A 72089-nucleotide genomic window follows, 5' to 3' on the forward strand; every position below is an offset into this window, starting at 1 on the left:
TAATCCTTAGTTATAGAAAGTATTCATGTTGAAAATTCTTTAAAAAACATCACAATTTTTAAAAATAACGCATAAATAAATCGCGCATTCAACACATTTGTAAGTGGGGTTCAACATCGGATGTAGAACACTAATTATCATTATGTTGAATATATCTATAAAGATACTTAAACTATACCTCGGGGTTTGGGTGGGGTTTAGAAACATAAATATTAGTTATATAATACGTTTAACTTAGTTCTTACATTCAAAAATTAGTTTATGTACTTTTCCAACACAATTTTAACCGATATTCAACAAAATATGTTAAAAAAATGTTGAACTCAAATTATATATCTGTTGAACGCAGAAAATTCGTAAGTTTGTAAGTTTGTACCGGAAATATATATATATATATATATATATATATATATATATATATATATATATATATATATATATATATATATATATATATATATATATATATATAGAGTCAAGTCTTATGGAGTACAAAAAATATTGGAGTATTGGAGTACAAGATTGATACAGTATAATCTCGTCATTTAAATCTTATTTTTTTTGTTCTACAATATTTGTAAACATCCAACAACCCGCCGATTATGTTCGGCAGCATAAACATTGTAATCAAAAGATGGAACGATTACTTTTATAATCGTAGGACACTATGTTCTGCAATATAACTTTTAAGCAGAACAATAATTTTAATGCTTGTTAAAGTTGAAAGATATTAATGATTCATTGATAATTATGTTTAATATTAATTATAAATGATAAATTATATATAAATTTGGATAATCAGAGATATTAAACTAAAAAATTTATGATTTGTACTTCAATACTCCAATGATTTTATGTACTCAATAAAACTTAACTATATATATATATATATATATATATATATATATATATATATATATATGGGAGAGTTCTGGTACAAATTTAAAAACTTACAAACTTTTTTTGTTCAACACATATATAACTTGAGTTCAAAATTTTTGAAGATATTTTGGTAAACATAGATTAAAATTATGTTGTAGATGTACATAAACTAATTTTTTAATGTAGGAACTAAGTTAAACGTATTATATAATCAATATATATCTTTCTAGACCCTACCTAGTTTAAGCATCTCTTTAAATATATTCAGCACAATGATAATAAATGTTGTACACCTAATGTTGAACCTCAGTTACAAATGTGTTGAATGCACGATTTATCTATGCGTTATTTTTAAAATTACGATGTTTTTTCAATAATTTTCAACATACATACTTTCTATAACCAAGGATTAACAGGTTGGGAGAATAAAAAAAATTCAAAAAAAAATTTGTAAGTTTGTAACTTAATAAAATTTTTATTTGATCCTATATATATATATATATATATATATATATATATATATATATATATATAACATAATATTGCTCGTATAAATCTCTTAGATTTCTTCAAAGAAGTATAACGGTCAAAATGTACAACAATGTCCTGCATATCTTTTTCAAGAAAGGACTGAATAAGGCACTGAATGGAGGCTTTTTTAATTATTTTTTAATATATCAAAAACCCCATGGACAAGATTATTTTAGGATAACCATTTAATGCACTGTGTCACTCAATGCTGCTAACTTATAAAAATTGTAGTCCATCCTAAACCTCCTTCTTTAAGCAACCACAATCCCCTTTTGCTATGAAGACATTGTTCATGGCACAACTTCTTCTTTCTCTGTTTTGGGGAGTACAATTATTGGGTCACATGACACCAAAAATGTAACGACGAACACAAGAGAGTTTAAGATCGAAGGGACCGAGTGCGTTCAATTTCTTATGTCTTATAATTGAAATCAATTAAATAATAATATTTTAAAATTTTATTTGAAAGAAAATTTATTTTCAAAATCTAATTAATTTTAATTAACTCCAAAAGTTGAATTTATAGATTATTAAAAATTTTATAAAAGGCTTAAAATTAAGTATACCCAACAAAAATAATACTAGTCAGCACAAATAAAATTTAATTTTTAAAAACAAAGTAGGAAAAAATAATAAGATAATGAATGATATGTTAATATTAATAAACATCAAATACACGTGGTAAAAAATATTATAGTAAAATTCAATATCCGAAGATATAAAAAAAAAGTGAGTGCAAACTTTATAAGAGCCAAAATTGGAAAATAAAATAACTTTTTATCTAATAATATTACTAAGGGAAATCCTCAATTTATAAAAAACAAGCTGCAGTCAATCAAAATCTATTCCAAATATGAAATTTGTAAAATCATATATAATTATTTTTCTGGTTATCCGACTGAATTTGCACTCATTAAAATTTAAATTACTGCACTCACAATCATCGAATCTCATATCTCCGATAGTTAATTAAAATTTTCTCAAAATAATTATGCTCTATTCACAAAATCTTGCATCTCAAAATTTAATCACCCAAACTTTTATTCAAATAATAAAAATAACTAAATTATGACTATAATTTCTATAAGAAAGTTTTGTTGTTTACAACTTGCTAAGAACCTAGATTTAATACAACATTTATAGTCCACCTCTCGTCCAACCATCTCTGATTTATAATTTCATTTCATTAGAATGTCATTTGAATCCATCTTTCTATTTTATTAAGCAATTCATTATCCAACATTCATATAGGAGTCTTCTTTTTTCGACAATAACGGTCAAATATTTTTACTTTCGACCTTTCTGCAACTATTCGAAATTAAACATGTTAAAAATAAATAAACGATCGAACTTAATTAATTCTGACCGAAATATTAGACCAGGTAATTTCGACCATGAACGATCACGATTAGCATTTTGAATTTTTCAACCCAAAAAATTATTTCAGGCAAAAAAAGTAATTTCCCACCTAGAATTAGAAAAAATGCAAAATTGATTGAACATACATATTAATTTCGACCAATTAGAGTCGAACATACTTGGTTGAATTTAATTGGTCTATCTTTATTTTTGATCGAATTTAATTGAACAATAGCATGAATCATATGGTCGAAATTAATATATCATTCCCTTTTTGTAGTTGAATTTAGATATTCGAATGAAATCGAATCGCCTCCAATAATATCACATAAATCATTTTGAATTTTTTTTTAGAACAATGGTGGGAAAATTTCCACTCGGGAGTTAATTTCGGGCGCTATCTTTTCAACCAATATAGTGGGAGGAAAAACTTTCTCCATGAGATATTTTCGACCAGTCATATCCGGTCCCCGGTGGAACTTATATATGTTTTGGACCAGTTAATTAGTCATAGTTCTTATTTTCGACCATTTATATTCTTCCGTCTTTATTTTTGACCATTTATATTCGACTGCCTTTATTTTCGAACTTCTGTTAATTAATTTGTGTGACTCCTATAATAATGAGTCAAGATTAATTTGTTCATTACTGTGTAGATTACAAATTATTTAAATTGGGGTTAGAGAATTAATTTATTGGGTTACAATTTCAATTAGCTTGGGGGTTACATTTTTTTACCCCTATAAATTGAGTCCATTGCTTCATTGTTTGACACACAAAAATTGTATTCATCATAGAGTTTTAGGTTCTAGCTTTCCGTGAGATAAAAGCACTGTTTGTTCAGTTCGTAGGAGGCGGGTTTTGGAAGACATAAAGGTAAAACGTGCACGTTCAATTACCACCTTACCTGTTTTAAGTACAACATAGTTTTCACGTGCCTCACTTGTTTGGTATTTTGGTGTTGATTATTTGATGGGTTTTGGAAGACATAAAGGTAAAACGTGCACGTTCAATTACCAGCTTACCTGTTTTAAGTACAACATAGTTTTCACATGCCTCACTTGTTTGGTATTTTGGTGTTGATTATTTGATGCGAGGTACTTTCTTATATAATATTCTTACACAATTATTATAACTATCATGTATACCAAGATTCGACTCACTCAGGAGATGCCTAGCACACTTGCCCTTAGTAGTTGACGGACAGTCCATAACCCGATATTTGAGATCCCCCGGTAATGGGGTAGTTCCTCGTAAAGAAAAAAAGAAGAGAGATTCCAGTTTTAATTCGACCTAAATCATGTTTTGATAGATTTTCTACCTTACTTCATATTATGTTTATGGAGAAATAAAATTGTGAAAGAAGCATCACGAGAGTTACGGCTCACTGACAAGGTGGAAATATATATATGAACAAGTTTATGGTATAAATAATGTACATAAAACCATAGGAAAAATATTATATTGAATGTTTCGTTTGCAACTATTGATTTTACTACTTCTGTGCTATTCGAATGTTGCAGTCTGTGGACAAAACAGGCGGATATAGGACACTGACTGCACATACAAAATCAGATAAATCTCCGGAGGGACTGCGTGACAAAGTCACAGCTGATGATGTCAATGTTGGGCAGAAGCAAGTCAGATAAAACAGGGAATTGGATTGGTGATGAATCGCCGAAAGTATGCTTCCATCCACTGTTCTCTAAAGTTGACGAGTCTATGATCTGTGTTCCAGTGTTGGCAAGGAAGCTTGCGCAGATTCAGGCTACAATCATATCAAGTACTTGCTTGAAATTGTCAGAAAAGTTACTTGTAAGTTAAATGGTAACTTTTCAGAGCTTAATAATTAAGTTTCTGAATGAAAAAATTCAAGACATATACCATACTTGTGGTGATCCATAGTATATGGAAATGTGGAGTAAGTTCAAGACATCACCTGATACTTTTAAGGGGAGTTTTGATGGTGATTTTTCGGACAGCTGATGTTGAAGGTTTTGGGCAAGTTGATATTCTGTTGGCTTGAAGATGGGGCTAACCTCTTGAGTAATGCTATCACAGACAAGAGTTGGTAAGGATTTGCTATAAATTGCACTAAAATCTTGACTTCCCTTGTGTTCCTTCTCGTGCTTGTTCTTTATTTAATTTTTGAATCTGTACATGGTATTAAAATCTTGCATATGTCACTCTTTTCTTACTTGATTAAATTTGAATTTTAGTTTATATTATATATTCGAAATTTTAGTTTATATAATGTTTTCGTATAAATTATATTTGGAATTGGGTTTTATTGAGTGTAATCTTTATTTTATACTTAATCCATTGTTAATTTGAATTTAATAAGTTTTAAGAGAGTTTAATTTTATAATATTTCACAATTAATATATACATGTTATAATAAGTACGTAAAAAATATTAAATGTAATTTATTACTATTTAATAATTATATTAACATATAATCAATCAATTAACTAAATATATAAGCTGTTTCTGTGAAGACCCCCGGCTTAGTGCACAACAAATAAAATAGTGTGTGCTATAATAAAAATATAATACCTTAGCCCATGGCCTTCTTCACATGGGACTTACCCAATCATTTTTGATTGGCGCTAATGCATCTGGTAATGACTGAGCTGAACCCTCCCTTTAAACATACACCATAACCCTCATAATCTCTGTGAGCCACGAGACCTAGTCTCAACTACTCTAATACGCCGTCTCCAATCATTCTTATCTAATGTCATATCACCCGTGAGATTTAAGGCTCCCATGTCCAAACTTAATTGATCAGCCCATGTCCGACGAGGCCGACCCCTCTTTCTCTTACCCCGAACCGATATGTGTTCTACTCTCCTAACCGGTGCTGAGTTACATTTACGCCGAACATGTCCATAACAACGTAAACGTCCCTCCCTTATCTTCTTAGAGATAGACTCAACACCTAAAAGACGTCGAAAAGTATCATTCGGTATATGATCTGTCATGGTGTTACCACAGATCCGACGCAACATACGCATTTTCGCTGTCTCTAGCCTACGTTCCTGAGCCTTTCTCAATGGCCAGCACTCGGAACCATATAATAATGATGGTCTGATTGCTACACGATAGAATTTACCCTTCAACTTCAAAGGTACATTCTTATCACACAACACCCCTGTAGCAGCCCACCAACGAAGCCATCCTGTCGAAATACGATGTGTAACATCCGCAGAAATATCGCCATTACTCTGAATGATAGAACCCAAGTATTTAAAGGTATTAGTTTGTGGTACACGACCCTCCACAATACATACAGCAACATCCGCCTCATGAATCTCCTCACTGAAATTGGCCCAGAGATACTCGGTTTTAGAACGGCTCAGACGCAATCCATAACCCTCCAACGACATACGCCACTGTTCCAATTTCACATTAACCTCACTTCGAGACTCGGCGATTAACACAATATCATCAGCAAAAAGCATACACCAAGGCACCGGAGCTTGAATGTCACGGGTAATCACATCCAAAACAAATATAAAAAGCAAAGGGCTTAATACCGAACCTTGATGAAGACCCACCTCAACTGGAAAATACTGAGTATCCCCAACGGGTGTCCTAACACACGTCCCCACTGCTGAATACATATCCTGTATGGTCCAAATATACACCTCCGGCACTCCTCGCGCTCCTAAACATCTCCAAAGAACGACCCGTGGTACACTATCATAAGCCTTTTCAAGATCCATAAACACCATATGAAGATCCTTACGACACTCTCGATATTTCTCCATAAGACAACGAATGAGATAAATCGCCTCAATGGTGGACCTCCCAGGTAGGGGTGAGCATAAAAATCCGAAATCCGGATTATCCGATTTTCCGGTCCGGTATTCGGTTTAAAAAATCCGAAAATTTGGATATCCGATCCGAATAAAACGGACCGGATATCCGATCCGGTTTTTTTCTAGAAATTCGGATTCGGATCCGGATCACATATATACAAGAAACCGGATATCCGGATCCGATCCGGTTTTATTATTTTTATATAAAAAATATTTTTATAAATAATATATATAAATTATTTAACCTAATATCAAACTTTGTTAGGTCACGTAGCCATCTAAAATTCTAATCTGCTAAGCAGTGCCCAACTAGTCTACGTTAAACCTTAAGAAGTAAGAACCCCAGAGGCCAGAACCATCACAATTCACAGCAATACAGCATCACTCCATCGCCTACGGCTATCGATATCAGGTATGTATAATTATTGTATATTATATTATTTGTTATAACTTTTAAATCTAAAGTAAGTATCTGATCAATGAATCAGTGATCATGGTTCTGAGTTTATATATATATTGTTTCTCTTTTGTTTCACGCATCAGTAAAGAATTTTAAGACACGGTTTTATGCAGATAAAGAACAATGTCAACTCATCTTGATGATCACATGGACGTAGTAAATTTAGAAGATGAGAATGGAACTAGTCAGCAAACAAACAACCAACAACAGAAGCATGACGAAGAAGACACCTTGGAAAAAAATAAGAAGAATGTTCAAGTCTTGTCAAGTCATAAGGAGAAACGATCAAGGTCAAAACGAGGTGACAATTCTTCTCGTAAACGAAAAAATGCCTCTCCTGTTTGGGACCATTATGAAAGAACTGATGATCCAGATATGGCTAAGTGTATTTACTGTTCTAAATTGATTGGCTGTAACCCTGACAATGGAACTACTTGTTTAGCTAATCACACTAAGAGATGCAAGATGTTACCTGCTAATCTGGATAAAAAACAAAAGATCTTGAATTTTGAATCTCAAACCATTGTTAACAAAGATGGAACTACTGAGACAATTAGTGTGTCAAAACCTTGGATTTTCAATCAAGAGGTTTCTAGATCTGCGCTTGCAAAGATGCTAATTATGGATGAGTTACCTTTTATGTTCGTAGAGAGAGAAGGTTTTCGCTTATTTTGCAAGGCCATGCATCCTGAATTTTTAATTCCCTCACGTTTCACTGTTGCAAGAGATTGTTACACTATTTTTATTGAGGAGAAGAGGAAGTTAAAGGATTATTTTAATAAATTATCCTCAAGAATTTGCTTAACAACAGATGCTTGGACCTCTGGTCAAAATTTAAGTTATATGTGCCTCACAGCTCATTTTATTGATGATGCTATTCAGTCCCTGGGTATATCTTCTAATTGATGTTGCATGTTGCATCAGTTAATTTAGCTACATCAACTTTTACCTTGTCCAGCCTATTTGTGGGGTCTGCCATCAAAACAAGTAATCCATAAGTATTCATTAGACTTTGCATATTGAGAGTGCAAGCTAATTTCCATATTGCACATTGCATAGCTTCTCTCATGCCACATGCGTGCACAGCCATAAGACGTCCCCACACAATGTTCCCTTTTCTCTGCATTGCTTTAGTTCTACCAAATTTTTTGTGTGCCTACACCTTCTGCTTGCATATTTCTTTCTTATGGGAGTCTGCTTCTTTTTCTTTTCACAGTTGTGCAATAGAGTAAAGTTAATTATTAGAAATTTCTTGAATCAAAATGTAATACCGTCTATTCTCGGAGAAGAAACGGGATCCGGATAATCCGTTTTCCGATCCGATTTAAAAGGATATCCGAATATCCGGATATCCGGTTAAACCGAAACCGGAATGAAATTTTAGTGATCCGAAAAACCGGATATCCGGTTTATAATTCATAACTGGACCGGATATCCAGTTATGCTCACCCCTACTCCCAGGCATAAAACCAAATTGATTCACTGAAATGGTAACAATTCTTCGAATCCTGCACTCAATAACTCGTTCCCAAAGTTTCATCGTATGACTAAGCAGCTTAATACCACGATAATTACTACAACTTTGAGCATCACCTTTATTTTTATAGATGGGTACAACAACACTTAATCGCCACTCACTCGGCATCCTGGATGTCCGAAATATAACATTAAGAAGAGCTGTTAACCATCGTACCCCATGTTCCCCCAAACACTGCCACACCTCAATCGGAATCTCATCAAGCCCAACTGTTTTACCCTTACCCATCATGCCTAAAGCTACGCGGACCTCTGCCATAGTAATATCTTGACTCATACCAACATCATTGTGAGAAACATTGACATTCTCTTGCTCGAATACAATCTCCCTCCCTCGAGCTACGTTAAATAACTTAGAGAAATACCTGCCCCATCTCGCTATAATATCCCCATCATAAAGCAAAACCCGGTCACCCTCGTCCTTTATATATCGAACCGCACCAATATCCTGACTGCGCTTGTTACGTGCTTTTGCAAGTTTAAAAATTTCATTCACTCCCTCCTTAGTACCTAGACGCCTATACACGTCTTGATACGCCTTAGTTTTCGCTTCCGCAACTGCCTGTTTAGCCATTCTTTTTGCAAGTTTAAATAACTCCCGCTTTATATGCCGATCTGGCCCTTCTGGACACGACATGAATTCCAAAAAGCATCCTTTCTTAAATTGCACTTTGGCTTTTACATCATCATTCCACCACCAAGATTCTCTCTGCTCCTTTATATTCCCTGAAGCCACTCCCAACGTCCTCCGTGCCACACCTCGAATTAAATCAGCCATACGTATCCACATTTGATCAACATCATCTTCCAACCTAAAAAAACCCTCAAGCATGTCCTTAAATTCTGCTACTTTCGATCCATGTAAATTACGCCACAGAATTCGAGGTGTGACAACTCTCAATCCCTCCATAGGTGGGCCATCCAAAGACAAATCCATGACTAAAAGACGGTGCTGTGAAGCACAAGCTTCCACTGGAAAAACCTTACAATATGAACAAAATCTGAAATCTCTACTGCGAATAAGAAGATAATCAATTTGAGTGGCATGTCCCCCACTCCTAAAAGTAATTAGATTGTCATCACGCTTGCGGAAACAAGAGTTAACAATCACTAAATCATGTGCTGTTGTAAATTCCAAAAGCGTCGAACCATTGTCATTTCTAACACCATAACCAAACCCACCATGAACACCTTGATACCCATCTGCTCTCGCACCAATATGACCATTAAAATCACCACCAACAAATAAAAATTGATCTAGAGTAATACTCCGAACCAAAATAATCCAAACAACTCCAGAAAGTCATGGATTCAATAGTGTTGGCCTAAGTGGCCTAAATTTGGACTGTAATTCAGGCCCCCGTTGAGAAGATTTAGGCTAGAATTGGTCCAAATTTGGATTTTTAAGCCACTGTCGGATTTGTCCTTATATTTGTAAAGTTTTCAAATGTGCCTAACTTTTTATCCCAATTGTGTCTATAATTTTAGTGATGTTCAATTAGTTATAATTTATTGCGTATAAAAAACACATTAAAAATGTAGACATTTTTTGGTTAGAGACATTTATTAACTTGGGTCATATTTTAGAGAACCCTTATAACCATTACTTTATTTCTACTATTAGTTAGGGAGAAGAACTGCACCTTAAAAAAATATCTTATTTATCTATTATATTTGGATTCATGACTATCACCTCATGGCGGTCCTTGTGTTCTTGAGAAATAAGCGCTACAGGGCCAAACTCGGATTCTTTCTCCATAGTCCAGTCCTTGCATCAGAGATCTATCGAACACTTCATGTAAGTGCTGACATTCTGAGGATTTTGTTGAACTATGATCTCATCGAGTTTCATACTTTCAATTTTGCTCGCCACATCTTCTCATGTTGTAGTAGAATGCTAGGACTGGACTGTGAGTCCAAATGAGAACAAATTGGGCTGGATTATAGTGCTCGCACGGTGTATATCAAGATTATGCCTATAGGAATTCATTTGGAAAAAGTTGAAAATGTTCTGAATATTCCTTCTACATCAGTGAAAGTCAAGGAATTCGAAGGGAAGTTCAAGGGGAACCATGTAATTGTTGGTGTAGACGACATGAACTTATTCAAGGCAATTAGTCTGAAGTTATTAGCATCTGAGCAGCTATTGAGGAAGTATGAAAACTTGCGGGATATTGTGGTTCTTGTTCAAATTATCAATCCTGAAAGAAGCTCAGGAGAAGACATTGAGGAAGTGAGATGGGAGACGTATGGAACTGCTAACAGGATTAATCAGATTTATGGTTCTTGTGGTCATCAACTAGTGATTCTAATTGATCGACCAGTTGATCAATGTGAAAAGAGTGCCTACTATGATGCCTCGGAATGTTGCATAATAAATGCTGTAAGAGATGGAATGAATCTAGTCCCTAACATGTATCTCGTTTGCAGGCAGGGCTCTACAACTATGGATGAAGCTAGGGGAATTATGTCATATTCTCCTCGAAACAAGTGTGCTAATCATTTATGAATATGTTGGTTGTTCTCCATCTCTGAGTGGAACAATTGGAATAAATCCATGGGGTATTAGTTTCGTAGCTGAGGCTATGCGTTCTACGATCTCCATGGATGATTTTTTAAGGCAATTAAGACAAGAGCAGAACTATAGCTATGTTCAGTCTCTTGATGTGGCGTATTGGGCTCGCAGTTTCGTCCATAGCATGGAGAGAGCATGTCTTGATCACTATAATTATCAATGTTGGGGTATGGGCTTCAGTTTCATAATTAAGGTTGCTGCCTTCTCCCTATGTTTTCAAAAATTGTTTGAAAACATAGTTCCTGCGTACAACTAGACAAATAGGAGGGCTATATTTCTAGACTTTGTTGGCATCCTTGTTCCTCATTCCTCGGCCAAGAAAAACCTTAGTAGTGAAGCTGAAACTGCTCTTATCACTCTGTGTGATGATCCTAAGAACACTGTGTTTATCGTTAGTGCAAGTGGTAGAAGTTCCTTAACCGAGTGGCTGGCTCCATGTGAAGGTCTAGGACTAGCTGCTGAACATGGGTACTTCATAAGGTATTTTCCTTCACAAACTTCTTAGAGACCTTTTCTAGTGGCACTTCTTGCCTTTGGTTTGCAGGTGGAAGAAAACTTCTGAATGGCAATCTAGTTTGGTTGTGGATCTCGAGTGGAAGGCAACAGTGGAGCGTATAATAAATTCATATACAGAAGTCACGGATGGTTCCACCATCGAAGTCAAAGAAAGTGCTTTGGTTTGGCACCGTCAAGATGCAGATCATGATTTTGAATCCTTGCAGGCAAAGGAATTGTCGGATCATTGTAAACACGTCATTGCTAACGAACCTGCAGTAGTTAGAAAGGGAAAAAATATTGTTGAGCTTAAACCACAGGTATGTGTCTCTCGTCTCCCTCTTTCGGTCTTCGCTGTGCATTGTACAGTAATTTACTTAACTAGCAACCTAAAATATTTAGGATGCAAGCAAAGGCTTGGTCACAGAAAAGGTAATCGCGACAATGGTTAGCAATGGTGAGATCCCTGATTTCATCCTCTGCATTGGAGACATGTACGACGGTACTTTGAAAATTGTTTCATCTGTGGTGGTCCCTGCTGTTCCGGAAATCTTTTTCTGCACTGTGGAGCAAAAGCCTAGCAAGGCCAAGTACTTTGTTGACGATACTTTTGAAGTTCAGAAGCTACTCCAGTGGCTTGCTAATGTTTCGAGTACGCAGCCAAGCTCCGCTGAAAATCCGCCAAGTATTCCTTGACAACTGACAAGCATAGTGTTCGTGAACATTGGTATAGGAGCATATATAAATGTAATATAGCAAGTTCTTTTTTGTAAAGTCAGCATCAGACCTACTACTATGTACTAATGCTTGTAAATTTGTATTTGGCCAAAAACAGAACTGGTAAAAATGTATAGCCCACTTTAAATGGATATTTAAAAAAAACAGTCCCAGCATAATAAAGATATTGTATATTAAACCTCATTGAATTAATAATCTTGTTAAATTAATAACATTTATCATTTTTGAGACTATATCCACTACGCCATAAATGGCCAATTGTAATGCCCAAGTCATGTTACAATAGGGCCAAAATCCGTTACAATAGAGCTACTGTAACACCAATGGGCGTTACGTTTGCGAACGTTACAATTGGCCCCTATTGTAACACAAACTGGAATCAACTGTAACAGCCAAAAAACGTTACCGCAACGCCCTACTGTAACATAATAAGGGGATGCTGTAACGGTAAACCACTGATACAATAGCACATTCCACCGGTCAAGCTAGCATGTGGGTCCCACATATGCCACGTCAGCATGTGGGTCCCACGGAGGCCAGGTCAGCATGCGGGACCCACAGAAGCCACGTCAGCATGTGGGTCCCACAAAGCCAGGTCAGCATGTGGGACCCTCACCTGCCACGTCAGCATGTGGGACCCACAGAGGCCACGTCAGCATGTGGGTCCCACTCAGCCACGTAAGCATGTGGGACCCACACCCGCCACGTCAGCACGTGGGACCCACATGCTGACGTGGGACCCACATGCTTGTTGGTCCCGCACTACCACGTCAGCATGTGGGTCCCACAAAGCCACGTCAGCGTGGTGGGGCCTCCGCTGCCACGTCATCCTGTGGGTCCCAAATAGCCACGTCATCATGTTGGTGGGTCCATCACTCTCCACGTCAGCGTGTGGGTCCTACACGTGGACTGCCACGTCACCATTTGTGTGCCTATTGTAACAGTAAAAAGGTGCTTTCGGAACACTAAGTGGACTAACTGTAGCACAAACATTAATCAGCTGTAACGTTAAAATGAGCTATTGTAACATATATTTGAAAATTTTCTGCAATGCCTGCATTGTTTTTGGAGCATTCCCATTAAAAATATAAATAATGCAACAAACAATCCAACAAACATCCATCCAAACTTCCCACCATACATCCACCTAAACTACAAATACCAAACTCCAAAAGAACAAATATCCAACCATCCTCCAACATAAAACAATCCCATCCAAACCATTCAAGAAACGCAACATCAAAACAATCTGACAACAAAATGAAGGACGACAAATTCATATTAACTAAGTTTTATGTAGAAACAGTTATATTAAAGAGTCGGTGGTGCCACGGGTGGTGCCAGGAGCGGTTCCAGAAGCGGTGCCAGGAGTGATTGGAGTGCCAAATTCATCTCCATCACTAGAAACAGTTGCACAAAAGTCATGAGTAATGTCAACTTTCAGACCCGGATTTGCCTCTCCGAGTTTCTTCAGCAACCAGGCCATGTTATGTTGAACTTTTGTATTGACCTTCGCTTCCATCTCACTCTCTAGCTGAGCAATCTTTGTGTGCAGCTCCTCGACTGTAGATTGTGTAACCGGATCAACTGGAGTTTCTGTCGAAGCTGCTGTTTTACCTTGCCTTCCCACCAACCAATCTGGCCGGTTCTTTTTCTTTTTGGGAACGAGCTCAACTGCATCATTTCCTTCTTTCATTATCTTTTCAACAGACTCCTACAAGATAAAGTTTTGTCAAGTGTACAGAGGTAGAGGTAAAATGAGTTCAAATATATATACTTTAGAAGATAATTTACTTACAATTTTTTTCTTAATTGCTTTTGGACTTAACTTGTACTCGTGTCCAGGCTTGCGCTTGCGACTTTCTACAAAGATTTTAGCCTCTGATGGGGACCTCTGATTTGGGTCATCTTCTTTCTGTCAAGTAACAGAAACAACACTTCACTCGTAACTAGACAATGAATTAGACAAGCTTGGTACGGGAACATTGAAGGTAGACAAAAAATCGAAGCAATCGAAACATACACTTCACTCGTGAACTTTTCAAACTAATTAAACTAAAATTGAATTTAACAACTGTGAATTTGGGCATTACATAATTTGAGTGCATTTTTAAAAATAGAATTAAAAAACTGCCAAACTCAAAGCTAAACTCAAATTAGCGTACCAAGTCCAAACTGCTATTTAATCCAATAAAAATTTAAATGCAGAAGATTTAGAGTGCCTAATCTACCTTCAAATATTATTGAAGTCTGTGCCTATTATAAACTCATATGGCAATTATCCAAAAGTAACATCAAACTGGCGATTATCAACACTCTATAAATTAATATAAGAAAAAGGTACAAGGTACTCAATTTTATTTCTTACAAATTACGGACATCATCAATTAACAAATATTTATGACAAATTATTAAAAGCTATAGGGTACTCAAGTTGTTTATGTTCATACCAGTGTTGTTCTAAGCTCAGCAAGACTCTTGCAACCGAGAGTGTGTGTCTCAACATACATATTGTGACGAGCCTTATTATCCTCAGCCAAAATTTGTTACCAAAACAATGTTATCATATTTTACTTTCCATATCAAATGGCATGCAGCAAATTAATTTCTAAACTATATACTTGCCACCTTATAAATATACCTGAACTCCATCGTCCGCCCATTAGTCCAACAGCATCTTACAATCCTCGAGCGGAATATGATCCGGCCTGTTTTGAATCCTTTCCTCATCATTGTCAAATTGGGAGTAATGCATCAGCTTGACACGGGACTTGTGTGTTCTCCAGGATGAATTAAGTGTCTCATACACCCACTTTTCCCCTTCTGGTGCAATATCAAACCTCTCCTATAATGTGTCAACATAGAACTTGAATGAGTTGGTGCACAGATATGAGAAAAGTAAGTAAAGTTGAGGTTATAGAGGTCACCAAAGTATATTCCAACATTTTCTTCTTCAAATCATCTGGAACAACATGCCAATTAACATAAGTAAGTGACACGTGATCCTTAACTAGAGTCCCCAGGAAATTGCTCAACTCGGATCTAGTTTTCCGCTCTCCAATTGGTTGACCTCGTTTACTCAGTTTAACAAAGATCTTTTCAGCAGCAATCCTAGCATGAACTTTTAACATTTTTGAACGTCCTCTACGTCTTTTAGGTTCTGTTCAGATAGCCATCAAATAAAATAAAATGCAATTACCATATTATTGCTAATAATCCTACTAATTATTAAAAAATGAGATGTACAGAAGAAATAAAGTACAAATGACCATATTACCTGCTTCTACTTCTTCACCTTCACTTCCATTTTGTAAATCGGTATCACCAACATCCTCTCTCCTCATTTCAGCTTCAAGATTCTGCTTCTGACGTTCTCGCAGGGCCATATACGCAGCAATTGTACCACTTGGTGCAGAATTATCCCCTTGTTTTAACAGTTTGCTACATGTTGGCTTTATAAGTTTTGCACTTTTGGTACTAGCAGCAGCAACTTTTTTGCCTTTGTCGATAGGATCCACCGGATCCTTATCACCCAAATCCTTATCATTTGCTCGCGAACGAGTTCTGGGACCAGGTATTGCTTTCCGTTTCTGGACAGATTTGATTCCCTATGCAGTAAATATTAAACACAAATGAAGAAAAAATGTACATAATAACTAAAACAGATATATATTGTGATATTGTTAATTTAATAAAAAAAAATAATCATTTAGAAATTTTAAGACATAATTATTGCATGCAAATTGTGTCTAGCCTAATACAAATGAATAAGCGTTTACAAAACAAACTTAAAATTAACCACACAAAACATTTAAAATTTCTCAAAAAAGAAAGCATTAACAATTCTTTTTTATCTATATTCTTGACAAATGAAGAAAAAATGTACATAATAAGTGCAAAATCAAATGCAACCCCTTACACAAAATTACCCAATAGGTTCATATAATTTCACAAACAGCTAATTAATAATAAAATAATCACAAATAAAGAATAAGTGTACATAATAAGTATAAAATATTACCTCTGAAGTGTCATCACTTTCATCTCCCGTCTCATTTTCCACAACATATTCAGGATCATCCCGATCCTTCTTTTCCTTTATACTCTGCTGGACTATCGGCTTAATTGGATTAGCAGCATAATTTCCTAATTCGAGTTCCTTGAACCTTTTTTTTGTTTTCTTCCACATTCTGAATTTTACGCAGCTCATACTCATTCACTCGGCCCGACTGCAAGTGTGAAATCAGGAAAATATCAGTTGGTATGTTGGAAAATAGGTGTGAGCTAAGGGAAAATTTTTCTACCTCAATTGTATCAATTTTTGATAAGTGTAACCTCCTTTTCGCCACCATTGCAGATACAGCGTTGGGGCATACATCTTTCTACCACTGAGGGTTGCTTGAAAGATCCTTCTGTAGGTCCTCCAAACGCGGTGACTTTGGCAGATTGTTGTTTTCAACCTCTTGCAAATGAGTTGAGCTTCGAAGATTCTTTGGAGGTGTCTTTGGTAGATTGTTGTTTTGAACCTCTTGCAAATGAGTTGAGCTTCGAAGATTCTTTGGAGGTGTCTTTGGCAGATTGTTGTTTTGAACCTCTTGCAAATGAGTTGAGCTTCGAAGATTCTTCTTCGCTAGCTCCTGTAAACGTGGTGATTTTGGAAGCTTGTTCTGTTCAACCTCCTGCAACTGAGGTGACCTTGGAATCCTCTTGCTTTGCCTTTGTTGTTGTAGTTGGTGTGAAGATACAAAAGTACGCTTGTTCTGTTTGCTTTGTAGATGTTCTGCAGAAATTTGCAAAAAGACACAAATCAGTAAACATGTGTCTCATGAGATTAAACACATAAGCAAGCCTTATTATAAGTAAATATAACTTAGTAATTTGTTATTATATTTAAATTTAAAATTTAAAATAAGAAATGACCTTTAAGTATGTTCTTTCTTGGTCGTACGACTAGAAATGACACCCCTGGCTCCAGTGGCTTGCATTCTTTGTCAACAACACAATCCACATATATATTTATGTCCCCACCACTTTCGCAGGCATCTACCAGTTGAAGCAAATCTGAATCACACTTCAGAAGCTTCCATTGTTGGGGTTTTCCATTCAGCACATATAATCCTCCAATTTCAGTACAGTTGAGGCAATCCTTGACATTTTCTAGCGCCACTGTATATGAAAATTCATCCACGTCTTGGCGGTTGATAATAATACTCTTCCCCCCTGAATAACTTGTCTTGTTGAATGTGCCATCATAGTTATACCTCACATTCAGCAACTTCTCTGCCATCCTACAGAAATGAACATATATGGATTAAAAGAAGGAGACCAATTATGCGGATAATTTAAAAACTCAACTAGACAACTAAATATAAAGACAGAAGTGATTGTTATTAAGTTAAGGAATGATCAGCAAGAAAGAGAGAATTATGCTACAATTCCACAATTATATATGACAAACAGTTAACTAACATTGGACCTTAGCAACACAAGTTTAATTAACTATGAGAAACAGTTAGTTAATTCAGAGATCATCACCAATTAAAACATCACCAATAAATTTCATTCTCCTAAATTACATATCAGCAACTAAAACATCTCCTAAATTACATATTACCAAAGAGTTTTTTTTACTTAAGTTGGTGATACAGGGACTTGTCTTTTTTACTTAAGAGTTTCAGTGTTAATATTTATTAGCCCACACAATTTTCATCATTTACCATGCAAATTATGTTGACTTTAAATGAAAACGTACTAGTATTGTTGTATAACCAATGCATGACAATGATAAAAACATGTCACATTTAATATTTCTTAATATGTGTGAGTTGTGTAAATTGGACTATTAAAATGAGAAGTGGGTTGGAAGGAGAAGAACATATCTATTCATTAAAAATATTACATAATGTAATATCATATAATCATGAACCCTATCATTTTCTCTCATAATTAGTATAATTCCAACTCACTAAAATCATGTATAAAAACAAATCAACTAGTTAAAAAAGAAGAGTTAATGAAAAAACATCAATAAAAGACTTATATAACAACCATCTTTGGGAGAATTTCACCCTCTAATATGAAACAATAACCATATTTATAGAAAAGTAATACCAAGTCAAATCCATAAAATGCTTAATAATAAGATGATATACATCACAAGATAGATAAACTAATCCTACCTACGTTATTTACACCTTCTTCTATGACATTTTTCTGCTTCTTTTGCCCTCTGGAGTATCATTTATGGAGTTTCAATTAATCCCTATGGTGTAGGACATGGGTGTCAAGATTCTTCTGTGGCCTAGCCTGCATCGTTTTGCACTCTAATTAAATGCCACTTATAGAGCAAAACCTCATTCCTTAGGGAGTGGAAAAATTCATGCCCGGATTCTTTCATGGTCATCCCCTCACTTGTTTTACACTTTTAAGTGCCATCTGTGGTGGATCATATTAATCATTGGGCAACAACATCCCAGTCATCGTAGACAGACAAAGTGTGAAGGTATATAACTTCCACCCACCTGCTCCAAAGGCTTCTTATGCCGCCTTCCCTAGCCTCATCTTGTACATATTGGCTCTAGTTGTTCAATAATAATTTTCTAGGATGGTGCTTCATCAACAACCTACTATGTGCCATAACACTCTGAGTGTGTCGAACGTGTTGCACAGGTGATGTTGTAGCCACGCCATTCCCAGCACCATAATTATTACTAATCATTTGAAACTTCACATAATTGTCGTGTTCATCACCAACAGTAGTACGAATCAACGGAACAGATGTTAGCACAAGTTTCTCCAGAATCCCCATCGAGTCATTTTGGTTCTATTACGTCTCCAATTGTAGAGTCATTGTGTGAATCAAGCAATAATATACAATAAATTGTTATAAATTTCTCTCATTTCAATTTTGGTTGTAAGTACTAGGCACCAACCCTCCTACATGCTCGCAGGTATTGGTAGTATGGTTAAGTGAAAGATGCATCAAATAATACGGTCAGGAAGTTCCTATCATAGTTACCATAAAATGAGTGCATTGTTAGAAGAAGAATTCTTGGTAGCATTCATAAAAGGTTTTAATTGTTAGAGATCTTGAAAAAATCATCATGGGGCTCCATTAGTCAAGTATAACTTATCTATTCTAATCATTTTATTGGGATAATACATTAAACATTCAAATCCTTGAACATAAGGAATAATTTCTAGACAATCCTGCAATAATAATAATATCATCAATAACAATAAGTAAGGAAAGAAAATATTCATAAGAATGAAAAACACATACACACATACACATAAACAAAATAAAATAAATTTTTAGATTACTTTCATTCTGGAGCACAAACAATAATCTATCTTGGATGGTGAATCAACGGGAATAATTTGATAAAGATGAATTATGAATTGGCTTATGTGTGGGGTCATGGTAATTATATACACATAAAAATATAGATCTTGTAGTCTAGTGATACTTCATGCCCATGTTAGTTTAAGTTTTGCAAAAAGGTCATGCAATTCAAAATTTAAATTATCTGTTATTTTAATATCTTCAATAAAATGATAAAATGTATGTATTTATCTGAAGAATTTAGATGATATTTTTACAAAATTATTATGAAAAAAGATATTAATATTTTAATGATATCTTATGTATATGACTAGTTTTGATAATTCTTGTATAAAAACAATCATCAATTAGAATCAAGCTACTCATAGACCTACGATATATCATCTTAATCTCAATATCCATGTTCATAATAATTTTTCTAAAGTATCATCTAAATTATTCATATAAATTCATATATTTTTATCATTCTACAAAAGATATCTAGATAACAAATAATTTAAATTTGAATTTCACCACCATGTGCAAAATTTATTATTAACATGGCTATAAAGTTTCATGCCACTATAATTTTTATATGTACAAAATTATCATGACCCCTCACATAACTCAATTCATAATTCATGTTTCTCAAATCATTCCAATTTGATTTAACGCTGAAGATAGAAAATTGTGTGTGCTCGAGAATGAAGGTAATCTATAAATTTATTTTATTTTATTTATGTGTGTATGTGTGTGTATGTTATGCTTGTGAATATAATTACCTTTACTTACTTATTGTTAATGATGATATTTTTATTATTGTAGGATTGTATCTTTAATATACTATCCTGATAAAATGATTAGAAAACAAAACCATGTACTTCAGATTAATCCCAACATAACATAGATTATTTCAAGATCTCTGACAATTAGAACCTTTTATAAATGCTACCAATAAGTCTCCTTCTAACAAGCACTCATTTATACGGAAATTATTGTGGGAACTTGTTGGCCTTGTGTTATTATGACTTCGTCCCGCGTCTTGCACACAAAAACCATGGCTAATGTGGCTTACTTGTAAACTTCTAGAAATTTTATTGATGTGTCTTTCACTTACCATGCTCCAAAACCTACGACGAGATCTAGTTTTAGGTACTTACAACCAGAATCAAAATGAGAGAAATTTATCAAAATTTATTTTATATTATTTCTCTTATTCATAGGATGACTCCACAAATAGGTGATCTAAAAGAACACAAGTCACTCAGGACTCATCAAAACTTGCAATAACATATATTCCGCTGATTCATACGACTGTTGGTGTTGGTCATTATGATCATATGCAAGATCTTTTGTTTCAAAAGTTAGTAACAATAATGGTGATAGGAATGGCTTTGCTACCACATCACATGCGCAAAAATTTCGACCTATTAAGAAGCACTTAGAGTGTCATGGCATAAAGTGGGTTTTTGATGAAGTACCACCCTAGAAAACTAATATTGAACAACTGGCATTAAGATCGAGGTACAAAATGAAGTTAGGGAAGACCGGGTAAGAAGCCCTTGAAGCCGGTGGGAAGAAGTTATGTTCACACCTTGTTTATCTCCCGTGATCAGGATGTTGTTGCCTAAGGATCAATTAATGCACCACAAAAAGCCTCCAAGTGTAAAACAAGTTAAGGAAATATGGTAAAAGAAACTGGGCACGAATGTTTCCACTCCCCAAGGATCAGTTGTTGCTATACAAGTGGCACTCAAGAATGCAAAATTAGGCATGGGAAGGCCACTAAAGAATCTGGGCTCAGATGTTCGCTACTCTGCATGGATTATTTGAAACTCCAAAAAACGTACTTAGGAGGGCAAAAGGAGGGAAAATGCCATAGAAGAAATCGTAATAACATAGATTTTGAAGGCAAACATGTTCTCAACCTTGGAGAAGCTCAAACTTTTAAAATTATACAAACTTAAAAATATTAGGGTATAACACCATGTTATTTTTTCAAAAGCAAATATTTGTCTAATTGGAAAAAGGATAAAGCAAACTCAATTTAAACCATTATTAGAACAAGGAGTAACCGCACCAGACTAGCATCAAATGCAATATGACTAAATACCTAAGACTGTATTAAATTAGATTTAAAGTGACTACCAAATTTAAGCAATTTCTGATCCTCGTACACCATACTATAAGTTCAATAAAAAATTAGCTAAAGACTTTCTCTTTGTTTACTTACACTACCTACGTTAGTTACGGCTTCTTTTATGACATTTTTCTACCTCTTTTTGCCCTTCCTAGTACGAGTTATGGAGCTTCAATTAATCCATACGAGAAGCACATTCGTGCCCATATTCTTTGGCGGCCATCCCCTGCCTTGTTTTGCACTCTAATTACGTGCCATTTGTAGAGAAAAACCTCATCCTTGGAGAGTAGAAACATTCGTGCCCCAATTCTTTCTTAGTCTTACCGTAACTTATTTTACACTTTTAAGTGCCATTTTTTGTGAATCAATTAAGTATTAGGTAACAACATCATGATCATAGGAGATAGAGAAGGTATTCACATACATGACTTCTTCCCACCTATTCCAAGGGCTTCTTGTTTGGCCTTCCCATATACCATTTTGTACCTTTTGGCCCTAGTTTACAATAATAGTTTCCTGGGGTGGTGCTCCATCAACAACCCATTATGTGCCATAACACTCTCAGTGTGTCTCAATGTGTCTCATAGCACAGAGCAGGTTGTTGAGGAAGCACCACCCTAGGAAACTATTATTGAACAAGTGGCACAAGAGATAGAAAATGAAGCAGAGGAAGGCCACACAAGAAGCCCTTAAAGCTGGTGGGAAGAGGTTATGTGCACACCTTGTTTATCTCCCATGATCAGGATGTTGTTGTTGCCTATAGATCAATTGATGCACCACAAAAAGCATTTAAAAGTGTAAAACAACTCACGCGAATACCTTGAAAGAATGAGGGCACGAATGTTTCCACTCCTCAAGGATAGGCTGTTTCTCTACGAGTGGCACTAAAGAGTGCAAAAACAGGCCGGGGAAGGCCATCAAAGAATCTAGGCACGGATGTTGCTACTCCGCAAGGATTAATTGAAACTCCACAAATGCTACTGGGAATTAAGGACAAAATAAGGCAATAAAATGTCATAGAAGAAGCCGTAATAACATAGATTGTGGAAAGAAACAAGGAACAAGACTTTACTTATTTATTTAAAGAAACGTATAGTATGGTGTACTTCATTGATGCAATAATTGTTAAGTTTTAGTGGTTCGAATCTAATATATGGTCTTAGGTGTTTAGTCTCATTTCATTTTATTCTATTAGTATGGTTTAGTCATTCCTTGTTCAAGTAAGGGTTTGAATTGAGTATATTTTATCCTTTTAAATAATTAAATATGTTCTTTAAAAAATAACCTCGGATTGTTCATATTATATTTTAAGATTTAATTTAAAAGTGGGAACTTCATTAAGGTTTGGGACATGTTTAAAATCTAAACATTTAATTAGTTGAACTATATGATATAATGAGTTAAGTAAGTGTTAACTCATGTTGTGATGTTTAGACATTAAAGAATGTAAATGATACAGGCACTAGAAAAAATAAGGATGTGATTATTGATTTGAAATAACAAACACTATTCCTTGACAAAAGTTCTTCTCGTGAGGGATTTCTGTAAAAAGATAAAGCTACTTTTTACGGCAAAGGTGGAAGCAATTGTGAATGAGCTATCAAGAAAATTCTCATGCAAAATAAAAATTAAAATGAGAAAACAACATATTTGTGTTAATTAATATGAACAGTATGTTTTTACTTGATGTGATAAAGTAATGTACTTTTTTCTTATAAGAATAACACATTCAAACATTGATATTTGGATTCATTTCTTTTTCTATTCTAACTCCCTAATTCTTCCATGAACCTCTTTACATTTTGTAAGCCAACAAGAAATTCAATAAAGACATTATTCTATATTTGTTTGGGGATGGGTAAAGGGTGATCCACATCCTTCTTAGAGCAGTTCTTTCAATTACTTTCCTGCATTTATAGTTTAAGAATAGAAGTAGATGGAATATGATAGGAGGCTTGAGGTTACAATGATTTATGACATAAATTAATAATAAATATGGGCGTTAACATACATGAATAAAGGATATTTTATAGCAACTACATGAATGAGACTATAGCAAAATATAAATTCATGATTTAAATAAGACTTAAGATGGAAACATGATTACTATGCCTGAACCTCACTATAATTGAAATTTGACAAGGAACTAAAAAAATGTCTGAGAATAACATAATAGATAAAAACAAATAAACTAAAAATAATCACTGATATATGATACATGCTAACACAATTCCAATAACATAGTACATCAAAAATCAAGTAAATATTAGAATAGGCATAGTAAGTGTATATACCATGTGGTTAACCCCATTATTGAGGCCAGAAAGTTTAATTCCACACACAAGTCCTCGTGAAAATCCTGTATATAAGCATAACAATCATGAACCCTATCACTTTCTCTCATAATTAGTATAATTCCAACTCACTAAAATTATGTACAAAAACAAATCAACTAGTTAAGAGTTAATGAAAAAACATCAATAAAAGACTTATATAACAACCATCTTTCGGAGAAATTCACCCTCTAATATGAAACAATAACCATATTTATAGAAAAGTAAAACCAGTCAAATCCAAACATGCTTAATAATAAGATGATATACATCAGAAGATAGATAAAATAATCTTACCTTCCTTTTATCGAAAGAGTGAGCAATTGCTTCAAATTTATTTTGAAAGGAGGCTCTGCACAAATCCTTCTTATTATTATTGGTTTCGCCGCCTTCTAATATGAAGTACAAACCCTAATGAAGGGTGTTGTATTCTCCGCCCAAGTGTTTAATATCTAGAGCGCAATATGCCTATGAAATACAAACCCTAATGAGGGTTGTTATGTTCTCGGCCCAAGGTAGATTCTATTGGGCCACAACTAATATCTAGAGTCAATAAGCATTATTCATGTGCACGTCTCTGAAATTCACAGACAAACATAATGATTAGATTGGGCCGTTCAAGGTTATTTATTTAAAAACACGTACTAATTATGTGTTATGACCTTACAACTAAATTATCTTCATGGTTTTTAGTAATTAAAATTTATGACATCATAGTTTAAAGATTATTCAAATGAAAACTTGTTAAAGAGGTAAATGGATTTCATGCATAGTTAGAATTGATTTTTTTACAAAATTGATTTTTTCTTTGAATTAAAAATTATAAAATATAGTATTTATATCAAAAGTTTATAATCATATTGTTATATTTTTATAAATTTTAATCAAATAAAAATAAATCGTAATAAATTTTCATAAATAATGTTGGATGAAACTCAAAACTTAGTGAAGAATATATAAAAAATAATAAGATATATAAATAAAGGTGATAAAGGTATAGAATAATGTGTATGAATGAAATTTTATAATTTTAAAAGATGGGTAATTGGGTACGGCCAAAATTGTATTTATATATATATATATATATATATATATAGGATCAAATAAAAAAAAATTTAAGTTACAAACTTACAAATTTTTTTTTATTCTCCCATCATGTTAATCCTTAGTTATAGAAAGTATTCATGTTGAAAATTCTTTAAAAAACATCACAATTTTTAAAAATAACGCATAAATAAATCGCGCATTCAACACATTTGTAAGTGGGGTTCAACATCGGGTGTTGAACACTAATTATCATTATGTTGAATATATCTATAAAGATACTTAAACTATACCTCGGGGTTTGGGTGGGGTTTAGAAACATAAATATTAGTTATATAATACGTTTAACTTAGTTCTTACATTCAAAAATTAGTTTATGTACTTTTCCAACACAATTTTAACCGATATTCAACAAAATATGTTAAAAAAATGTTGAACTCAAATTATATATTGAACGCAGAAAATTTGTAAGTTTGTAAGTTTGTACCAGAAATATATATATATATATATATATATATATATATATATATATATATATATATATATATATATATATATATATATAGAGTCAAGTTCTATGGAGTACAAAAAATATTGGAGTATTGGAGTACAAGATTGATACAGTATAATCTCGTCATTTAAATCTTATTTTTTTTGTTCTACAATATTTGTAAATATCCAACAACCCGCCGATTATGTTCGGCAGCATAAACATTGTAATCAAAAGATGGAACGATTACTTTTATAATCGTAGGACACTATGTTCTGCAATATAACTTATAAGCAGAACAATAATTTTAATGCTTGTTAAAGTTGAAAGATATTAATGATTCATTGATAATTATGTTTAATATTAATTATAAATGATAAATTATATATAAATTTGGATAATCAGAGATATTAAACTAAAAAATTTATGATTTGTACTTCAATACTCCAATGATTTTATGTACTCAATAAAACTTAACTATATATATATATATATATATATATATATATATATATATATATATATATATATATATATATATATATATATGGGAGAGTTCAGGTACAAATTTAAAAACTTACAAACTTTTTTTGTTCAACACATATATAACTTGAGTTCAAAATTTTTGAAGATATTTTGGTAAACATAGATTAAAATTGTGTTGTAGATGTACATAAACTAATTTTTTAATGTAGGAACTAAGTTAAACGTATTATATAATCAATATATATCTTTCTAGACCCTACCTAGTTTAAGCATCTTTTTAAATATATTCAGCACAATGATAATAAATGTTGTACACCCAATGTTGAACCTCAGTTACAAATGTGTTGAATGCACGATTTATCTATGCGTTATTTTTAAAATTACGATGTTTTTTCAATAATTTTCAACATACATACTTTCTATAACTAAGGATTAACAGGTTGGGAGAATAAAAAAAATTCAAAAAAAAGTTTGTAAGTTTGTAACTTAATAAAATTTTTATTTGATCCTATATATATATATATATATATATATATATATATATATATATATATATATATAACATAATATTGCTCGTATAAATCTCTTAGATTTCTTCAAAGAAGTATAACGGTCAAAATGTACAACAATGTCCTGCATATCTTTTTCAAGAAAGGACTGAATAAGGCGCTGAATGGAGGCTTTTTTAATTATTTTTTTAATATATCAAAAACCCCATGGACAAGATTATTTTGGGATAACCATTTAATGCACTGTGCCACTCAATGCTGCTAACTTATAAAAATTGTAGTCCATCCTAAACCTCCTTCTTTAAGCAACCACAATCCCCTTTTGCTATGAAGACATTGTTCATGGCACAACTTCTTCTTTCTCTGTTTTGGGGAGTACAATTATTGGGTCACATGACACCAAAAATGTAACGACGAACACAAGAGAGTTTAAGATCTAAGGGACCGAGTGCGTTCAATTTCTTATGTCTTATAATTGAAATCAATTAAATAATAATATTTTAAAATTTTATTTGAAAGAAAATTTATTTTTAAAATCTAATTAATTTTAATTAACTCCAAAAGTTGAATTTATAGATTATTAAAAATTTTATAAAAGGCTTAAAATTAAGTATACCCAACAAAAATAATACTAGTCAGCACAAATAAAATTTAATTTTTAAAAACAAAGTAGGAAAAAATAATAAGATAATGAATGATATGTTAATATTAATAAACATCAAATACACGTGGAAAAAAATATTATAGTAAAATTCAATATCCGAAGATATAAAAAAAAGTGAGTGCAAACTTTATAAGAGCCAAAATTGGAAAATAAAATAACTTTTTATCTAATAATATTACTAAGGGAAATCCTCAATTTATAAAAAACAAGCTGCACTCAATCAAAATCTATTCCAAATATGAAATTTGTAAAATCATATATAATTATTTTTCTGGTTATCCGACTGAATTTGCACTCATTAAAATTTAAATTACTGCACTCACAATCATCGAATCTCATATCTCCGATAGTTAATTAAAATTTTCTCAAAATAATTATGCTCTATTCACAAAATCTTGCATCTCAAAATTTAATCACCCAAACTTTTATTCAAATAATAAAAATAACTAAATTATGACTATAATTTCTATAAGAAAGTTTTGTTGTTTACAACTTGCTAAGAACCTAGATTTAATACAACATTTATAGTCCACCTCTCGTCCAACCATCTCTGATTTATAATTTCATTTCATTAGAATGTCATTTGAATCCATCTTTCTATTTTATTAAGCAATTCATTATCCAACATTCATATAGGAGTCTTCTTTTTTCGACAATAACGGTCAAATATTTTTACTTTCGACCTTTCTGCAACTATTCGAAATTAAACATGTTAAAAATAAATAAACGATCGAACTTAATTAATTCTGACCGAAATATTAGACCAGGTAATTTCGACCATGAACGATCACGATTAGCATTTTGAATTTTTCAACCCAAAAAATTATTTCAGGCAAAAAAAGTAATTTCCCACCTAGAATTAGAAAAAATGCAAAATTGATTGAACATACATATTAATTTCGACCAATTAGAGTCGAACATACTTGGTCGAATTTAATTGGTCTATCTTTATTTTTGATCGAATTTAATTGAACAATAGCATGAATCATATGGTCGAAATTAATATATCATTCCCTTTTTGTAGTTGAATTTAGATATTCGAATGAAATCGAATCGCCTCCAATAATATCACATAAATCATTTTGAATTTTTTTTTAGAACAATGGTGGGAAAATTTCCACTCAGGAGTTAATTTCGGGCGCTATCTTTTCAACCAATATAGTGGGAGGCTAAACTTTCTCCATGAGATATTTTCGACCAGTCATATCCGGTCCCCGGTGGAACTTATATATGTTTTGGACCAGTTAATTAGTCATAGTTCTTATTTTCGACCATTTATATTCTTCCGTCTTTATTTTTGACCATTTATATTCGACTGCCTTTATTTTCGAACTTCTGTTAATTAATTTGTGTGACTCCTATAATAATGAGTCAAGATTAATTTGTTCATTACTGTGTAGATTACAAATTATTTAAATTGGGGTTAGAGAATTAATTTATTGGGTTACAATTTCAATTAGCTTGGGGGTTACATTTTTTTACCCCTATAAATTGAGTCCATTGCTTCATTGTTTGACACACAGAAATTGTATTCATCATAGAGTTTTAGGTTCTAGCTTTCCGTGAGATAAAAGCACTGTTTGTTCAGTTCGTAGGAGGCGGGTTTTGGAAGACATAAAGGTAAAACGTGCACGTTCAATTACCAGCTTACCTGTTTTAAGTACAACATAGTTTTCACGTGCCTCACTTGTTTGGTATTTTGGTGTTGATTATTTGATGGGTTTTGGAAGACATAAAGGTAAAACGTGCACGTTCAATTACCAGCTTACCTGTTTTAAGTACAACATAGTTTTCACATGCCTCACTTGTTTGGTATTTTGGTGTTGATTATTTGATGCGAGGTACTTTCTTATATAATATTCTTACACAATTATTATAACTATCATGTATACCAAGATTCGACTCACTCAGGAGATGCCTAGCACACTTGCCCTTAGTAGTTGACGGACAGTCCATAACCCGATATTTGAGATCCCCCGGTAATGGGGTAGTTCCTCGTAAAGAAAAAAAGAAGAGAGATTCCAGTTTTAATTCGACCTAAATCATGTTTTGATAGATTTTCTACCTTACTTCATATTATGTTTATAGAGAAATAAAATTGTGAAAGAAGCATCACGAGAGTTACGGCTCACTGACAAGGTGGAAATATATATATGAACAAGTTTATGGTATAAATAATGTACATAAAACCATAGGAAAAATATTATATTGAATGTTTCGTTTGCAACTATTGATTTTACTACTTCTGTGCTATTCGAATGTTGCAGTCTGTGGACAAAACAGGCGGATATAGGACACTGACTGCACATACAAAATCAGATAAATCTCCGGAGGGACTGCGTGACAAAGTCACAGCTGATGATGTCAATGTTGGGCAGAAGCAAGTCAGATAAAACAGGGAATTGGATTGGTGATGAATCGCGGAAAGTATGCTTCCATCCACTGTTCTCTAAAGTTGACGAGTCTATGATCTGTGTTCCAGTGTTGGCAAGGAAGCTTGCGCAGATTCAGGCTACAATCATATCAAGTACTTGCTTGAAATTGTCAGAAAAGTTACTTGTAAGTTAAATGGTAACTTTTCAGAGCTTAATAATTAAGTTTCTGAATGAAAAAAATCAAGACATATACCATACTTGTGGTGATCCATAGTATATGGAAATGTGGAGTAAGTTCAAGACATCACCTGATACTTTTAAGGGGAGTTTTGATGGTGATTTTTCAGACAGCTGATGTTGAAGGTTTTGGGCAAGTTGATATTCTGTTGGCTTGAAGATGGGGCTAACCTCTTGAGTAATGCTATCACAGACAAGAGTTGGTAAGGATTTGCTATAAATTGCACTAAAATCTTGACTTCCCTTGTGTTCCTTCTCGTGCTTGTTCTTTATTTAATTTTTGAATCTGTACATGGTATTAAAATCTTGCATATGTCACTCTTTTCTTACTTGATTAAATTTGAATTTTAGTTTATATTATATATTCGAAATTTTAGTTTATATAATGTTTTCGTATAAATTATATTTGGAATTGGGTTTTATTGAGTGTAATCTTTATTTTATACTTAATCTATTGTTAATTTGAATTTAATAAGTTTTAAGAGAGTTTAATTTTATAATATTTCACAATTAATATATACATGTTATAATAAGTACGTAAAAAATATTAAATGTAATTTATTACTATTTAATAATTATATTAACATATAATCAATCAATTAACTAAATATATAAAACCAAACCAAACCAAACATACTCAGTGAGCAGCGTCTGAGGAGGGTAAGATGTACGCAGCCTTGCCCCTACCCTTAAAGTAGAGAGGCTGTTTCTGTGAAGACCCCCGGCTTAGTGCACAACAAATAAAATAGTGTGTGCTATAATAAAAATATAATACCTTAGCCCGTGGCCTTCTTCACATGGGACTTACCCAAACATTTTTGATTGGCGCTAATGCATCTTGTAATGACTGAGCTGAACCCTCCCTTTAAACATACACCATAACCCTCATAATCTCTGTGAGCCACGAGACCTAGTCTCTACTACTCTAATACGCCGTCTCCAATCATTCTTATCTAATGTCATATCACCCGTGAGATTTAAGGATCCCATGTCCAAACTTAATTGATCAGCCCATGTCCGACCAGGCCGACCCCTCTTTCTCTTACCCCGAACCGATATGTGTTCTACTCTCCTAACCGGTGCTGAGTTACATTTACGCCGAACATGTCCATACCAATGTAAACGTCCCTCCCTTATCTTCTTAGAGATAGACTCAACACCTAAAAGACGTCGAAAAGTATCATTCGGTATATGATCTGTCATGGTGTTACCACAGATCCGACGCAACATACGCATTTTCGCTGTCTCTAGCCTACGTTCCTGAGCCTTTCTCAATGGCCAGCACTCGGAACCATATAATAATGATGGTCTGATTGCTACACGATAGAATTTACCCTTCAACTTCAAAGGTACATTCTTATCACACAACACCCCTGTAGCAGCCCACCAACGAAGCCATCCTGTCGAAATACGATGTGTAACATCCGCAGAAATATCGCCATTACTCTGAATGATAGAACCCAAGTATTTAAAGGTATTAGTTTGTGGTACACGACCCTCCGCAATACATACAGCAACATCCGCCTCATGAATCTCCTCACTGAAATTGGCCCAGAGATACTCGGTTTTAGAACGGCTCAGACGCAATCCATAACCCTCCAACGACATACGCCACTGTTCCAATTTCACATTAACCTCACTTCGAGACTCGGCGATTAACACAATATCATCAGCAAAAAGCATACACCAAGGCACCGGAGCTTGAATGTCACGGGTAATCACATCCAAAACAAATATAAAAAGCAAAGGGCTTAATACCGAACCTTGATGAAGACCCACCTCAACTGGAAAATACTGAGTATCCCCAACGGGTGTCCTAACACACGTCCCCACTGCTGAATACATATCATGTATGGTCCGAATATACACCTCCGGCACTCCTCGCGCTGCTAAACATCTCCAAAGAACGACCCGTGGTACACTATCATAAGCCTTTTCAAGATCCATAAACACCATATGAAGATCCTTACGACACTCTCGATATTTCTCCATAAGACAGCGAATGAGATAAATCGCCTCAATGGTGGACCTCCCAGGTAGGGGTGAGCATAAAAATCCGAAATCCGGATTATCCGATTTTCCGGTCCGGTATTCGGTTTAAAAAATCTGAAAATTTGGATATCCGATCCGAATAAAACGGACCGGATATCCGATCCGGTTTTTTTCTAGAAATTCGGATTCGGATCCGGATCACATATATACAAGAAACCGGATATCCGGATCCGATCCGGTTTTATTATTTTTATATAAAAAATATTTTTATAAATAATATATATAAATTATTTAATCTAATATCAAACTTTGTTAGGTCACGTAGCCATCTAAAATTCTAATCTGCTAAGCAGTGCCCAACTAGTCTACGTTAAACCTTAAGAAGTAAGAACCCCAGAGGCCAGAACCATCACAACTCACAGCAATACAGCATCACTCCATCGCCTACGGCTATCGATATCAGGTATGTATAATTATTGTATATTATATTATTTGTTATAACTTTTAAATCTAAAGTAAGTATCTGATCAATGAATCAGTGATCATGGTTCTAAGTTTATATATATATTGTTTCTCTTTTGTTTCACGCATCAGTAAAGAATTTTAAGACACGGTTTTATGCAGATAAAGAACAATGTCAACTCATCTTGATGATCACATGGACGTAGTAAATTTAGAAGATGAGAATGGAACTAGTCAGCAAACAAACAACCAACAACAGAAGCATGACGAAGAAGACACTTTGGAAAAAAATAAGAAGAATGTTCAAGTCTCGTCAAGTCATAAGGAGAAACGATCAAGGTCAAAACGAGGTGACAATTCTTCTCGTAAACGAAAAAATGCCTCTCCTGTTTGGGACCATTATGAAAGAACTGATGATCCAGATATGGATAAGTGTATTTACTGTTCTAAATTGATTGGCTGTAACCCTGACAATGGAACTACTTGTTTAGCTAATCACACTAAGAGATGCAAGATGTTACCTGCTAATCTGGATAAAAAACAAAAGATCTTGAATTTTGAATCTCAAACCATTGTTAACAAAGATGGAACTACTGAGACAATTAGTGTGTCAAAACCTTGGATTTTCAATCAAGAGGTTTCTAGATCTGCGCTTGCAAAGATGCTAATTATGGATGAGTTACCTTTTATGTTCGTAGAGAGAGAAGGTTTTCGCTTATTTTGCAAGGCCATGCATCCTGAATTTTTAATTCCCTCGCGTTTCACTGCTGCAAGAGATTGTTACACTATTTTTATTGAGGAGAAGAGGAAGTTAAAGGATTATTTTAATAAATTATCCTCAAGAATTTGCTTAACAACAGATGCTTGGACCTCTGGACAAAATTTAAGTTATATGTGCCTCACAGCTCATTTTATTGATGATGCTATTCAGTCTCTGGCTATATCTTCTAATTGATGTTGCATGCTGCATCAGTTAATTTAGCTACATCAACTTTTACCTTGTCCAGCCTATTTGTGGGGTCTGCCATCAAAACAAGTAATCCATAAGTATTCATTAGACTTTGCATATTGAGAGTGCAAGCTAATTTCCATATTGCACATTGCATAGCTTCTCTCATGCCACATGCGTGCACAGCCATAAGACGTCCCCACACAATGTTCCCTTTTCTCTGCATTGCTTTAGTTCTACCAAATTTTTTGTGTGCCTACACCTTCTGCTTGCATATTTCTTTCTTATGGGAGTCTGCTTCTTTTTCTTTTCACAGTTGTTCAATAGAGTAAAGTTAATTATTAGAAATTTCTTGAATCAAAATGTAATACCGTCTATTCTCGGAGAAGAAACGGGATCCGGATAATCCGTTTTCCGATCCGATTTAAAAGGATATCCGAATATCCGGATATCCGGTTAAACCGGAACCGGAACCGGAATGAAATTTTAGTGATCCGAAAAACCGGATATCCGGTTTATAATTCATAACCGGACCGGATATCCGGTTATGCTCACCCCTACTCCCAGGCATAAAACCAAATTGATTCACTGAAATGGTAACAATTCTTCGAATCCTGCACTCAATAACTCGTTCCCAAAGTTTCATCGTATGACTAAGCAGCTTAATACCACGATAATTACTACAACTTTGAGCATCACCTTTATTTTTATAGATGGGTACAACAACACTTAATCGCCACTCACTCGGCATCCTGGATGTCCGAAATATAACATTAAGAAGAGCTGTTAACCATCGTACCCCATGTTCCCCCAAACACTGCCACACCTCAATCGGAATCTCATCAAGCCCAACTGTTTTACCCTTACCCATCATGCCTAAAGCTACGCGGACCTCTGCCATAGTAATATCTTGACTCATACCAACATCATTGTGAGAAACATTGACATTCTCTTGCTCGAATACAATCTCCCTCCCTCGAGCTGCGTTAAATAACTCAGAGAAATACCTGCCCCATCTCGCTATAATATCCCCATCATAAAGCAAAACCCGGTCACCCTCGTCCTTTATATATCGAACCGCACCAATATCCTGACTGCGCTTGTTACGTGCTTTTGCAAGTTTAAAAATTTCATTCACTCCCTCATTAGTACCTAGACGCCTATACATGTCTTGATACGCCTTAGTTTTCGCTTCCGCAACTGCCTGTTTAGCCATTCTTTTTGCAAGTTTAAATAACTCCCGCTTTATATGCCGATCTGGCCCTTCTGGACACGACATGAATTCCAAAAAGCATCCTTTCTTAAATTGCACTTTGGCTTGTACATCATCATTCCACCACCAAGATTCTCTCTGCTCCTTTATATTCCCTGAAGCCACTCCCAACGTCCTCCGTGCCACACCTCGAATTAAATCAGCCATACGTATCCACATTTGATCCACATCATCTTCCAACCTAAAAAAACCCTCAAGCATGTCCTTAAATTCTGCTACTTTCGATCCATGTAAATTACGCCACAGAATTCGAGGTGTAACAACTCTCAATCCCTCCATAGGTGGGCCATCCAAAGACAAATCCATGACTAAAAGACGGTGCTGTGAAGCACAAGCTTCCACTGGAAAAACCTTACAATATGAACAAAATCTGAAATCTCTACTGCGAATAAGAAGATAATCAATTTGAGTGGCATGTCCCCCACTCCTAAAAGTAATTAGATTGTCATCACGCTTGCGGAAACAAAAGTTAACAATCACTAAATCATGTGCTGTTGTAAATTCCAAAAGCGTCGAACCATTGTCATTTCTAACACCATAACCAAACCCACCATGAACACCTTGATACCCATCTGCTCTCGCACCAATATGACCATTAAAATCACCACCAACAAATAAAAATTGATCTAGAGTAATACTCCGAACCAAATCATCCAAACAACCCCAGAAAGTCATGGATTCAATAGTGTTGGCCTAAGTGGCCTAAATTTGGACTGTAATTCAGGCCCCCGTTGAGAAGATTTAGGCTAGAATTGGTCCAAATTTGGATTTTTAAGCCACTGTCGGATTTGTCCTTATATTTGTAAAGTTTTCAAATGTGCCTAACTTTTTATCCCAATTGTGTCTATAATTTTAGTGATGTTCAATTAGTTATAATTTATTGTGTATAAAAAACACATTAAAAATGTAGACATTTTTTGGTTAGAGACATTTATTAACTTGGGTCATATTTTAGAGAACCCTTATAACCATTACTTTATTTCTACTATTAGTTAGGGAGCAGAACTGCACCTTAAAAAAATATCTTATTTATCTATTATATTTGGATTCATGACTATCACCTCATGGCGGTCCTTGTGTTCTTGAGAAATAAGCGCTACAGGGTCAAACTCGGATTCTTTCTCCATAGTCCAGTCCTTGCATCAGAGATCTATCGAACACTTCATGTAAGTGCTGACATTCTGAGGATTTTGTTGAACTATGATCTCATCGAGTTTCATACTTTCAATTTTGCTCGCCACATCTTCTCATGTTGTAGTAGAATGCTAGGACTGGACTGTGAGTCCAAACGAGAACAAATTGGGCTGGATTATAGTGCTCGCACGGTGTATATCAAGATTATGCCTATAGAAATTCATTTGGAAAAAGTTGAAACTGTTCTGAATATTCCTTCTACATCAGTGAAAGTCAAGGAATTCGAAGGGAAGTTCAAGGGGAACCATGTAATTGTTGGTGTAGACGACATGAACTTATTCAAGGCAATTAGTCTGAAGTTATTAGCATCTGAGCAGCTATTGAGGAAGTATGAAAACTTGCGGGATATTGTGGTTCTTGTTCAAATTATCAATCCTGAAAGAAGCTCAGGAGAAGACATTGAGGAAGTGAGATGGGAGACGTATGGAACTGCTAACAGGATTAATCAGATTTATGGTTCTTGTGGTCATCAACTAGTGATTCTAATTGATCGACCAGTTGATCAATGTGAAAAGAGTGCCTACTATGATGCCTCGGAATGTTGCATAATAAATGCTGTAAGAGATGGAATGAATCTAGTCCCTAACATGTATCTCGTTTGCAGGCAGGGCTCTACAACTATGGATGAAGCTAGGGGAATTATGTCATATTCTCCTCGAAACAAGTGTGCTAATCATTTATGAATATGTTGGTTGTTCTCCATCTCTGAGTGGAACAATTGGAATAAATCCATGGGGTATTAGTTTCGTAGCTGAGGCTATGCGTTCTACGATCTCCATGGATGATTTTTTAAGGCAATTAAGACAAGAGCAGAACTATAGCTATGTTCAGTCTCTTGATGTGGCGTATTGGGCTCGCAGTTTCGTCCATAGCATGGAGAGAGCATGTCTTGATCACTATAATTATCAATGTTGGGGTATGGGCTTCAGTTTCATATTTAAGGTTGCTGCCTTCTCCCTATGTTTTCAAAAATTGTTTGAAAACATAGTTCCTGCGTACAACTAGACAAATAGGAGGGCTATATTTCTAGACTTTGTTGGCATCCTTGTTCCTCATTCCTCGGCCAAGAAAAACCTTAGTAGTGAAGCTGAAACTGCTCTTATCACTCTGTGTGATGATCCTAAGAACACTGTGTTTATCGTTAGTGGAAGTGGTAGAAGTTCCTTAACCGAGTGGCTGGCTCCATGTGAAGGTCTAGGACTAGCTGCTGAACATGGGTACTTCATAAGGTATTTTCCTTCACAAACTTCTTAGAGACCTTTTCTAGTGGCACTTCTTGCCTTTGGTTTGCAGGTGGAAGAAAACTTCTGAATGGCAATCTAGTTTGGTTGTGGATCTCGAGTGGAAGGCAACAGTGGAGCGTATAATAAATTCATATACAGAACTCACGGATGGTTCCACCATCGAAGTCAAAGAAAGTGCTTTGGTTTGGCACCGTCAAGATGCAGATCATGATTTTGAATCCTTGCAGGCAAAGGAATTGTCGGATCATTGTAAACACGTCATTGCTAACGAACCTGCAGTAGTTAGAAAGGGAAAAAATATTGTTGAGCTTAAACCACAGGTATGTGTCTCTCGTCTCCCTCTTTCGGTCTTCGCTGTGCATTGTACAGTAATTTACTTAACTAGCAACCTAAAATATTTAGGATGCAAGCAAAGGCTTGGTCACAGAAAAGGTAATCGCGACAATGGTTAGCAATGGTGAGATCCCTGATTTCATCCTCTGCATTGGAGACATATACGACGGTACTTTGAAAATTGTTTCATCTGTGGTGGTCCCTGCTGTTCCGGAAATCTTTTTCTGCACTGTGGAGCAAAAGCCTAGCAAGGCCAAGTACTTTGTTGACGATACTTTTGAAGTTCAGAAGCTACTCCAGTGGCTTGCTAATGTTTCGAGTACGCAGCCAAGCTCCGCTGAAAATCCGCCAAGTATTCCTTGACAACTGACAAGCATAGTGTTCGTGAACATTGGTATAGGAGCATATATAAATGTAATATAGCAAGTTCTTTTTTGTAAAGTCAGCATCAGACCTACTACTATGTACTAATGCTTGTAAATTTGTATTTGGCCAAAAACAGAACTGGTAAAAATGTATAGCCCACTTTAAATGGATATTTAAAAAAAACAGTCCGAGCATAATAAAGATATTGTATATTAAACCTCATTGAATTAATAATCTTGTTAAATTAATAACATTTATCATTTTTGAGACTATATCCACTACGCCATAAATGGCCAATTGTAATACCCAAGTCATGTTACAATAGGGCCAAAATCCGTTATAATAGAGCTACTGTAACACCAATGGGCGTTACGTTTGCGAACGTTACAATCGGCCCCTATTGTAACACAAACTGGAATCAACTGTAACAGCCAAAAAACGTTACAGCAGCGCCCTACTGTAACATAATAAGGGGATGCTGTAACGGTAAACCACTGATACAATAGCACATTCCACCGGTCAAGCTAGCATGTGGGTCCCACATATGCCACGTCAGCATGTGGGTCCAACGGAGGCCAGGTCAGCATGCGGGACCCACAGAAGCCACGTCAGCATGTGGGTCCCACAAAGCCATGTCAGCATGTGGGACCCTCACCTGCCACGTCAGCATGTGGGACCCACAGAGGCCACGTCAGCATGTGGGTCCCACTCAGCCACGTAAGCATGTGGGACCCACACCCGCCACGTCAGCACGTGGGACCCACATGCTGACGTGGGACCCACATGCTTGTTGGTCCCGCACTACCACGTCAGCATGTGGGTCCCACAAAGCCACGTCAGCGTGGTGGGGCCTCCGCTGCCACGTCATCCTGTGGGTCCCAAATAGCCACGTCATCATGTTGGTGGGTCCATCACTCTCCACGTCAGCGTGTGGGTCCTACACGTGGACTGCCACGTCACCATTTGTGTGCCTATTGTAACAGTAAAAAGGTGCTTTCGGAACACTAAGTGGACTAACTGTAGCACAAACATTAATCAGCTGTAACGTTAAAATGAGCTATTGTAACATATATTTGAAAATTTTCTGCAATGCCTGCATTGTTTTTGGGGCATTCCCATTAAAAATATAAATAATGCAACAAACAATCCAACAAACATCCATCCAAACTTCCCACCATACATCCACCTAAACTACAAATACCAAACTCCAAAAGAACAAATATCCAACCATCCTCCAACATAAAACAATCCCATCCAAACCATTCAAGAAACGCAACATCAAAACAATTTGACAACAAAATGAAGGACGACAAATTCATACTCCCTCCGTCCCAAAAAACATTTCCCGTTTGAAATGTCGGCACTGTTCATAACATGAGACAAATTACTAATTTACGTCTAATCTATAAGATAAAATATAGTCATGAGTGATCTTGTTGGATTCATATTTATGTGTACTTTAATACGGTGAAGGTTTTATATTTAATACAAATATAAAATTCAAGATATTAATGATCAAAAATGTGTATTGGCAAACGTGATAAGTACAAATGGGAAAAGTATTTAGGGACGGAGGGAGTATTAACTAAGTTTTACGTAGAAACAGTTATATTAAAGAGTCGGTGGTGCCACGGGTGGTGCCAGGAGCGGTTCCAGAAGCGGTGCCAGGAGTGATTGGAGTGCCAAATTCATCTCCATCACTAGAAACAGTTGCACAAAAGTCATGAGTAATGTCAACTTTCAGACCCGGATTTGCCTCTCCGAGTTTCTTCAGCAACCAGGCCATGTTATGTTGAACTTTTGTATTGACCTTCGCTTCCATCTCACTCTCTAGCTGAGCAATCTTTGTGTGCAGCTCCTCGACTGTAGATTGTGTAACCGGATCAACTGGAGTTTCTGTCGAAGCTGCTGTTTTACCTTGCCTTCCCACCAACCAATCTGGCCGGTTCTTTTTCTTTTTGGGAACGAGCTCAACTGCATCATTTCCTTCTTTCGTTATCTTTTCAACAGACTCCTACAAGAGAAAGTTTTGTCAAGTGTACAGAGGTAGAGGTAAAATGAGTTCAAATATATATACTTTAGAAGATAATTTACTTACAATTTTTTTCTTAATTGCTTTTGGACTTAACTTGTACTCGTGTCCAGGCTTGCGCTTGCGACTTTCTACAAAGATTTTAGCCTCTGATGGGGACCTCTGATTTGGGTCATCTTCTTTCTGTCAAGTAACAGAAACAACACTTCACTCGTAACTAGACAATGAATTAGACAAGCTTGGTACGGGAACATTGAAGGTAGACAAAAAATCGAAGTAATCGGAACATACACTTCACTCGTGAACTTTTCAAACTAATTAAACTAAAATTGAATTTAACAACTGTGAATTTGGGCATTACATAATTTGAGTGCATTTTTAAAAATAGAATTAAAAAACTGCCAAACTCAAAGCTAAACTCAAATTAGCGTACCAAGTCCAAACTGCTATTTAATCCAATAAAAATTTAAATGCAGAAGATTTAGAGTGCCTAATCTACCTTCAAATATTATTGAAGTCTGTGCCTATTATAAACTCATATGGCAATTATCCAAAAGTAACATCAAACTGGCGATTATCAACACTCTATAAATTAATATAAGAAAAAGGTACAAGGTACTCAATTTTATTTCTTACAAATTACGGACATCATCAATTAACAAATATTTATGACAAATTATTAAAAGCTATAGGGTACTCAAGTTGTTTATGTTCATACCAGTGTTGTTCTAAGCTCAGCAACACTCTTGCAACCGAGAGTGTGTGTCTCAACATACATATTGTGATGAGCCTTATTATCCTCAGCCAAAATTTGTTACCAAAACAATGTTATCATATTTTACTTTCCATATCAAATGGCATGCAGCAAATTAATTTCTAAACTATATACTTGCCACCTTATAAATATACCTGAACTCCATCGTCCGCCCATTAGTCCAACAGCATCTTACAATCCTCGAGCGGAATATGATCCGGCCTGTTTTGAATCCTTTCCTCATCATTGTCAAATTGGGAGTAATGCATCAGCTTGACACGGGACTTGTGTGTTCTCCAGGATGAATTAAGTGTCTCGTACACCCACTTTTCCCCTTCTGGTGCAATATCAAACCTCTCCTATAATGTGTCAACATAGAACTTGAATGAGTTGGTGCACATATATGAGAAAAGTAAGTAAAGTTGAGGTTATAGAGGTCACCAAAGTATATTCCAACATTTTCTTCTTTAAATCATCTGGAACAACATGCCAATTAACATAAGTAAGTGACACGTGATCCTTAACTAGAGTCCCCAGGAAATTGCTCAACTCGGATCTAGTTTTCCGCTCTCCAATTGGTTGACCTCGTTTACTCAGTCTAACAAAGATCTTTTCAGCAGCAATCCTAGCATGAACTTTTAACATTTTTGAACGTCCTCTACGTCTTTTAGGTTCTGTTCAGATAGCCATCAAATAAAATAAAATGCAATTACCATATTATTGCTAAAAATCCTACTAATTATTAAAAAATGAGATGTACAGAAGAAATAAAGTACAAATGACCATATTACCTGCTTCTACTTCTTCACCTTCACTTCCATTTTGTAAATCGGTATCACCAACATCCTCTCTCCTCATTTCAGCTTCAAGATTCTGCTTCTGACGTTCTCGCAGGGCCATATACGCAGCAATTGTACCACTTGGTGCAGAATTATCCCCTTGTTTTAACAGTTTGCTACATGTTGGCTTTATAAGTTTTGCACTTTTGGTACTAGCAGCAGCAACTTTTTTGCCTTTGTCGATAGGATCCACCGGATCCTTATCACCCAAATCCTTATCATTTGCTCGCGAACGAGTTCTGGGACCAGGTATTGCTTTCCGTTTCTGGACAGATTTGATTCCCTATGCAGTAAATATTAAACACAAATGAAGAAAAAATGTACATAATAACTAAAACAGATATATATTGTGATATTGTTAATTTAATAAAAAAAAATAATCATTTAGAAATTTTAAGACATAATTATTGCATGCAAATTGTGTCTAGCCTAATACAAATGAATAAGCGTTTACAAAACAAACTTAAAATTAACCACACAAAACATTTAAAATTTCTCAAAAAAGAAAGCATTAACAATTCTTTTTTATCTATATTCTTGATTACTAATTAAGTTAAGAGGCCTCTACCAACAAATGAAGAAAAAATGTACATAATAAGTGCAAAATCAAATGCAACCCCTTACACAAAATTACCCAATAGGTTCATATAATTTCACAAACAGCTAATTAATAATAAAATAATCACAAATAAAGAATAAGTGTACATAATAAGTATAAAATATTACCTCTGAAGTGTCATCACTTTCATCTCCCGTCTCATTTTCCACAACATATTCAGGATCATCCCGATCCTTCTTTTCCTTTATACTCTGCTGGACTATCGGCTTAATTGGATTAGCAGCATAATTTCCTAATTCGAGTTCCTTGAACCTTTTTTTTGTTTTCTTCCACATTCTGAATTTTACGCAGCTCATACTCATTCACTCGGCCCGACTGCAAGTGTGAAATCAGGAAAATATCAGTTGGTATGTTGGAAAATAGGTGTGAGCTAAGGGAAAATTTTTCTACCTCAATTGTATCAATTTTTGATAAGTGTAACCTCCTTTTCGCCACCATTGCAGATACAGCGTTGGGGCATACATCTTTCTACCACTGAGGGTTGCTTGAAAGATCCTTCTGTAGGTCCTCCAAACGCGGTGACTTTGGCAGATTGTTGTTTTCAACCTCTTGCAAATGAGTTGAGCTTCGAAGATTCTTTGGAGGTGTCTTTGGCAGATTGTTGTTTTGAACCTCTTGCAAATGAGTTGAGCTTCGAAGATTCTTTGGAGGTGTCTTTGGCAGATTGTTGTTTTGAACCTCTTGCAAATGAGTTGAGCTTCGAAGATTCTTCTTCGCTAGCTCCTGTAAACGTGGCGATTTTGGAAGCTTGTTCTGTTCAACCTCCTGCAACTGAGGTGACCTTGGAATCCTCTTGCTTTGCCTTTGTTGTTGTAGTTGGTGTGAAGATACAAAAGTACGCTTGTTCTGTTTGCTTTGTAGATGTTCTGCAGAAATTTGCAAAAAGACACAAATCAGTAAACATGTGTCTCATGAGATTAAACACATAAACAAGCCTTATTATAAGTAAATATAACTTAGTAATTTGTTATTATATTTAAATTTAAAATTTAAAATAAGAAATGACCTTTAAGTATGTTCTTTCTTGGTCGTACGACTAGAAATGGCACCCCTGGCTCCAGTGGCTTGCATTCTTTGTCAACAACACAATCCACATATATATTTATGTCCCCACCACTTTCGCAGGCATCTACCAGTTGAAGCAAATCTGAATCACACTTCAGAAGCTTCCATTGTTGGGGTTTTCCATTCAGCACATATAATCCTCCAATTTCAGTACAGTTGAGGCAATCCTTGACATTTTCTAGCACCACTGTATATGAAAATTCATCCACGTCTTGGCGGTTGATAATAATACTCTTCCCCCTGAATAACTTGTCTTGTTGAATGTGCCATCATAGTTATACCTCACATTCAGCAACTTCTCTGCCATCCTACAGAAATGAACATATATGGATTAAAAGAAGGAGACCAATTATGCGGATAATTTAAAAACTCAACTAGACAACTAAATATAAAGACAGAAGTGATTGTTATTAAGTTAAGGAATGATCAGCAAGAAAGAGAGAATTATGCTACAATTCCACAATTATATATGACAAACAGTTAACTAACATTGGACCTTAGCAACACAAGTTTAATTAACTATGAGAAACAGTTAGTTAATTCAGAGATCATCACCAATTAAAACATCACCAATAAATTTCATTCTCCTAAATTACATATCAGCAACTAAAACATCTCCTAAATTACATATTACCAAAGAGTTTTTTTTACTTAAGTTGGTGATACAGGGACTTGTCTTTTTTACTTAAGAGTTTCAGTGTTAATATTTATTAGCCCACACAATTTTCATCATTTACCATGCAAATTATGTGGACTTTAAATGAAAACGTACTAGTATTGTTGTATAACCAATGCATGACAATGATAAAAACATGTCACATTTAATATTTCTTAATATGTGTGAGTTGTGTAAATTGGACTATTAAAATGAGAAGTGGGTTGGAAGGAGAAGAACATATCTATTCATTAAAAATATTACATAATGTAATATCATATAATCATGAACCCTATCATTTTCTCTCATAATTAGTATAATTCCAACTCACTAAAATCATGTATAAAAACAAATCAACTAGTTAAAAAAGAAGAGTTAATGAAAAAACATCAATAAAAGACTTATATAACAACCATCTTTGGGAGAATTTCACCCTCTAATATGAAACAATAACCATATTTATAGAAAAGTAATACCAAGTCAAATCCATAAAATGCTTAATAATAAGATGATATACATCACAAGATAGATAAACTAATCCTACCTACGTTATTTACACCTTCTTCTATGACATTTTTCTGCTTCTTTTGCCCTCTGGAGTATCATTTATGGAGTTTCAATTAATCCCTATGGTGTAGGACATGGGTGTCAAGATTCTTCTGTGGCCTAGCCTGCATCGTTTTGCACTCTAATTAAATGCCACTTATAGAGCAAAACCTCATTCCTTAGGGAGTGGAAAAATTCATGCCCGGATTCTTTCATGGTCATCCCCTCACTTGTTTTACACTTTTAAGTGCCATCTGTGGTGGATCATATTAATCATTGGGCAACAACATCCCAGTCATAGTAGACAGACAAAGTGTGAAGGTATATAACTTCCACCCACCTGCTCCAAAGGCTTCTTATGCCGCCTTCCCTAGCCTCATCTTGTACATATTGGCTCTAGTTGTTCAATAATAATTTTCTAGGATGGTGCTTCATCAACAACCTACTATGTGTCATAACACTCTGAGTGTGTCGAACGTGTTGCACAGGTGATGTTGTAGCCACGCCATTCCCAGCACCATAATTATTACTAATCATTTGAAACTTCACATAATTGTCGTGTTCATCACCAACAGTAGTACGAATCAACGGAACAGATGTTAGCACAAGTTTCTCCAGAATCCCCATCGAGTCATTTTGGTTCTATTACGTCTCCAATTGTAGAGTCATTGTGTGAATCAAGCAATAATATACAATAAATTGTTATAAATTTCTCTCATTTCAATTTTGGTTGTAAGTACTAGGCACCAACCCTCCTACATGCTCGCAGGTATTGGTAGTATGGTTAAGTGAAAGATGCATCAAATAATAAGGTCAGGAAGTTCCTATCATAGTTACCATAAAATGAGTGCATTGTTAGAAGAAGAATTCTTGGTAGCATTCATAAAAGGTTTTAATTGTTAGAGATCTTGAAAAAATCATCATGGGGCTCCATTAGTCAAGTATAACTTATCTATTCTAATCATTTTATTGGGATAATACATTAAACATTCAAATCCTTGAACATAAGGAATAATTTCTAGACAATCCTGCAATAATAATAATATCATCAATAACAATAAGTAAGGAAAGAAAATATTCATAAGAATGAAAAACACATACACACATACACATAAACAAAATAAAATAAATTTTTAGATTACTTTCATTCTGGAGCACAAACAATAATCTATCTTGGATGGTGAATCAACGGGAATAATTTGATAAAGATGAATTATGAATTGGCTTATGTGTGGGGTCATGGTAATTATATACACATAAAAATATAGATCTTGTAGTCTAGTGATACTTCATGCCCATGTTAGTTTAAGTTTTGCAAAAAGGTCATGCAATTCAAAATTTAAATTATCTGTTATTTTAATATCTTCAATAAAATGATAAAATGTATGTATTTATCTGAAGAATTTAGATGATATTTTTACAAAATTATTAGGAAAAAAGATATTAATATTTTAATGATATCTTATGTATATGACTAGTTTTGATAATTCTTGTATAAAAACAATCATCAATTAGAATCAAGCTACTCATAGACCTACGATATATCATCTTAATCTCAATATCAATGTTCATAATAATTTTTCTAAAGTATCATCTAAATTATTCATATAAATTCATATATTTTTATCATTCTACAAAAGATATCTAGATAACAAATAATTTAAATTTGAATTTCACCACCATGTGCAAAATTTATTATTAACATGGCTATAAAGTTTCATGCCACTATAATTTTTATATGTACAAAATTATCATGACCCCTCACATAACTCAATTCATAATTCATCTTTCTCAAATCATTCCAATTTGATTTAACGCTGAAGATAGAAAATTGTGTGTGCTCGAGAATGAAGGTAATCTATAAATTTATTTTATTTTATTTATGTGTGTATGTGTGTGTATGTTATGCTTGTGAATATAATTACCTTTACTTACTTATTGTTAATGATGATATTTTTATTATTGTAGGATTGTATCTTTAATATACTATCCTGATAAAATGATTAGAAAAGAAAACCATGTTCTTCAGATTAATCCCAACATAACATAGATTATTTCAAGATCTCTGGCAATTAGAACCTTTTATAAATGCTACCAATAAGTCTCCTTCTAACAAGCACTCATTTATACGGAAATTATTGTGGGAACTTGTTGGCCTTGTGTTATTATGACTTCGTCCCGCGTCTTGCACACAAAAACCATGGCTAATGTGGCTTACTTGTAAACTTCTAGAAATTTTATTGATGTGTCTTTCACTTACCATACTCCAAAACCTACGACGAGATCTAGTTTTAGGTACTTACAACCAGAATCAAAATGAGAGAAATTTATCAAAATTTATTTTATATTATTTCTCTTATTCATAGGATGACTCCACAAATAGGTGATCTAAAAGAACACAAGTCACTCAGGACTCATCAAAACTTGCAATAACATATATTCCGCTGATTCATACGACTGTTGGTGTTGGTCATTATGATCATATGCAAGATCTTTTGTTTCAAAAGTTAGTAACAATAATGGTGATAGGAATGGCTTTGCTACCACATCACATGCGCAAAAATTTCGACCTATTAAGAAGCACTTAGAGTGTCATGGCATAAAGTGGGTTTTTGATGAAGTACCACCCTAGAAAACTAATATTGAACAACTGGCATTAAGATCGAGGTACAAAATGAAGTTAGGGAAGACCGGGTAAGAAGCCCTTGAAGCGGGTGGGAAGAAGTTATGTGCACACCTTGTTTATCTCCCGTGATCAGGATGTTGTTGCCTAAGGATCAATTAATGCACCACAAAAAGCCTCCAAGTGTAAAACAAGTTAAGGAAATATGGTAAAAGAAACTGGGCACGAATGTTTCCACTCCCCAAGGATCAGTTGTTGCTATACAAGTGGCACTCAAGAGTGCAAAATTAGGCATGGGAAGGCCACTAAAGAATCTGGGCTCAGATGTTCGCTACTCTGCATGGATTAATTGAAACTCCAAAAAACGTACTTAGGAGGGCAAAAGGAGGGAAAATGCCATAGAAGAAATCGTAATAACATAGATTTTGAAGGCAAACATGTTCTCAACCTTGGAGAAGCTCAAACTTTTAAAATTATACAAACTTAAAAATATTAGGGTATAACACCATGTTATTTTTTCAAAAGCAAATATTTGTCTAATTGGAAAAAGGATAAAGCAAACTCAATTTAAACCATTGTTAGAACAAGGAGTAACCGCACCAGACTAGCATCAAATGCAATATGACTAAATACCTAAGACTGTATTAAATTAGATTTAAAGTGACTACCAAATTTAAGCAATTTCTGATCCTCGTACACCATACTATAAGTTCAATAAAAAATTAGCTAAAGACTTTCTCTTTGTTTACTTACACTACCTATGTTAGTTACGACTTCTTTTATGACATTTTTCTACCTCTTTTTGCCCTTCCTAGTACCAGTTATGGAGCTTCAATTAATCCATACGAGAAGCACATTCGTGCCCATATTCTTTGGCGGCCATCCCCTGCCTTGTTTTGCACTCTAATTACGTGCCATTTGTAGAGAAAAACCTCATCCTTGGAGAGTAGAAACATTCGTGCCCCAATTCTTTCTTAGTCTTACGGTAACTTATTTTACACTTTTAAGTGCCATTTTTTGTGAATCAATTAAGTATTAGGTAACAACATCATGATCATAGGAGATAGAGAAGGTATTCACATACATGACTTCTTCCCACCTATTCCAAGGGCTTCTTGTTTGGCCTTCCCATATACCATTTTGTACCTTTTGGCCCTAGTTGTTCAATAATAGTTTCCTGGGGTGGTGCTTCATCAACAACCCACTATGTGCCATAACACTCTCAGTGTGTCTCAATGTGTCTCATAGCACAGAGCAGGTTGTTGAGGAAGCACCACCCTAGGAAACTATTATTGAACAAGTGGCACAAGAGATAGAAAATGAAGCAGAGGAAGGCCACACAAGAAGCCCTTAAAGCTGGTGGGAAGAGGTTATGTGCACACCTTGTTTATCTCCCATGATCAGGATGTTGTTGTTGCCTATAGATCAATTGATGCACCACAAAAAGCATTTAAAAGTGTAAAACAACTCACGCGAATACCTTGAAAGAATGAGGGCACGAATGTTTCCACTCCTCAAGGATAGGCTGTTTCTCTACGAGTGGCACTAAAGAGTGCAAAAACAGGCCGGGGAAGGCCATCAAAGAATCTAGGCACGGATGTTGCTACTCCGCAAGGATTAATTGAAACTCCACAAATGCTACTGGGAATTAAGGACAAAATAAGGCAATAAAATGTCATAGAAGAAGCGGTAATAACATAGATTGTGGAAAGAAACAAGGAACAAGACTTTACTTATTTATTTAAAGAAACGTATAGTATGGTGTACTTCATTGATGCAATAATTGTTAAGTTTTAGTGGTTCGAATCTAATATATGGTCTTAGGTGTTTAGTCTCATTTCATTTTATTCTATTAGTATGGTTTAGTCATTCCTTGTTCAAGTAAGGGTTTGAATTGAGTATATTTTATCCTTTTAAATAATTAAATATGTTCTTTAAAAAATAACCTCGGATTGTTCATATTATATTTTAAGATTTAATTTAAAAGTGGGAACTTCATTAAGGTTTGGGACATGTTTAAAATCTAAACATTTAATTAGTTGAACTATATGATATAATGAGTTAAGTAAGTGTTAACTCATGTTGTGATGTTTAGACATTAAAGAATGTAAATGATACATGCACTAGAAAAAATAAGGATGTGATTATTGATTTGAAATAACAAACACTATTCCTTGACAAAAGTTCTTCTGGTGAGGGATTTCTGTAAAAAGATAAAGCTACTTTTTACGGCAAAGGTGGAAGCAATTGTGAATGAGCTATCAAGAAAATTCTCATGCAAAATAAAAATTAAAATGAGAAAACAACATATTTGTGTTAATTAATATGAACAGTATGTTTTTACTTGATGTGATAAAGTAATGTACTTTTTTCTTATAAGAATAACACATTCAAACATTGATATTTGGATTCATTTCTTTTTCTATTCTAACTCCCTAATTCTTCCATGAACCTCTTTACATTTTGTAAGCCAACAAGAAATTCAATAAAGACATTATTCTATATTTGTTTGGGGATGGGTAAAGGGTGATCCACATCCTTCTTAGAGCAGTTCTTTCAATTACTTTCCTGCATTTATAGTTTAAGAATAGAAGTAGATGGAATATGATAGGAGGCTTGAGGTTACAATGATTTATGACATAAATTAATAATAAATATGGGCGTTAACATACATGAATAAAGGATATTTTATAGCAACTACATGAATGAGACTATAGCAAAATATAAATTCATGATTTAAATAAGACTTAAGATGGAAACATGATTACTATGCCTGAACCTCACTATAATTGAAATTTGACAAGGAACTAAAAAATGTCTGAGAATAACATAATAGATAAAAACAAATAAACTAAAAATAATCACTGATATATGATACATGCTAACACAATTCCAATAACATAGTACATCAAAAATAAAGTAAATATTAGAATAGGCATAGTAAGTGTATATACCATGTGGTTAACCCCATTATTCAGGCCAGAAAGTTTAGTTCCACACACAAGTCCTCGTGAAAATCCTGTATATAAGCATAACAATCATGAACCCTATCACTTTCTCTCATAATTAGTATAATTCCAACTCACTAAAATTATGTACAAAAACAAATCAACTAGTTAAGAGTTAATGAAAAAACATCAATAAAAGACTTATATAACAACCATCTTTCGGAGAAATTCACCCTCTAATATGAAACAATAACCATATTTATAGAAAAGTAAAACCAGTCAAATCCAAACATGCTTAATAATAAGATGATATACATCAGAAGATAGATAAAATAATCTTACCTTCCTTTTATCGAAAGAGTGAGCAATTGCTTCAAATTTATTTTGAAAGGAGGCTCTGCACAAATCCTTCTTATTATTATTGGTTTCGCCGCCTTCTAATATGAAGTACAAACCCTAATGAAGGGTGTTGTATTCTCCGCCCAAGTGTTTAATATCTAGAGCGCAATATGCCTATGAAATACAAACCCTAATGAGGGTTGTTATGTTCTCGGCCCAAGGTAGATTCTATTGGGCCACAACTAATATCTAGTGTCAATAAGCATTATTCATGTGCACGTCTCTGAAATTCACAGACAAACATAATGATTAGATTGGGCCGTTCAAGGTTATTTATTTAAAAACACGTACTAATTATGTGTTATGACCTTACAACTAAATTATCTTCATCGTTTTTAGTAATTAAAATGTATGACATCATAGTTTAAAGATTATTCAAATGAAAACTTGTTAAAGAGGTAAATGGATTTCATGCATAGTTAGAATTGATTTTTTTACAAAATTAAAAATTATAAAATATAGTATTTATATCAAAAGTTTATAATCATATTGTTATATTTTTATAAATTTTAATCAAATAAAAATAAATCGTAATAAATTTTCATAAATAATGTTGGATGAAACTCAAAACTTAGTGAAGAATATATAAAAAATAATAAGATATATAAATAAAGGTGATGAAGGTATAGAATAATGTGTATGAATGAAATTTTATAATTTTAAAAGATGGGTAATTGGGTACGGCCAAAATTGTATTTATATATATATATATATATATATATATATATATATATATAGGATCAAATAAAAAAATTTTTAAGTTACAAACTTACAAATTTTTTTTTATTCTCCCATCGTGTTAATCCTTAGTTATAGAAAGTATTCATGTTGAAAATTCTTTAAAAAACATCACAATTTTTAAAAATAACGCATAAATAAATCGCGCATTCAACACATTTGTAAGTGGGGTTCAACATCGGATGTAGAACACTAATTATCATTATGTTGAATATATCTATAAAGATACTTAAACTATACCTCGGGGTTTGGGTGGGGTTTAACAACATAAATATTAGTTATATAATACGTTTAACTTAGTTCTTACATTCAAAAATTAGTTTATGTACTTTTCCAACACAATTTTAACCGATATTCAACAAAATATGTTAAAAAAATGTTGAACTCAAATTATATATCTGTTGAACGCAGAAAATTTGTAAGTTTGTACCAGAAAAATATATATATATATATATATATATATATATATATATATATATATATGAGTCAAGTTCTATGGAGTACAAAAAATATTGGAGTATTGGAGTACAAGATTGATACAGTATAATCTCGTCATTTAAATCTTATTTTTTTTGTTCTACAATATTTGTAAACATCCAACAACCCGTCGATTATGTTCGGCAGCATAAACATTGTAATCAAAAGATGGAACGATTACTTTTATAATCGTAGGACACTATGTTCTGCAATATAACTTATAAGCAGAACAATAATTTTAATGCTTGTTAAAGTTGAAAGATATTAATGATTCATTGATAATTATGTTTAATATTAATTATAAATGATAAATTATATATTAATTTGGATAATCAGAGATATTAAACTAAAAAATTTATGATTTGTACTTCAATACTCCAATGATTTTATGTACTCAATAAAACTTAACTATATATATATATATATATATGAGTGATTAACACTTTGCACCCCTTATGTTTAGGCGTTTTTTCGATTCGGTCTCAAACAATTTTTTTTGGCAGTATGCACCCTAAAGTTTGAAAAGCGCTTCGCTTTGCACCCCTTTGACCACTCTCCGTTCAATTGACCGTTAAAGTTAACAGATGTAAGATTTGCACTTTGCACCCCACAGTTTTAATTTTTTTTATGAGCATTTTAAAACAATTTGAAGCAATTTGCCTGCTTGCACCATTCTACCCCTTGGTATTACTGTTAATAAGGGAGACCTTTATAGTTCACCTAATCAAGATAAGGCCTATTTGAACAGCTAAAGGTGCGGAGACTAGCAACTAAGAGCTTGTGTGCTTAATATCCTGAGACTAACAGGAGCTTTTCCTGTTAGCAACTCCAATAGCACAACCCCATAGCTATATATATCACACTTTTCCATCACCTTCATTGTGTAGGTATGAATGTTAATTAAATGATAATATTAACGCCATCAAAACAATGAAAATGAAATTTTTTACTTAACTAATCATGTTTTTGGGAAACATAGTTTGTAGTTCCTACTTCCTCCGCACATATAATAACTAAATACGTAAAAAAAATACATCTATTGTTCTGTTTTGTTACAAATTAAATCTCTCTATTACTTATAAAATATTATCTCTACCCGCGCTAAGCACTTGTAAGCACAGATTATTAACTTTATTATATTATATCATATTTATACATTTTTAAATTTATATATAACAAGCGATAAGGTGTAGGAGGGATCTTTGGTTTGAAGGTCAGAATCTTAAGGATTCAGGTGCAGCTGAGTTCCTAGTGCAACAGATTCAACACATATGTTAATACGGAGATTCAGGTGTCAGGGATTAGTCTTGTAGCTTTGCATAGAAATATAAATCTGATTTTATATATTATAAAATACATCAACGAGAAACAGGAACTTAATTCAAAATATTTAGGTGAATATAAACATCAGACATAAAGATGTTGAAAATTTTAAAATGAATAGAGAAATTCAGAGGGCATGACAGGGGCTATGTATCCGTATGATCCTGCAATTGCTGACATGGACTTGGACTGAGGCATGTAATAACCTTCGCCAAACCAAAATCACCAACATGAGCTTCAAAGTCATCATCAAGTAAGATGTTATTGGATTTTATATTACGGTGAATAATCCTTGGCTTGCAGTCATGATGCAAATATGAAAGTCCTTGAGTATCCCAAGAGCAACGGTGAAGCGTATTGGCCATTCCAAGGTAAAAGAGGATCCATGAAGTAAATCTCCAAGGATACCCCTTGTAAGGTACTCGTAGACAAGCAAATTGGAACCCTGGTGATAACAGAAACCAAATAGCTTCACAATATTACGATGTCTGATTTTTCCCAAAGTCAAAATTTCAAAATACTCATGAAAAAAAATTAAAAGTATGGGGTGCAAAGCGTAAATCCCAAATCCGTTAACTTTAACGGTCAATTAAACGGAGAGTTCTGGTACAAATTTAAAAACTTACAAACTTTTTTTGTTCAACACATATATAACTTGAGTTCAAAATTTTTGAAGATATTTTGGTAAACATAGATTAAAATTGTGTTGTAGATGTACATAAACTAATTTTTTAATGTAAGAACTAAGTTAAACGTATTATATAATCAATATATATCTTTCTAGACCTTATCTAGTTTAAGCATCTCTTTAAATATATTCAGCACAATGATAATAAATGTTGTACACCCAATGTTGAACCTCAGTTACAAATGTGTTGAATGCACGATTTATCTATGCGTTATTTTTAAAATTACGATGTTTTTTCAATAATTTTCAACATACATACTTTCTATAACTAAGGATTAACAGGTTGGGAGAATAAAAAAAATTCAAAAAAAAGTTTGTAAGTTTGTAACTTAATAAAATTTTTATTTGATCCTATATATATATATATATGAGTTGGGTTCCTTGGAAACCCATTCTTTTTAGAGTCCTTGGAGTCCTAGCTATCCACCGTTGGATCAATCTAATCCTGCAGTTGTCAATTTTTTTTTAAAAACTGTTAATTAATAAAAAGTCAAAGACATCTCGCACCCAAAAACGTTAGTTACAATTTCAAAAAAACCATTCCTGATATCTTGCTTCTTGCTTCGTAGATAGAAATTGAGAGAAGATTGTTTTGCAGAAAAGGAAATTGTTATCCTTGGCTTTCTAGGGCTGGTGAAGGAATTGGGGCAATTGAACATCGAGTACTTTAACGGAGACAATAAGTGAAGGTACCTACATAGATTTTGTTAATAAGTTCTGCAATTGATTTGTATGTCCTATAATTAAGTGATCAATGATAGTAATTTGTGTTCCCAGTATGTTTTTGTTGAATTGGGTGTCCTGCAACTAATTTTTATTTGATAGGTTGGCATCTCCTCTTTGTAATTGAGTTATGCCCTTGATTGTTATTTGGAGGACAAAGAAAGCATTTTTATTTTTTGTGTGGATACATGAACCGAAAATACTATTGGTGAGAAAGTGATGTCTTTAGAGTTCTGCAGAACGTATAATTTCTGCAATTGATTTGCATGTCCTGTAAGTGTTCTGCAATTGATCATGTCCTGTAAGTGATTGATAGATGATGGTAATTTGTGTTCCTAGTACGTTCTTGTTGAATTGGGTATCCTGCAACTGATTTTAATATGATGGGTTTTAATCTCTTCTTTGTAATTGAGTTATGCACTTGATTGTTATTTGCAGGACAAAGAAAGCATTTTCATTTTTTTGTGTGGATATATGAACCGAAATTACAATTGGTGAGAAAGTGATGTCTTTAGACGATGCAGAACGTATAAGTTATGCAGAAGTATAAATTCTGCAATTGATTTTCATGTCCTGTAAGTGTTCTGCAATTGTTTTGCATGTCCTGTAAGTGTTCTGCAATTGATTTGCATGTTTATTTTTTTGTGGCTATATGACTCGATATTGCTATTTGTGAGAAAGTGATGTCTGTAGACGATGCAGAATGTATGGTTACATTATGTGAAGCATGTGTTGCAGGATACTATTAAAATCCCTGGCTTGTCTTGGTTGTGTGTATGCTTGAATTAGCGGACAACTTTTAGAATGTTATAGAATCTGTAAAAAACTTACGTTTGGCATAAGTCAAATATAAAAAAGAGAATAGCGATTTGGTAGGACATTTAGATATGAGACATGTCTGGTTAGTTTGTAGACAGTAGTGAATATCTAGTATTATTCATACATGTGTTTTTATGTGAATTATGAAAATGTAATTGACTGAGAACTCTTCGTAATGAGGCACTAGGAATCTTACATGGGAATGCAGCATCGTGGAAGAGTGGCCTTCGCCCTGAGATGGTAATATTATAAGACATGTTAGTTATATTCACAAGGGTGAACATTTCATAAACTATTTTTCTGCTTTTAATGATGCAGGAAAATCAAAGCAGTGTCCTCCACAAGCTCAGAGTAATATATGCACAATGCTCACATGGTCTGAGAACAAAAGAAGATGGACCGTGCTTAAAAAGATGGTGCAGTTTAGAACAAAAAAATTGTGTGAATAATTCTGTAATCAATCATGTTATTGATCCCACGTTCATTGGTTCTTTTAGAACAAGTTGATATTTGAGTTGTTTGGATTGAATGGAATGATTTTATTTATTTCTAAACTCTTGTAAGGTTGACAATGTCAATGGTTTAGCAGGATTTATATTAATTAGTAGAAGGCTGTGTTGTTTCTGTGATTTGATTACGCAACCGAGCACCTGAAATTTTAAATGATAACTAGTTTCTGATGTTACCTGCCTTATGGGTTCTGTTGTATAAGATACTTCATTTTTTTTTCTCTACAGAAAGTTGTTCCTAGTTTATTTATTCATCTTTGCTACTGTGTGAGTGCGTTGTTGAAAGAGAGGATGAGAGCTTGCATGGTTGCTGATTGTAGATTGTATGAAGGGAGTTTTAAAAACGGAGTCATTGGAATCGACTGGTGATGAGTCTTGTATGATTGCTAAGCAGTTTGATGAGGATAAAGACTAGTGCAGCTGTTATAAATTCTAACAGTTCACAATAATATGTATTTTTGTGTGTCTATATTAAAATGTCCTCTCAAAATGACTCCAGTGAATTTAATTTGTAGTCGAGTTTGATTTTAAGTTGCAAAGATGACATTGATATAAATCCAGTTTCTACATATATATATTAGTACTTCATTCTATTTTGTTATATCATTTTAAATTATTTTTTCAAACTAAAAGCAAATAGCTTGAACACAAGCCAAAAATGGTACGGAAACAGATATGTATGCAAATGAAAAAATGACTTGCTTTATCAAGATAATTATATTAAGTACTACATACTAACAAATTAAAATACATAACTAGGTAAATAGCTTGAAAATGAGACAACATCCACCCAATCTGGAAAAAGACTTTTTATCTTGGCTGCTTCATCCACTAAATATTGGTTTACTACTCCAACTTGAATCACCAAATTTGCAAAACTTTTTGCCTGCATATATATACAAACAACAGTTACAACTACAATGACAAAAACTGGAACTTTATGACTAATATGCCTAGTTCTATGCTAAAGCTTTCAGCTGCCATTTCCAAAGGTTCTGATTGTTTTGCTAAGTAAGCACCATATCTCGTGTGATGCAACTGGGGTACATCCGTCACTTGGCCAAATTACAAAACACGGATACTGGTTCACTCTTACCTCTAACCAGAAGGTCCAGTTCTCTTGTCCTGCTCCCTAAGTCTGCATATGTATGACGTTGGACCACCTCCAATTACTTCAGGAGCTGAAACATTATAATGTACCAGGACTTACCAACTTCAAACTTAATACCACGAAAAAGTACTAAATATACAAATACATATTTACCTGGAAGTATGTTCTCTACAAACAACCAACTGGATAATGGATTAGTAATGTTGAGTACTGCTACCCAAACCTCCTCTAAAGAACTGAAGGAAGATTGAAAAAAAAAAAAACCACACAAGGACATATAAATCATACATTTTATCATCAGTTCATGGAGTGTTGTAGCCTGCATATTCAGTTTGCATTAACATGATATCAGATAGTTGTATAGAGGATAATTAGTTATGGTTACCCCAAGGAAAATTCGAAGTAGACGCGTCGAGATCCCACATTTGATATCATTGGTGGCTTATAACTTGAAAGGTGCAGTAAATATCTATATTTATTCAAAATAGCATCGCTTATTGTAGGGACTTTTATGCCTCTTGAGAACAACGACGACAATGGGTAAATTGCCTGCAAAATAAAAAAGCAAATGCAAGTTTGAAACATATACAGTATATTACATCACTAAGCACTGTTTAACATCAGTCTTATTTATAGATGAAGATCAATCAATGAAGAAAATCCCAAAACAAGAGATGGAGACGAAAAGACATAAATCGAGTAATGTCCGGAACTCCAACCCTCCTGCTTCCATAATACTTCCATAATATATGCAATAAAAGGAAAGGGATGAACACCAGTGCATAAGTTCTCCAAGATATCTAGCCAAGAACAATAAGAAAAGATGCAGGACATTTTTTCTTCCCATACCTTGAAACGCTCGAGCAGTTGTAACTGCTGCGTGAACAGAGCCTACTCAAAAAAACGCGGCTCTCTGTGTAAAATATAAAACAAGATATACTTTTTAAAAATTAAATCAAATATTCTATTAGCCATTGGATCTAAATCAAAATGGAGGGCCTAGATTGGGACTCCAAGACTCCAACAAATTATAGGACTCCAAATAACTTTCTTCTATATATATATATATATATATATATATATATATATATATATATAACATAATATTGCTCGTATAAATCTCTTAGATTTCTTCAAAGAAGTATAACGGTCAAAATGTACAACAATGTCCTGCATATCTTTTTCAAGAAAGGACTGAATAAGGCGCTGAATGGAGGCTTTTTTAATTATTTTTTTAATATATCAAAAACCCCATGGACAAGATTATTTTAGGATAACCATTTAATGCACTGTGCCACTCAATGCTGCTAACTTATAAAAATTATAGTCCATCCTAAACCTCCTTCTTTAAGCAACCACAATCCCCTTTTGCTATGAAGACATTGTTCATGGCACAACTTCTTCTTTCTCTGTTTTGGGGAGTACAATTATTGGGTCACATGACACCAAAAATGTAACGACGAACACAAGAGAGTTTAAGATCGAAGGGACCGAGTGCGTTCAATTTCTTATGTGTTATAATTGAAATCAATTAAATAATAATATTTTAAAATTTATTTGAAAGAAAATTTATTTTCAAAATCTAATTAATTTTAATTAACTCCAAAAGTTGAATTTATAGATTATTAAAATTTTTATAAAAGGCTTAAAATTAAGTATACCCAACAAAAATAATACTAGTCAGCACAAATAAAATTTAATTTTTAAAAACAAAGTAGGAAAAAATAATAAGATAATGAATGATATGTTTTTATTAATAAACATCAAATACACGTGGAAAAAAATATTATAGTAAAATTCAATATCCGAAGATATAAAAAAAAGTGAGTGCAAACTTTATAAGGGCCAAAATTGGAAAATAAAATAACTTTTTATCTAATAATATTACTAAGGGAAATCCTCAATTTATAAAAAACAAGCTGCACTCAATCAAAATCTATTCCAAATATGAAATTTGTAAAATCATATATAATTATTTTTCTGGTTATCCGACTGAATTTGCACTCATTAAAATTTAAATTACTGCACTCACAATCATCGAATCTCATATCTCCGATAGTTAATTAAAATTTTCTCAAAATAATTATGCTCTATTCACAAAATCTTGCATCTCAAAATTTAATCACCCAAACTTTTATTCAAATAATAAAAATAACTAAATTATTACTATAATTTCTATAAGAAAGTTTTGTTGTTTACAACTTGCTAAGAACCTAGATTTAATACAACATTTATAGTCCACCTCTCGTCCAACCATCTCTGATTTATAATTTCATTTCATTAGAATGTCATTTGAATCCATCTTTCTATTTTATTAAGCAATTCATTATCCAACATTGATATAGGAGTCTTCTTTTTTCGACAATAACGGTCAAATATTTTTACTTTCGACCTTTCTGCAACTATTCGAAATTAAACATGTTAAAAATAAATAAACGATCGAACTTAATTAATTCTGACCGAAATATTAGACCAGGTAATTTCGACCATGAACGATCACGATTAGAATTTTGAATTTTTCAACACAAAAAATTATTTCAGGCAAAAAAAGTAATTTCCCACCTAGAATTAGAAAAAATGCAAAATTGATTGAACATACATATTAATTTCGACCAATTAGAGTCGAACATACTTGGTCGAATTTAATTGGTCTATCTTTATTTTTGATCGAATTTAATTGAACAATAGCATGAATCATATGGTCGAAATTAATATATCATTCCCTTTTTGTAGTTGAATTTAGATATTCGAATGAAATCGAATCGCCTCCAATAATATCACATAAATCATTTTGAATTTTTTTTTAGAACAATGGTGGGAAAATTTCCACTCAGGAGTTAATTTCGGGCGCTATCTTTTCAACCAATATAGTAGGAGGAAAAACTTTCTCCATGAGATATTTTCGACCAGTCATATCCGGTCCCCGGTGGAACTTATATATGTTTTGGACCAGTTAATTAGTCATAGTTCTTATTTTCGACCATTTATATTCTTCCGTCTTTATTTTTGACCATTTATATTCGACTGCCTTTATTTTCGAACTTCTGTTAATTAATTTGTGTGACTCCTATAATAATGAGTCAAGATTAATTTGTTCATTACTGTGTAGATTACAAATTATTTAAATTGGGGTTAGAGAATTAATTTATTGGGTTACAATTTCGATTAGCTTGGGGGTTACATTTTTTTACCCCTATAAATTGAGTCCATTGCTTCATTGTTTGACACACAGAAATTGTATTCATCATAGAGTTTTAGGTTCTAGCTTTCCGTGAGATAAAAGCACTGTTTGTTCAGTTCGTAGGAGGCGGGTTTTGGAAGACATAAAGGTAAAACCTGCACGTTCAATTACCAGCTTACCTGTTTTAAGTACAACATAGTTTTCACGTGCCTCACTTGTTTGGTATTTTGGTGTTGATTATTTGATGGGTTTTGGAAGACATAAAGGTAAAACGTGCACGTTCAATTACCAGCTTACCTGTTTTAAGTACAACATAGTTTTCACATGCCTCACTTGTTTGGTATTTTGGTGTTGATTATTTGATGCGAGGTACTTTCTTATATAATATTCTTACACAATTATTATAACTATCATGTATACCAAGATTCGACTCACTCAGGAGATGCCTAGCACACTTGCCCTTAGTAGTTGACGGACAGTCCATAACCCGATATTTGAGATCCCCCAGTAATGGGGTAGTTCCTCGTAAAGAAAAAAAGAAGAGAGATTCCAGTTTTAATTCGACCTAAATCATGTTTTGATAGATTTTCTACCTTACTTCATATTATGTTTATGGAGAAATAAAATTGTGAAAGAAGCATCACGAGAGTTACGGCTCACTGACAAGGTGGAAATATATATATATGAACAAGTTTATGGTATAAATAATGTACATAAAACCATAGGAAAAATATTATATTGAATGTTTCGTTTGCAACTATTGATTTTACTACTTCTGTGCTATTCGAATGTTGCAGTCTGTGGACAAAACAGGCGAATATAGGACACTGACTGCACATACAAAATCAGATAAATCTCCGGAGGGACTGCGTGACAAAGTCACAGCTGATGATGTCAATGTTGGGCAGAAGCAAGTCAGATAAAACAGGGAATTGGATTGGTGATGAATCGCGGAAAGTATGCTTCCATCCACTGTTCTCTAAAGTTGACGAGTCTATGATCTGTGTTCCAGTGTTGGCAAGGAAGCTTGCGCAGATTCAGGCTACAATCATATCAAGTACTTGCTTGAAATTGTCAGAAAAGTTACTTGTAAGTTAAATGGTAACTTTTCAGAGCTTAATAATTAAGTTTCTGAATGAAAAAATTCAAGACATATACCATACTTGTGGTGATCCAGAGTATATGGAAATGTGGAGTAAGTTCAAGACATCACCTGATACTTTTAAGGGGAGTTTTGATGGTGATTTTTCGGACAGCTGATGTTGAAGGTTCTGGGCAAGTTGATATTCTGTTGGTTTGAAGATGGGGCTAACCTCTTGAGTAATGCTATCACAGACAAGAGTTGGTAAGGATTTGCTATAAATTGCACTAAAATCTTGACTTCCCTTGTGTTCCTTCTCGTGCTTGTTCTTTATTTAATTTTTGAATCTGTACATGGTATTAAAATCTTGCATATGTCACTCTTTTCTTACTTGATTAAATTTGAATTTTAGTTTATATTATATATTCGAAATTTTAGTTTATATAATGTTTTCGTATAAATTATATTTGGAATTGGGTTTTATTGAGTGTAATCTTTATTTTATACTTAATCTATTGTTAATTTGAATTTAATAAGTTTTAAGAGAGTTTAATTTTATAATATTTCACAATTAATATATACATGTTATAATAAGTACGTAAAAAATATTAAATGTAATTTATTACTATTTAATAATTATATTAACATATAATCAATCAATTAACTAAATATATAAAACCAAACCAAACCAAACATACTCAGTGAGTGAGCAGCGTCTGAGGAGGGTAAGATGTACGCAGCCTTGCCCCTACCCTTAAAGTAGAGAGGCTGTTTCTGTGAAGACCCCCGGCTTAGTGCACAACAAATAAAATAGCGTGTGCTATAATAAAAATATAATACCTTAGCCCATGGCCTTCTTCACATGGGACTTACCCAAACATTTTTGATTGGCGCTAATGCATCTGGTAATGACTGAGCTGAACCCTCCCTTTAAACATACACCATAACCCTCATAATCTCTGTGAGCCACGAGACCTAGTCTCAACTACTCTAATACGCCGTCTCCAATCATTCTTATCTAATGTCATATCACCCGTGAGATTTAAGGCTCCCATGTCCAAACTTAATTGATCAGCCCATGTCCGACGAGGCCGACCCCTCTTTCTCTTACCCCGAACCGATATGTGTTCAACTCTCCTAACCGGTGCTGAGTTACATTTACGCCGAACATGTCCATACCAACGTAAACGTCCCTCCCTTATCTTCTTAGAGATAGACTCAACACCTAAAAGACGTCGAAAAGTATCATTCGGTATATGATCTGTCATGGTGTTACCACAGATCCGACGCAACATACGCATTTTCGCTGTCTCTAGCCTACGTTCCTGAGCCTTTCTCAATGGCCAGCACTCGGAACCATATAATAATGATGGTCTGATTGCTACACGATAGAATTTACCCTTCAACTTCAAAGGTACATTCTTATCACACAACACCCCTGTAGCAGCCCACCAACGAAGCCATCCTGTCGAAATACGATGTGTAACATCCGCAGAAATATCGCCTTTACTCTGAATGATAGAACCCAAGTATTTAAAGGTATTAGTTTGTGGTACACGACCCTCCGCAATACATACAGCAACATCCGCCTCATGAATCTCCTCACTGAAATTGGCCCAGAGATACTCGGTTTTAGAACGGCTCAGACGCAATCCATAACCCTCCAACGACATACGCCACTGTTCCAATTTCACATTAACCTCACTTCGAGACTCGGCGATTAACACAATATCATCAGCAAAAAGCATACACCAAGGCACCGGAGCTTGAATGTCACGGGTAATCACATCCAAAACAAATATAAAAAGCAAAGGGCTTAATACCGAACCTTGATGAAGACCCACCTCAACTGGAAAATACTGAGTATCCCCAACGGGTGTCCTAACACACGTCCCCACTGCTGAATACATATCCTGTATGGTCCGAATATACACCTCCGACACTCCTCGCGCTGCTAAACATCTCCAAAGAACGACCCGTGGTACACTATCATAAGCCTTTTCAAGATCCATAAACACCATATGAAGATCCTTACGACACTCTCGATATTTCTCCATAAGACAGCGAATGAGATAAATCGCCTCAATGGTGGACCTCCCAGGTAGGGGTGAGCATAAAAATCCGAAATCCGCATTATCCGATTTTCCGGTCCGGTATTCGGTTTAAAATATCCGAAAATTGGGATATCCGATCCGAATAAAACGGACCGGATATCCGATCCGGTTTTTTTCTAGAAATTTGGATTCGGATCCGGATCACATATATACAAGAAACCGGATATCCGGATCCGATCCGGTTTTATTATTTTTATATAAAAAATATTTTTATAAATAATATATATAAATTATTTAACCTAATATCAAACTTTGTTAGGTCACGTAGCCATCTAAAATTCTAATCTGCTAAGCAGTGCCCAACTAGTCTACGTTAAACCTTAAGAAGTAAGAACCCCAGAGGCCAGAACCATCACAATTCACAGCAATACAGCATCACTCCATCGCCTACGGCTATCGATATCAGGTATGTATAATTATTGTATATTATATTATTTGTTATAACTTTTAAATCTAAAGTAAGTATCTGATCAATGAATCAGTGATCATGGTTCTGAGTTTATATATATATTGTTTCTCTTTTGTTTCACGCATCAGTAAAGAATTTTAAGACACGGTTTTATGCAGATAAAGAACAATGTCAACTCATCTTGATGATCACATGGACGTAGTAAATTTAGAAGATGAGGATGGAACTAATCAGCAAACAAACAACCAACCAACAACAGAAGCGTGACGAAGAAGACACTTTGGAAAAAAATAAGAAGAATGTTCAAGTCTCGTCAAGTCATAAGGAGAAACGATCAAGGTCAAAACGAGGTGACAATTCTTCTCGTAAACGAAAAAATGCCTCTCCTGTTTGGGACCATTATGAAAGAACTGATGATCCAGATATGGCTAAGTGTAGTTACTGTTCTAAATTGATTGGCTGTAACCCTGACAATGGAACTACTTGTTTAGCTAATCACACTAAGAGATGCAAGATGTTACCTGCTAATCTGGATAAAAAACAAAAGATCTTGAATTTTGAATCTCAAACCATTGTTAACAAAGATGGAACTACTGAGACAATTAGTGTGTCAAAACCTTGGATTTTCAATCAAGAGGTTTCTAGATCTGCGCTTGCAAAGATGCTAATTATGGATGAGTTACCTTTTATGTTCGTAGAGAGAGAAGGTTTTCGCTTATTTTGCAAGGCCATGCATCCTGAATTTTTAATTCCCTCACGTTTCACTGCTGCAAGAGATTGTTACACTATTTTTTATTGAGGAGAAGAGGAAGTTAAAGGATTATTTTAATAAATTATTTTCAAGAATTTGCTTAACAACAGATGCTTGGACCTCTGGTCAAAATTTAAGTTATATGTGCCTCACAACTCATTTTATTGATGATGCTATTCAGTCCCTGGCTATATCTTCTAATTGATGTTGCATGTTGCATCAGTTAATTTAGCTACATAAACTTTTACCTTGTCCAGCCTATTTGTGGGGTCTGCCATCAAAACAAGTAATCCATAAGTATTCATTAGACTTTGCATATTGAGAGTGCAAGCTAATTTCCATATTGCACATTGCATAGCTTCTCTCATGCCACATGCGTGCACAGCCATAAGACGTCCCCACACAATGTTCCCTTTTCTCTGCATTGCTTTAGTTCTACCAAATTTTTTGTGTGCCTACACCTTCTGCTTGCATATTTCTTTCTTATGGGAGTCTGCTTCTTTTTCTTTTCACAGTTGTGCAATAGAGTAAAGTTAATTATTAGAAATTTCTTGAATCAAAATGTAATACCGTCTATTCTCGGAGAAGAAACGGGATCCGGAGAATCCGTTTTCCGATCCGATTTAAAAGGATATCCGAATATCCGGATATCCGGTTAAACCGGAACCGGAATGAAATTTTAGTGATCCGAAAAACCGGATATCCGGTTTATAATTCATAACCGGACCGGATATCCGGTTATGCTCACCCCTACTCCCAGGCATAAAACCAAATTGATTCACTGAAATGGTAACAATTCTTCGAATCCTGCACTCAATAACTCGTTCCCAAAGTTTCATCGTATGACTAAGCAGCTTAATACCACGATAATTACTACAACTTTGAGCATCACCTTTATTTTTATAGATGGGTACAACAACACTTAATCGCCACTCACTCGGCATCCTGGATGTCCGAAATATAACATTAAGAAGAGCTGTTAACCATCGTACCCCATGTTCCCCCAAACACTGCCACACCTCAATCGGAATCTCATCAAGCCCAACTGTTTTACCCTTACCCATCATGCCTAAAGCTACGCGGACCTCTGCCATAGTAATATCTTGACTCATACCAACATCATTGTCAGAAACATTGACATTCTCTTGCTCGAATACAATCTCCCTCCCTCGAGCTGCGTTAAATAACTCAGAGAAATACCTGCCCCATCTCGCTATAATATCCCCATCATAAAGCAAAACCCGGTCACCCTCGTCCTTTATATATCGAACCGCACCAATATCCTGACTGCGCTTGTTACGTGCTTTTGCAAGTTTAAAAATTTCATTCACTCCCTCCTTAGTACCTAGACGCCTATACATGTCTTGATACGCCTTAGTTTTCGCTTCCGCAACTGCCTGTTTAGCCATTCTTTTTGCAAGTTTAAATAACTCCCGCTTTATATGCCGATCTGGCCCTTCTGGACACGACATGAATTCCAAAAAGCATCCTTTCTTAAATTGCACTTTGGCTTGTACATCATCATTCCACCACCAAGATTCTCTCTGCTCCTTTATATTCCCTAAAGCCACTCCCAACGTCCTCCGTGCCACACCTCGAATTAAATCAGCCATACGTATCCACATTTGATCCACATCATCTTCCAACCTAAAAAAACCCTCAAGCATGTCCTTAAATTCTGCTACTTTCGATCCATGTAAATTACGCCACAGAATTCGAGGTGTAACAACTCTCAATCCCTCCATAGGTGGGCCATCCAAAGACAAATCCATGACTAAAAGACGGTGCTGTGAAGCACAAGCTTCCACTGGAAAAACCTTACAATATGAACAAAATCTAAAATCTCTACTGCGAATAAGAAGATAATCAATTTGAGTGGCATGTCCCCCACTCCTAAAAGTAATTAGATTGTCATCACGCTTGCGGAAACAAGAGTTAACAATCACTAAATCATGTGCTGTTGTAAATTCCAAAAGCGTCGAACCATTGTCATTTCTAACACCATAACCAAACCCACCATGAACACCTTGATACCCATCTGCTCTCGCACCAATATGACCATTAAAATCACCACCAACAAATAAAAATTGATCTAGAGTAATACTCCGAACCAAATCATCCAAACAACCCCAGAAAGTCATGGATTCAATAGTGTTGGCCTAAGTGGCCTAAATTTGGACTGTAATTCAGGCCCCCGTTGAGAAGATTTAGGCTAGAATTGGTCCAAATTTGGATTTTTAAGCCACTGTCGGATTTGTCCTTATATTTGTAAAGTTTTCAAATGTGCCTAACTTTTTATCCCAATTGTGTCTATAATTTTAGTGATGTTCAATTAGTTATAATTTATTGCGTATAAAAAACACATTAAAAATGTAGACATTTTTTGGTTAGAGACATTTATTAACTTGGGTCATATTTTAGAGAACCCTTATAACCATTACTTTATTTCTACTATTAGTTAGGGAGCAGAACTGCACCTTAAAAAAATATCTTATTTATCTATTATATTTGGATTCATGACTATCACCTCATGGCGGTTTTTGTGTTCTTGAGAAATAAGCGCTACAGGGCCAAACTCGGATTCTTTCTCCATAGTCCAGTCCTTGCATCAGAGATCTATCGAACACTTCATGTAAGTGCTGACATTCTGAGATTTTGTTGAACTATGATCTCATCGAGTTTCATACTTTCAATTTTGCTCGCCACATCTTCTTATGTTGTAGTAGAATGCTAGGACTGGATTGTGAGTCCAAACGAGAACAAATTGGGCTGGATTATAGTGCTCGCACGGTGTATATCAAGATTATGCCTATAGGAATTCATTTGGAAAAAGTTGAAAATGTTCTTAATATTCCTTCTACATCAGTGAAAGTCAAGGAATTCGAAGGGAAGTTCAAGGGGAACCATGTAATTGTTGGTGTAGACGACATGAACTTATTCAAGGCAATTAGTCTGAAGTTATTAGCATCTGAGCAGCTATTGAGGAAGTATGAAAACTTGCGGGATATTGTGGTTCTTGTTCAAATTATCAATCCTGAAAGAAGCTCAGGAGAAGACATTGAGGAAGTGAGATGGGAGACGTATGGAACTGCTAACAGGATTAATCAGATTTATGGTTCTTGTGGTCATCAACTAGTGATTCTAATTGATCGACCAGTTGATCAATGTGAAAAGAGTGCCTACTATGATGCCTCGGAATGTTGCATAATAAATGTTGTAAGAGATGGAATGAATCTAGTCCCTAACATGTATCTCGTTTGCAGGCAGGGCTCTACAACTATGGATGAAGCTAGGGGAATTATGTCATATTCTCCTCGAAACAAGTGTGCTAATCATTTATGAATATGTTGGTTGTTCTCCATCTCTGAGTGGAACAATTGGAATAAATCCATGGGGTATTAGTTTCGTAGCTGAGGCTATGCGTTCTACGATCTCCATGGATGATTTTTTAAGGCAATTAAGACAAGAGCAGAACTATAGCTATGTTCAGTCTCTTGATGTGGCGTATTGGGCTCGCAGTTTCGTCCATAGCATGGAGAGAGCATGTCTTGATCACTATAATTATCAATGTTGGGGTATGGGCTTCAGTTTCATATTTAAGGTTGCTGCCTTCTCCCTATGTTTTCAAAAATTGTTTGAAAACATAGTTCCTGCGTACAACTAGACAAATAGGAGGGCTATATTTCTAGACTTTGTTGGCATCCTTGTTCCTCATTCCTCGGCCAAGAAAAACCTTAGTAGTGAAGCTGAAACTGCTCTTATCACTCTGTGTGATGATCCTAAGAACACTGTGTTTATCGTTAGTGGAAGTGGTAGAAGTTCCTTAACCGAGTGGCTGGCTCCATGTGAAGGTCTAGGACTAGCTGCTGAACATGGGTACTTCATAAGGTATTTTCCTTCACAAACTTCTTAGAGACCTTTTCTAGTGGCACTTCTTGCCTTTGGTTTGCAGGTGGAAGAAAACTTCTGAATGGCAATCTAGTTTGGTTGTGGATCTCGAGTGGAAGGCAACAGTGGAGCATATAATAAATTCATATACAGAAGTCACGGATGGTTCCACCATCGAAGTCAAAGAAAGTGCTTTGGTTTGGCACCGTCAAGATGCAGATCATGATTTTGAATCCTTGCAGGCAAAGGAATTGTCCGATCATTGTAAACACGTCATTGCTAACGAACCTGCAGTAGTTAGAAAGGGAAAAAATATTGTTGAGCTTAAACCACAGGTATGTGTCTCTCGTCTCCCTCTTTCGGTCTTCGCTGTGCATTGTACAGTAATTTACTTAACTAGCAACCTAAAATATTTAGGATGCAAGCAAAGGCTTGGTCACAGAAAAGGTAATCGCGACAATGGTTAGCAATGGTGAGATCCCTGATTTCATCCTCTGCATTGGAGACATGTACGACGGTACTTTGAAAATTGTTTCATCTGTGGTGGTCCCTGCTGTTCCGGAAATCTTTTTCTGCACTGTGGAGCAAAAGCCTAGCAAGGCCAAGTACTTTGTTGACGATAGTTTTGAAGTTCAGAAGCTACTCCAGTGGGTTGCTAATGTTTCGAGTACGCAGCCAAGCTCCGCTGAAAATCCGCCAAGTATTCCTTGACAACTGACAAGCATAGTGTTCGTGAACATTGGTATAGGAGCATATATAAATGTAATATAGCAAGTTCTTTTTTGTAAAGTCAGCATCAGACCTACTACTATGTACTAATGCTTGTAAATTTGTATTTGGCCAAAAACAGAACTGGTAAAAATGTATAGCCCACTTTAAATGGATATTTAAAAAAAACAGTCCCAGCATAATAAAGATATTGTATATTAAACCTCATTGAATTAATAATCTTGTTAAATTAATAACATTTATCATTTTTGAGACTATATCCACTACGCCATAGATGGCCAATTGTAATGCCCAAGTCATGTTACAATAGGGCCAAAATCCGTTACAATAGAGCTACTGTAACACCAATGGGCGTTACGTTTGCGAACGTTACAATTGGCCCCTATTGTAACACAAACTGGAATCAACTGTAACAGCCAAAAAACGTTACGCAGCGCCCTACTGTAACATAATAAGGGGATGCTGTAACGGTAAACCACTGATACAAGAGCACATTCCACCGGTCAAGCTAGCATGTGGGTCCCACATATGCCACGTCAGCATGTGGGTCCCACGGAGGCCAGGTCAGCATGCGGGACCCACAGAAGCCATGTCAGCATGTGGGTCCCACAAAGCCACGTCAGCATGTGGGACCCTCACCTGCCACGTCAGCATGTGGGACCCACAGAGGCCACGTCAGCATGTGGGTCCCACTCAGCCACGTAAGCATGTGGGACCCACACCCGCCACGTCAGCACGTGGGACCCACATGCTGACGTGGGACCCACATGCTTGTTGGTCCCGCACTACCACGTCAGCATGTGGGTCCCACAAAGCCACGTCAGCGTGGTGGGGCCTCCGCTGCCACGTCATCCTGTGGGTCCCAAATAGCCACGTCATCATGTTGGTGGGTCCATCACTCTCCACGTCAGCGTGTGGGTCCTACACGTGGACTGCCACGTCACCATTTGTGTGCCTATTGTAACAGTAAAAAGGTGCTTTCGGAACACTAAGTGGACTAACTGTAGCACAAACATTAATCAGCTGTAACGTTAAAATGAGCTATTGTGACACATATTTGAAAATTTTCTGCAATGCCTGCATTGTTTTTGGAGCATTCCCATTAAAAATATAAATAATGCAACAAACAATCCAACAAACATCCATCCAAACTTCCCACCATACATCCACCTAAACTACAAATACCAAACTCCAAAAGAACAAATATCCAACCATCCTCCAACATAAAACAATCCCATCCAAACGATTCAAGAAACGCAACATCAAAACAATCTGACAACAAAATGAAGGAAGACAAATTCATATTAACTAAGTTTTACGTAGAAACAGTTATATTAAAGAGTCGGTGGTGCCACGGGTGGTGCCAGGAGCGGTTCCAGAAGCGGTGCCAGGAGTGATTGGAGTGCCAAATTCATCTCCATCACTAGAAACAGTTGCACAAAAGTCATGAGTAATGTCAACTTTCAGACCCGGATTTGCCTCTCCGAGTTTCTTCAGCAACCAGGCCATGTTATGTTGAACTTTTGTATTGACCTTCGCTCCCATCTCACTCTCTAGCTGAGCAATCTTTGTGTGCAGCTCCTCGACTGTAGATTGTGTAACCGGATCAACTGGAGTTTCTGTCGAAGCTGCTGTTTTACCTTGCCTTCCCACCAACCAATCTGGCCGGTTCTTTTTCTTTTTGGGAACGAGCTCAGCTGCATCATTTCCTTCTTTCGTTATCTTTTCAACAGACTCCTACAAGAGAAAGTTTTGTCAAGTGTACAAAGGTAGAGGTAAAATGAGTTCAAATATATATACTTTAGAAGATAATTTTTTTCTTAATTGCTTTTGGACTTAACTTGTACTCGTGTCAAAAAAATCGAAGTAATCGGAACATACACTTCACTCGTGAACTTTTCAAACTAATTAAACTAAAATTGAATTTAACAACTGTGAATTTGGGCATTACATAATTTGAGTGCATTTTTAAAAATAGAATTAAAAAACTGCCAAACTCAAAGCTAAACTCAAATTAGCGTACCAAGTCCAAACTGCTATTTAATCCAATAAAAATTTAAATGCAGAAGATTTAGAGTGCCTAATCTACCTTCAAATATTATTGAAGTCTGTGCCTATTATAAACTCATATGGCAATTATCCAAAAGTAACATCAAACTGGCGATTATCAACACTCTATAAATTAATATAAGAAAAAGGTACAAGGTACTCAATTTTATTTCTTACAAATTACGGACATCATCAATTAACAAATATTTATGACAAATTATTAAAAGCTATAGGGTACTCAAGTTGTTTATGTTCATACCAGTGTTGTTCTAAGCTCAGCAAGACTCTTGCAACCGAGAGTGTGTGTCTCAACATACATATTGTGACGAGCCTTATTATCCTCAGCCAAAATTTGTTACCAAAACAATGTTATCATATTTTACTTTCCATATCAAATGGCATCCAGCAAATTAATTTCTAAACTATATACTTGCCACCTTATAAATATACCTGAACTCCATCGTCCGCCCATTAGTCCAACAGCATCTTACAATCCTCGAGCGGAATATGATCCGGCCTGTTTTGAATCCTTTCCTCATCATTGTCAAATTGGGAGTAATGCATCAGCTTGACACGGGACTTGTGTGTTCTCCAGGATGAATTAAGTGTCTCGTACACCCACTTTTCCCCTTCTGATGCAATATCAAACCTCTCCTATAATGTGTCAACATAGAACTTGAATGAGTTGGCGCACAGATATGAGAAAAGTAAGTAAAGTTGGCGCACAGATATATTGTGATATTGTTAATTTAATAAAAAAAAATAATCATTTAGAAATTTTAAGACATAATTATTGCATGCAAATTGTGTCTAGCCTAATACAAATGAATAAGCGTTTACAAAACAAACTTAAAATTAACCACACAAAACATTTAAAATTTCTCAAAAAAGAAAGCATTAACAATTCTTTTTTATCTATATTCTTGATTACTAATTAAGTTAAGAGGCCTCTACCAACAAATGAAGAAAAAATGTACATAATAAGTGCAAAATCAAATGCAACCCCTTACACAAAATTACCCAATAGGTTCATATAATTTCACAAACAGCTAATTAATAATAAAATAATCACAAATAAAGAATAAGTGTACATAATAAGTATAAAATATTACCTCTGAAGTGTCATCACTTTCATCTCCCGTCTCATTTTCCACAACATATTCAGGATCATCCCGATCCTTCTTTTCCTTTATACTCTGCTGGA

At 34.7% G+C, this 72089-nt stretch overlaps 4 protein-coding genes, 1 long non-coding RNA gene and 2 pseudogenes across 5 annotated transcripts; 4 read left to right on the forward strand and 3 right to left on the reverse strand.

Annotated features, from left to right (window-relative positions):
- Positions 1-8380: 8380 nt before the first annotated feature.
- LOC135149513 (uncharacterized) lies at positions 8381-10444 on the reverse strand. Its single transcript, XM_064085242.1, has 2 exons — positions 10384-10444; positions 8381-9849 (listed from the first exon to the last, which is right to left on the reverse strand). Exons 1-2 carry the CDS (start codon positions 10442-10444, stop codon positions 8381-8383), a joined length of 1530 nt encoding a protein of 509 aa, XP_063941312.1.
- A 120-nt stretch (positions 10445-10564) lies between these two features.
- On the forward strand, positions 10565-12358 carry LOC135149514 (probable alpha,alpha-trehalose-phosphate synthase [UDP-forming] 9). Its single transcript, XM_064085243.1, has 5 exons — positions 10565-10925; positions 11023-11360; positions 11424-11647; positions 11712-11982; positions 12065-12358. The coding sequence occupies exons 1-5, from the start codon at positions 10565-10567 to the stop codon at positions 12356-12358; spliced, it is 1488 nt and encodes a 495-aa protein (XP_063941313.1).
- A 20270-nt stretch (positions 12359-32628) lies between these two features.
- On the forward strand, positions 32629-37812 carry LOC135149515 (probable alpha,alpha-trehalose-phosphate synthase [UDP-forming] 9; annotated as a pseudogene).
- LOC135149258 (uncharacterized) lies at positions 33830-35353 on the reverse strand. Its single transcript, XM_064084454.1, has one exon. It carries the CDS (start codon positions 35351-35353, stop codon positions 33830-33832), a length of 1524 nt encoding a protein of 507 aa, XP_063940524.1.
- Positions 37813-54037: 16225 nt separating the features above from the next.
- LOC135149721 (uncharacterized) lies at positions 54038-55692 on the forward strand. Its single transcript, XR_010287897.1, has 4 exons — positions 54038-54210; positions 54683-54819; positions 55251-55303; positions 55382-55692. It is a non-coding gene; the product is annotated as an uncharacterized LOC135149721 (long non-coding RNA).
- A 9150-nt stretch (positions 55693-64842) lies between these two features.
- LOC135149516 (uncharacterized) lies at positions 64843-66360 on the reverse strand. Its single transcript, XM_064085244.1, has one exon. It carries the CDS (start codon positions 66358-66360, stop codon positions 64843-64845), a length of 1518 nt encoding a protein of 505 aa, XP_063941314.1.
- Positions 66361-66728: 368 nt separating this feature from the next.
- On the forward strand, positions 66729-68818 carry LOC135149517 (probable alpha,alpha-trehalose-phosphate synthase [UDP-forming] 9; annotated as a pseudogene).
- Positions 68819-72089: the final 3271 nt, after the last annotated feature.

Source organism: Daucus carota, chromosome 9 (assembly GCF_001625215.2).
Source record: "Daucus carota subsp. sativus chromosome 9, DH1 v3.0, whole genome shotgun sequence".
Lineage (NCBI taxonomy): Eukaryota > Viridiplantae > Streptophyta > Magnoliopsida > Apiales > Apiaceae > Daucus > Daucus carota.

Excerpts from the sequence above, each read along its gene's own strand:
- LOC135149258 (XM_064084454.1), bottom strand. The coding sequence starts at position 35,353 with ATGACTTTCTGGGGTTGTTTGGATGATTTGGTTCGGAGTATTACTCTA.
- LOC135149516 (XM_064085244.1), bottom strand. The coding sequence starts at position 66,360 with ATGACTTTCTGGGGTTGTTTGGATGATTTGGTTCGGAGTATTACTCTA.
- LOC135149513 (XM_064085242.1), bottom strand. The coding sequence starts at position 10,444 with ATGAAACTCGATGAGATCATAGTTCAACAAAATCCTCAGAATGTCAGC. Across the intron at positions 9,850-10,383 it reads TGTCAGCACTTACATGAAGT|ATCAATTTTTATTTGTTGGT; the intron begins GTTCGATAGATC and ends GTATTACTCTAG.
- LOC135149514 (XM_064085243.1), top strand. The coding sequence starts at position 10,565 with ATGCCTATAGGAATTCATTTGGAAAAAGTTGAAAATGTTCTGAATATT. Across the intron at positions 10,926-11,022 it reads TGATCGACCAGTTGATCAAT|GCAGGGCTCTACAACTATGG; the intron begins GTGAAAAGAGTG and ends TCTCGTTTGCAG. Across the intron at positions 11,648-11,711 it reads GAACATGGGTACTTCATAAG|GTGGAAGAAAACTTCTGAAT; the intron begins GTATTTTCCTTC and ends TTTGGTTTGCAG.